The 72089-nt window shown below is 35.6% G+C and overlaps 3 protein-coding genes and 1 non-coding gene across 4 annotated transcripts; all 4 read right to left on the bottom strand.

Moving 5' to 3' along the window:
- Window positions 1-1050: 1050 nt before the first annotated feature.
- On the bottom strand, window positions 1051-5952 carry LOC108993720 (transcription factor VOZ1-like). Its single transcript, XM_018968727.2, has 4 exons — window positions 5840-5952; window positions 4840-5236; window positions 2012-2594; window positions 1051-1740 (listed from the first exon to the last, which is right to left on the bottom strand). Exons 2-4 carry the CDS (start codon window positions 5215-5217, stop codon window positions 1226-1228), a joined length of 1476 nt encoding a protein of 491 aa, XP_018824272.2. The 5' UTR covers window positions 5218-5236; window positions 5840-5952; the 3' UTR covers window positions 1051-1225.
- Window positions 5953-16766: 10814 nt separating this feature from the next.
- LOC118344453 lies at window positions 16767-16874 on the bottom strand. The gene has a single exon (XR_004798240.1). It is a non-coding gene; the product is annotated as a small nucleolar RNA R71 (small nucleolar RNA).
- A 12811-nt stretch (window positions 16875-29685) lies between these two features.
- On the bottom strand, window positions 29686-35243 carry LOC108993650 (optic atrophy 3 protein homolog). The gene is made up of 5 exons (XM_035683123.1): window positions 34833-35243; window positions 33426-33560; window positions 31199-31285; window positions 30230-30425; window positions 29686-30122 (listed from the first exon to the last, which is right to left on the bottom strand). Exons 1-4 carry the CDS (start codon window positions 34959-34961, stop codon window positions 30267-30269), a joined length of 510 nt encoding a protein of 169 aa, XP_035539016.1. The 5' UTR covers window positions 34962-35243; the 3' UTR covers window positions 29686-30122; window positions 30230-30266.
- A 1652-nt stretch (window positions 35244-36895) lies between these two features.
- LOC108982412 lies at window positions 36896-50602 on the bottom strand. Its single transcript, XM_018953787.2, has 2 exons — window positions 49802-50602; window positions 36896-37332 (listed from the first exon to the last, which is right to left on the bottom strand). Coding segments are annotated over exons 1-2 (648 nt in total). The 5' UTR covers window positions 50449-50602; the 3' UTR covers window positions 36896-37331.
- Window positions 50603-72089: the final 21487 nt, after the last annotated feature.

Below are 72089 nucleotides of genomic sequence, written 5' to 3'. Positions count from 1 at the left end.
TTGGGATGCGGGGTTTGATGAATCTTCTCTAAAAATGGGGCCTGGGATTATAATCAGGGATGATATAGGAGATGTTATAGCTGCTCTGTGCATGCCAGAGAGATTTGTTAAGGATGTTGTGGTGGCTGAAGCGTATGCTCTTTGGAGAGCTATTACTTTTTGTGAGGACATTGGAATTGAGGCTGTTATTTTGGAAGGAGATGCTATGACAATCATCAAGGGAGTAGTTCGAGCTAGTGAAGAGAATTCTGCATGGTATGGTCAAGTAATCGAGGACATTAACCTGAAGTGCCGATATGGCCAAAGATGGCTACTGCAATACACCCCTAGAGAATGTAATGTGGTAGTTCATAAACTAGCTAAATTTGCTTTGCAATATGAGGAGGAGGTGGTCTGGTTAGAGGGTTAAGAGGACTGTCCTGATTGGATTAAGGAGTGTATCCAACTAGAAAAACTTTGTATCTCTTCTGATATGGAATGAAGTATGAAATATGTTATTTAAAAAAAAAAAAAAAGAGATGTACAATTAACATTCAAACCAAATCGAAACCAGCAATATTGGATTCAGGACACTATTCACAATTGTCATCAACCAACACTAAATTATCTAAAAGAAAAATGTTAATATGCCGCATGAATTTGTTCTTTCACTTTAATCGCTCATATATTTAAATTTATTTTTTACCTTTTTTTAACTTAATGATTTAGTAACTTTTAATATATTGATGTATTTTTAAAAAAAAATATTTAAATATGTTAAATTACAAAAAAAAAAAAAAGTATATTAATTTGGACTATGCGGCATGCCCAATAGTCATTACTTGGCATCAGCCTAGCATGACTCTATCCAAAATGCAGGAAGAAAACATATACGGACAATTTGTCTTCCCTATACAATTCTGTCAATCATTGTAAGCGTCACATTCCTATGGTTCGGAAACTTTTAGGAAGCAGAGGCGCTCTGAAATTGGAGCATACCCACCAGCTTTCAGAAGGAAATGCAAACAGAACCTCGATATAAAAGTCTAGAAATACGAAATGTTTCCCCCATGAGAAATGCGAGGTTGATGCCATTGATGACCAGAATTAATATATTGTTTATATATGTCAGCATACTTCAGCAACTCGACCAATTTCTACAGTAGAAAGCTGCTGCAGACCTACATTCTATGTACTCGAATCTGGATGCAGACAAAACTACTCAATTATGTACTATACAACTCAATCAAGTACTGGAAGGCTTATAGCACGGCGGGGATTCAGAGGGAGAGGGGATCTCATTTTGGGCAGAAATGGCCTTCGTAGAATCAGTCTTTTTATTAGCCTTTGTCCTGCCCTTAATGGGATGTCCATTATCTGCAGAAACCTCAGCAGTGAGTCTTCCCATCTTCTTCTGCAGATCAGCAAGCGGATCGCTAGATAATTTTCCTTTAGGACCCTTCATTTCATCAACAAGCTTGAGTTCCAACCTGTATAATGCACAAACATCATAGCTGCTAGTCTCATATTCATACAAATGCCACTCAAGGCCGCTAAGAGGTTGTGGGTCCATGTAATAGGACCTCTTCTGCCCCCCATATTCCTTCATCATCTGCTTCCTCGATTCATGCCAACCACGTCCACTGTAGTCTGGCAATGACCTCTGTTTTCTATTTCCACTCTCAAATGCCCTTCTAGGCTTGTCAAAAAAGAGCCACTCCCTAACTGTTTCACCCTCGAGGAAAGAAAGATCAAATAGCTCTGCATTATCAAACAGAACAAATTGATCAAGCTACATAAATACAAATAACTCAGCATGTCCTACTGACTCACTGAAAAGGTACGTAATTAAATGCGCAAAGACTATCTTTCTCAAATGAATCTGAACCACATCACAGTATATCAACCATATGTAGATATAAGCAGGCATACTGCAAAATAGATATACGAGATTATATAACTGACAAGCATATAAGAAGTCCAAAAGGAAAACAAAACCAAATGAAAAAAGGATGGACAGAAGTAGGCCTACCGGGAGCATTCCATGGAGACTTTGTATTAGCAGCACCTTCACATTTAGGGATGCCCACTTCCTTTCCCCGTGCCTTAGAATTAAGAGCATCAAATAATGGACCATCCTTCAAACAAATTCCCCCAGGTCTCAGAATTGGAATCATGCCAGGGAGACCCTCGTTCAATGCTAGAACAGCATGACCACTACTACAATAGTCCTGGCACCAGTTAGATCCAGGCCTAAAACAATCCCATAGAGCACATTTTGGCCCCAGGAAAGCAGACGGTGGAGGGCAGATATTTGGCAGAATGTTGGGAATAGTATTTGGTTCGCACTCTTTGGTTTCATTTGCTCCAATGAGAAGCCCATAGTCAAAGTCTTGCTGTAAATTTAACTGAAGAAAATCCAGATCAGGACTCAAATCTGAGTTGTTGAGATCTGTGTTCTGATTGAAGTCCTGTTGTATGTTGGAACTATGAGAATTCAAATTAGTAAAATCCAAGTTATTAGCCACCTTGTTCTGCAAACTTGAAAATGAGCTTTCGCAATTATCAGACGCTTGGAAAGCATGTTCTTGGGGCTGTTTGTTAACACAAAGATCCTGGAAAGAATCAAGAGTGAAGCTCATCAACCATCTATCACCATTTACATCCTACAACAGTAACACAAAATATAAAGGTGTGGTGGAAACGTTTTGGACACTCTCAAAGGTGAGACTATGATATACCATATTAGGACACCATTTGGCCCAAAAGCTTATCTTTGAGCAGGTTAAGGCCTCGTTTGGTTGCATAGATGAGATAGGATGATAAATTTGTGAATTGTAGTGAGATCTTTTGTGAATAGTAGTGAAATAGTTTGAATTAAGATTTTTATGGGGATTTGGGAAAGGAGAGAAAAAGTTGAATAAAAAAAATTATAAAGTTAAAAGAGGGTTATAATATTATTTTTGTTTTGGGATTTAAAAAAGTTGAATTGTTTTTTGTGTTTTGTTTGGAAGTTCGGAAAAGTTGTAATGATTAGGTAATGACTAGATGAAAAAGTTCAAAATTTGAAATTGAAAAATGTTTTGAGTTTGAATGGTGTTTGGATGTTGAGATGAGATGGTTTGAAAAGTTTGTAAAACCAAACTAAGTGATGTCGCAATTTGTACCATGGTCCACTAAAACTACTAAAACACTGTTCGAGGTGTGACTCTCGCCAAGAACGGGTGCAAAAAATTATGGGTGTTTTGCAATATGGTGGTTGTCTGAATGAATGGCCTATAAAGATTTGAAGAAATCTAGAAGGATTAGTAAAGTGATTTCCACTCAAGAGGGAGAATACCCATGTTGTGATGGACTCACAGATGAAGGGATCGTTAATTATACACGTGTGTGTAAAAACATATCAAGTTTCACATTGGAAATATATCGTGTGAGTGAGTGGTTAACATTTGCATAGATAGGTCTAAACTCATAGGCTTAAGCTTTTGGGGTGAATGGTATAGGAATATTTTATATTATAATCTCACTGAAAGTGATATGGGACACACAATAAAGAGAAGAAAGTATAAGAGAAAGAGATAAAAAGAAACAGATGAAATATGAGAAGAAGAAGAAGCAAGTGAGAATAGAGAAGAAGATCTGGAAAGAGGGAGAGAAGATCACTTTCTCAACCAATTTTATTCCATTCAAAATTTGCCTCTATTGAAGTACAAAGGAGGCTTAAATAGACTAACAGGAGCCCTAATAATATAGTTAGGTCTTTTATTTAAATAAACTCATGAAGAGATAAAACTCTCAAATACAGAATTTCAACCCCAACTTGGCTCTCACTGAACCTAATCCTAATTGTACTCTAATAGATTCATTTATTGAATTAAAAAATAACAACTATCAAAATCTATAACTGAAATTTATATAAACTACAAGTCGATGAGCTCAAAAATTCATTCCATATCAGAAAGACACCCAAGGTGATTATCTCCCCAAACAAAAGGAAACACACCAAAAGTTTCCAAACACTAATGAAAAATATAAAAGTAATGCAAACATGTTGTTTCAGGTTCAAATTCCACATTATGGTTTTTCTCCTTCATGTTTTGGTCACCTAATTTTCCTGGTCAACAAATGAAATTTATAATAGCAGATGTATACCATTAATCTGATTATCTAATTCAGAACTTGGGCCATAATTACCACAAAATTTGAAAAGAACCATTGAGTATTAAGGAGTTTCATTTAAAAAGATTTTGCTTGACTAAGCTATATCAGGTTATAGAGAGGTGGTAGTAGTAGTAGTAGTAGTAGTAATAGTAGTAGTAGTAATCAACTTTACAACACTTCTAAAATCTAAAATCCTTCAAGAATCTTAACGTGTGGTTATGGCCCAAAAAACCTAAAATAGACAAAGTGAAGGCATAATACAAAAACCAATGATTATAATGAAGCAATGCATGCATAAGAAAAATTAGTGGCAAACCATGTAATTCACTAGGTTGCTCAGAAAAAGCATATAAAAAGAAATTGAACTGTACACCTGATTGAAGTGAGGATTTTATACTGAACGTCAAAATAACTTAAATATAAGAATTTTTTTTTATTGACACCGGGTGTCCAAAAACAGCGTCCCGACTAATTCCGGGAGTGCACAGGCCCTCGGTAAACTTAAATATAAGATACCTAATTCAAAATTCTTTTATTTTTGGAAATTTACTCAACAAAACAGGGATAATTGTGTTAATTGAAAAGGAGTCACAAAGAATTTGCTAAAATAGACAACTAAACTTGTTTTTTGTTAAGTAAAAATAGACAACTAAACTATCCCTCCGGATTCTGAATTCACATGAAAACATAAAAACCGACCTCCAGAACTGCTGTTAAATTGTTTGCATGGAGGTTTTGAAGGTCAGCTTCAGGCTTCAATGGAGCCAGTTCCTTCAATGGACTAATCGCATCATCTTCCTCCTCACAAAGTCGCAATAGATGTGCAAATTCCTCTGAATTGAAACTACACGCAACTAAAGAAGAAGCCGGGGACGGCTCATTGAGCTCGGATTTCCACTCTTTCAACATCTGATGTACTTGCTGCTCTAAAACCACAATGTCATAAGCTCGACTCTCCTTCCTTGCAGATTGGAGGTCGCTGAACACCCCTTCAAGGTCGTTGACCCGGTTCTTAGCCCTCTCCTTCAAGAGCTGGTGCGATGCAGACTCGCACTTGCTCTTCGAACCCTTCTGCATCGATCCCCTCCAGAAAAATCTTGAGAAACGCAAAAAATTGCCACAAAACCAATGTCAGCGATCCCATACCAAAATCACCCAAAATGCAGCACAAAAAATAAAGAAAAAACGGTGAAGAAAATATCAAATAAAACTATCTGGCATAGAGACAATGAATCAAAAGCAAGTTATTTTAGGTTTGAAACTTGTAATATTATCATTTGAACCTAACAAAGCTGTTTGGGTTTTCAAAATCGTACCGAAAACCTTAACAATATAAGATGAAGTGTAAAACGCCAACTTCAACTAAAGATTATCTGTTGGGTTGCTAACAAAAGAAAAGAAGAAGAAAAGTTTTTTTATTTTTTCCTCTCTATTTCTTAAAGTTCATGAATTTACTCAATCCAAAACTTTTGGTGCTTTCTTTTATTTTCCTTTATTTCAAAGCTACCAAACAGATAGAGATGCCGAAGGAAGCGAAAATGAAATCACCGTACCACTACAAATTTAAGGTTGTTGCTTATGTTAGTAAAAACCAATTCATTCTCAATCCTAAAACTCAGAAGCAACTGTGCCCCAAATTTCAGCAACCATAAAAAGGGAAGGGGTGGGGGGGAATCAGAGAAACAGCTCGAGGATTTACCCGAAGTATAGCAGAAATATTTTGCTGCCGAAATCTGCAAGAGCTTCGACGAGGAGACAGCAACAGCTGTATAAAGAAACAGAGAACTTTCAGAGGTCAATTCCGAGTCTCTCTTTATATATATCAAATGAGAATAACTATACATTAGTCTGTAGTTGCAGCACACTTTATATAATATTTGTTTTACATATTTTAAACTCAATATATTAAGTGTGCTGTAGCTACAGAATAAATAATTTTTCATATCAAATACGCATATATTTTTATATAATTTTTCCTTTACTTTCTTTTAGAATTAAAGATAATAATCATACCATTAATCAAAACTAAAATAATATATAATTTAAAAATATATGTTTTACATATTTTTTTGAATTGTTTTGACTTTTTTTATATAATTTTAATAGGTTTCAAAATATGTATTTATACGTCAATTTATAAGTAGTAAAATATATTTATAAATAGATTTATAAGTAACATTTATTTATTAAGAAGTGCTACATGTACAAATTAATTTCATAAAAATAAATTAAAAATTTACTAGATACAATCTTACGGTATGCAAGTCTCACGTATCATTTGTAAAAAAAAATATAGTTTACTATTAAAATATAAGTTTTTATATAAATTTTAAATTTATCTAATTTTTAAAAAACAATGGATAGAAATTACACATCCATATATCATTTCTCAAAACGCAAATCGATTGGAGCAGATTTTAAGGCAAATGATTCGTAGACTAACAAAAGTGACCGAAATTCGAATTGCTTTTACTCTGAAATACTCATTGACATTATCCCAACTGCCTATGAGGAAAGAAAGTCAGGGTGGAAGGGATGGTAGCTAAAAACTTCTAAGTATGAAGTTAGTTGAGCTCTATAGGAAGAGTCTTCTGAAAGAGTGTGGAAGACTGATTGGGGAGGTGTGGAAAGTCTCTACACATAATGAGGCACCTATCCTATGTGTGCAGAATAGATTGAATAGATGCAATGAGGCACTGAGTAAATGGAGCAAAATTCATTTCAGAAATAGAGATCGGTCTATCATTGAAAAAACTGAATTGCTAAAAAAGTTACAAGAGGATGAGGGTGCTATTAATTGGGAAGAACTGAAGAGATGTTAGAAGGAAGCAAGTTTAATGCTTGAACAAGAAGATTTGAAATGGAGATAAAGCCAAAAGGCGCTGGTATGAGCAAGGGGATAGGAACACCAAATTCTTTCATGTTTGTACAAACTAGAGGAGAAGGACAAATTTTATCAAGAACATTAAGGATTCAAATAGCAGGCTGCTAACAAATTCAAATGAGATTGATGGAGCATTTAAGAAGCATTTGAGGCGATTTCTCCTCAAGTTATCCTACACTAGAAGACACTTACACTTGTTTATAGTAGTAGAGAGCAAAGTCACCAAGGAGATGAATGAAGGTCTTTGCAAGAAACTTACCAAAGTTGAAGTTGAAAGTGCATTGCATCATATGTCACCACTTAAGTTCCTAGGTCCAGATGGATTTGGTGCTGGTATTTTTCAACATCATTGGAGTATAGTGGGGGAAGAGGTTTGCAATGTTGTCTTTGCTTTTTTCAAATAATGAGATTGTGCCTGATTGTTTGAATTATACTTAAAAATCTTTGATTCCAAAAGTGAATAATCCTATATATGTCAATGATTTTAGGCCTATAAGCTTATATAATGTAATTTACAAAATTATCTCCAAGGTCCTAGCAAACAGACTGAAAAAGGTCATTCATGATATTATTTCAAGCACACAAAGTGCATTTATACCTGGGCGCTTGATCACTGACAATATCATGGTGGCATATTAGGTGCTTCATACTATGAAGACCAAGCAAAAAGGAGGAATAGGCAAAATGGCATTAAAGCTATATATGTCCGAGGCATACAACAAGATTGAATGGAGATACTTGAAAGCAATCATGAAGAAGATAGGTTTTGAGGAGAAATGGATAAAACTGATTATGAGATGTGTCAAATTTGTCTCTTATTTAGTGTTGGTGAATGGGAGGCCAAGTGAGAAGATATACCCAACTCGAGGGCTTAGACAAGGAGATCCACTCTCACCCTATCTGTTTATTCTCTGTGTAGAAGGTTTGAGTTCTCTTCTACAAAGTTTAGAGAGCAGGGGTGGTATTAAGGGCGGCTCGCTAGAGGTGGGCCAAGAATCAACCATCTATTGTTTCTAATGACTGTGTGATTTTTTGTAGAGCATTGCAGGCTAAATGAAATAAGCTTCAAGCCATTATGCATCTATATGAGAAAGATTTATGTCAGTCTCTCAATAGGCATAAGACTTTTATCTTCTTTAGCACAAACACATTTGGAAGAACTAGATATTTAATAACCAAGGAAGTAAGAGGGGTTGCTTGTGGTAGCTATGAAAGATATTTGGGTCTACCAGCCCTTTTAGGAAAATCTAAGTAAAACACATTTAAGATTTTAAAAGAGCGAGTTTGTAACAAGATACACAGTTGAAAGAACAATTTCCTATCAAAAGTAGGGAAGGAACTTCTCATTAAAGCTGTACTTTAGGCCATCCCACCTACACTATAAGTATGTTCAAATAACCAAGGAGATTGTGTAAAGAAATCTCATCTTTAATGTCTAAGTTCTAGTGGGTTAATAATTAGAATGAGAAAGGTATCAATTGGAGAAGCTGGAGCAAGTTAGGGTAATCAAAAGCTTGTGGTAGGCTTGGATTTAGAGATATTGAAGATTTTAATATGGCTTTGCTAGCCAAATAGAGTAGGAGGTTTTTACAAGAGCCATGTTCATTGTGACAACGCCAAATTCTGTTTGAGATTTGACAGAACTTGAAACGTCAGGATATGCAACACACCATTCATGACATATAAAGATGCAATGTACCTAGCAACCTAGCATAACAATATATAATATTCGCAGTGGATAATTTTTTTTTCTTTAAGCAATACTATGTACAAAAAGTAATGTATCCCAAAAACATAAACATATTTGATAAAATTCACATGATAATTGATATTCGAAAGGTTACAGTACATGTCCCAACAGGTCTATAACATAAATAGTACAGGAGATAGTGTTCCATAAATATAGTCTGGAAATAAAATCTATCATACTAAATTGCTGAGCCACTCATGCAGCTTAACTATGGTATCCAAAAGGCTACAGTACTTGTCCCAATAGGTCTATAACATAAATAGTACAGGAGACAGTGCTTCATAAATACAGTCTGAAAATAAAATCTATCGTACTAAATTGTTCAGCTGCTCACGCAACTTAACTATGATATCTAAATTGAGGTCCAGAAAATGGGGAATAGACCCAATCAACTATTTGTTGGTGTTCCACCTTCTATTCGACCTCCTCCAATCTCTCATGTGTGGGTTCTCCAGATCCTAACACATCCCCTACCATTATCATATGAGATGATGAATGATTGTTGAGACTATCAAGTGAGATTTGATTACAAATCTCAGTAAATTAATAAATAACTTTAACTAATAGTTTAAAGGTGCATGCATGACAGTAAAAATATGAATATAAAACGTGACATGAGTAAGCTTGACGTGACTTGACAAATAACATGACATGAAACTAAAACTTGAAATTGACTTGACTGATATGAAATATTGTTTTCAAGACACACTCTGTACTCGAGACATGACGTGACATGAAGTGAAAGGACTGATGACCTGACTTAACGTAGTGTGACATGTACATTAGATAAATGACATGACATGACATGAAACATATAGACATTTTGTGACATATCGTAACGTGTAACAGATAACATTTCGTGATATAATATAACAGGTAATAGATGAATTTCATGACATAACATTATGTGTAATAGATAAACATTTTGTGACATGACAGAATGTGTAACAGATAAACATTTCATGACATAATAAAATGTGTAACAAATAAATATTTCATGACATGATAAAATGTGTAACAGACATACATATCTTAACATGGCATAACATGACATATATAAGAACATAAGAACATGGACAAATGTTCTCTTACCAAGACACATACACAATATCCTAATAGTAAGTTAGAAGCTAATTTACAGTAATTGTAGAGAGACGAATTAAAATGCACGAATAAACGGGAAACTGTATGGGGAAACTTCTAAACATCAAGAACTCCTCACTAACAGTTTAGAAACATAAAAATACTAATTTAGAGTAAAATGACCGCTCTACCTCTCTATATATGGAAAAATTACCATTTTATTGCTAACTTAAAGATTTCACATCCTAACTCCAAAACTCACCAAAATTTACTTTCATCGTGTAAAATTTTTCCTAAATCCAAATACCTGATTAGAAAAATTTAAAACACATCACAATTAGGTTAAACATGCTTAGACCAAAACATGTATAGGCCAAATCTCTTGATTTTTGTTGCAATTCTATCAAACCTCATTTCTCATGCTTTAGCCGAAATATTGCAACATACAAAATCATATTTTTTGCTCAAATAATATACTAAAACAATAAAAAAAACTAACATCATAAAAACCACAAATTTCTTCAACACAAAACTTTAAGTTTTTTACCTTAAGCACAACCCTTGATGTTCAAGGTTTTTTCTCTTTACAAAACAACTCACAGAACTCCAAAAGTTCAATAAGATACTCTCGATACATTCATAACGCATTCCTAAGAGTTATCATGCTTTGAATCATCAAGCCAAAACTACAAAAAGTCACAAAATCCAACTTAAAACATTCGGCTATCACACTTTAACCAAAATTGAAATCTATGTGGTTTGGTTTTGATCAAACCATTAGATCTGAAAGATTTCATGAAATAAATAATAAATGAATATCATATGGTTAATAATCAAGTTCTAAAATAGAACTAAGCATTAAACCTAAAATCACATGGCAAAATGTGCATCAAAACATAGATCTACCCAAAAAGCTCAAATACAAGATCTATCTGAATCCTTTTATGTATAAAAATTCATATATTTATATTTAAAACCAACACCATAAATCCTCAAAATAACATCCTAATTGTAAATCAAAGTCTTAGAAACATCCTATGTAAATATTAAAGTCATTGGATGTGACGCCCCAAAACCTACGTTCCATCCCAACCTTCGCTTGGGATGGAACCGAAGGTTGGGATGGAACGCAGGTTTGGGGGCAAAGACTAGATGAGATTTTTCATCTTATCTCATCTCATCATTACAACTTTTCTAAATTTCTAGATAAAATATAATAAAAAATTTAAAATCTTCAAATTTCAATTCAACTTTTTCAAATCTCAAAACAATAATAATATTTAAAATTATTATTTTAAACATCTAAAACTAAAAATTCTCATCTCACTCCCCAAACAGAGCGTCGAGACATGTAACATAAGATTACATACTCTCGTTCATGATAGTTAATATGCAGTGTATCCTATAAATGCATCTAGTAGTATGCAATAACTGCGACGGAATAAGGGTGACTAAATAAAACTTATGCCATAATAAACTAAAATATCACAATGTCATTCATAACCATCATAAGTTCAAATCGTAAGGTAACATAATCTTAGTACAATTATTCTTGATAATACGTCTCTGTGGCTAAATGAACTGCTTCATGTGTTCTAATGCACCAAGGGTTAGGGTTATAAACATCAAAATGAGGTCTAATCTTTTGTCGAGATCCAGCTCATCTTCAATCAATCAGATCCATTGGTCCATCTGGTACATCGGATCCTGACAAAACTTCTATTATTCCTAGTGGAATGATAGTAAGTTCACAAATGGGTGAGATTTACTTGAAATCTCAACAAATTAAGTGTCATAGTTTAATGGGTAAGACGAATCTAACTAACTCCCTTAAATAAAAAATTATAAAGCAAAAAATATAATATAGTATTATAAGCTCATTCTAAGGGAGATAGGGTTAATCCTAATAGGTAATTAGGCGGGGTGTTACATTGGAGCATGTTTTCTTATCAAAAGATTCAAGTTTATTCAAAATAGAATCTGCTTTCAACTTCCCAATTTTCAACTTTTAGATCAAAGTAAAACTTGCATATAAAGCTGTAATCGAGCCTAGCCGAGCCGAGCCGAGCCGAGCTTTGGCTTGCCGAGCTCGGCTCGATTCAAATACTCAAGCTCGAGCTCCAGATTTTTTTTTATTCTGTATTCGAGCTCGACTCGATAAGCTTAATTGTCAACTTGAGCTCGTCCCACAAACGAGTTCGAGTCGAGCCGAGCTCGAGCTCGAAATGTTTATTTTTTTAATTTTTTGAATAAGATTTAATAATTAATAAATTAAATAAATAAAAAAATAAAAAATCTAATATTAAATTTATACAACTAACAAGTAGAACATCTATTGAATTATAAAATTTTAAAAAAATTATAAATAATTAATATCAACTAGTTAATATTTATTCAAAATAATAATATATTATATGCGTGTATATATTATTAATATATACACTTAATATGATAGCATATATCTATTTCATATATGGTTTTCACATACTAGTATATGAAATTATTAAATTTTATCGACTAATTATATACAAATTATAAAATATATCTATGAAGTATATTCACTATATAGACATAAGTAATTATATTATATATTATATATTTAATTATAAAAATAGTATGCTTAAATTATTTGCTAATACATATATATATGTATATATACATAGGTGTATATATATATATATATATATATTTATCAATATATGAATGAGTTTTAATCGAGTCGAGCTAACGAGTCTACTCGAGTATAAACGAGCGGGCCTTAACGAGCCTTAGCCAAGTTGAGTTGAGTTTTGTCAGATATGTGTCATTTACAAATCGAGTGGGTATCTGCTTTCACAAGCGAACTTTTTTTTTCACGAGTCGAGTTCGATTCGAGTTTAACCGAGCGAGTATCGAGCGGGCTATCGAACAAACTGGTTCATTTACAGCCCTACTCGCATAAAAAACTTGTAACATGCAATGAATATTCATCAAACTTATATATTAGCATGTTAACTATAATCCATAAAAAGATCAAACCAAGATTTTGTCAAGAACACCATAAAAAAGAAGTCAAAGAATCACACTGTCTAGTTTATCGCCCAAAATGACCTCTTCCTTAAATAAATGACTATGAAGATTTATAAGAAACATACCAAAAGAAACAAGACTCGAGGAACAACTTATGCGAAGAGAACTTTGTGAGGAAACACTTAAAATAACTTCAAAAAAGTCAAGTAAGCCAAAAAAGTTGTTCGGGAGCTCCTATGGTTTTTTTTCCAAGAAAATGGTTGGAAAGTGACCAAATGTAAGGGGAATGGACATGAACGACTTTTAGACATATGGAGGGGTGATAGAAGGTGTATGAAAGATACTTTGAGTGAAGGGGTGTGTCAACCAAAACCAAGGGCAAAACCAGCCCATGGTTTTTTGCCAGCAGCTGTAGTGTGAGAGGGAGGTGGCTCTCGACCTTCCCATAAAGTATTGTTTGGGGTTGCTTTGGACATTGATAGGACTGCCATGGGGGTAAACTTCCTTCACAAGCTTTGCCTTGGTGGCTCAATATCGTGGACCTTAATAGGCCTTAACGAATGGACTTCCATGGGTTTTGGTTGGGTTGCTATCAAGCCCAAATCTGATTTTTCTTAGCCCAATAAAATTATCAAGATTTAAAAGAATAAATAAGGATATAATAACATGAATTTGAGTGGTTAATAGCATGTGAAAGTGATTTAATCAAGTAATTAAATACTAAGCTAAAATCAGGTTCAATTAGGGTTTGGAGACAAACTTTGGGGTTTGGAAAAACCATTCAAGGTTTCAGTTCTCACCAAGATTTTAGAGTTTCAATTGGATTCCAAGTGTTTAGAGTTTCTTTAGGGTTGAAACTCTCTTTGGTTTGACACAAATTGGATCGTTGAATGGAATAGGATTTTGCTTGGGTAACATGATCACAAAGCTTGACTTCTTTTACATTTTCCATCTTATGATTCCTCTTGGTGCCAATGTCCAATACTATTCACCAAGTATGGTTAAGATATTGTCAAGTGTCCAAATAAAAATGCTTTAACCTAATTTGGACATTACACACTGTAATTTTGAAAACACTGGTCTAGGTTCTAACACCGAGGCTACTATTTATTCTAAAAAGGTGAAAAATAAACTTTACACTGTAAAATTCTAAATAATAATACTAACCTCAAAGTGCAAATCGTTTTTCAAAATTCGACTCGAAAGTACCTCAAAAAATTCAAAACGTGTTTTCGAACAAGTGTTATTTTGAAAATCGAAAATTGTTTTATTGCACCATAAAATCTTAAATATTCCTCTCAGACTAATGTCGTAGACTGTTTCTCATTCTCACACTCCTAAATATCTCAAATAAATAAAATCGCGTTTCTAGCATCATAGTAAGTAGAAAGCTTGACTATGTTGACAGACTAAAACCTATGCAATTGATTGATTCGTGAAAACTTTTGAGTTCCTAAAATCTAAAGAAATTCATCAATTGAATTTCTGGCGGGCTGTTACATTCATTGATAGCCAAAGTTTTCAAAGGTAAATATTATAGAACTAGCCATATTCTGGATAAACTTGGGACCTCCCCATGTATGATTTGGAGGAGCATTTGGTTTGCAATTGATCTATTGAGAGAAGAGTTGATAGGGAGAGTGGGAAATGGAAAGAGGATTAAGATATGAGGCAACAAATGGCTACCCAAGTCTACATCTGACTACATCCAATCTGCCGTAAAAATTTTGGATCCTGGAGCAAGTGTTAGCGAGCTGATGGTGGAGGAGAAAAATGAAAGAAATGAGTCTTTGATTGCTGAAATCTTTGACAAGGATGAAGCTCAACAAATATGTTGTATCCTAATGAGTGTATGAAAGTACACTATAAATATCCTATTATTGGACTAAAATGCTAAAATGTGAATAAAAATCATAGGAATTAATGTGTATTATTGAATTGAGTTTCTATTTATTTTGGGATACTCCTGAGCAGATTTTTATGTTTAATTTTAGAGTCCATAAAAGAGCAAGTCCAAACCCAGTCAAATTCAAAGGACTTTCAAATGGGCAAGACGTTGGAATAACCTAAGAACTTTCAAGCAGTGTAGGACTCTTCAAATAAGGATAATGATGGGGTTTTAGAGTAATTCTGATCAAGACAAATAGTCAGTTCGAAATTTGCTAGAAGACAGCATGTACATACTTTAGTATTTTGATCATAACTTTCCACTCCAATATTAGATTGATGACATTCTTGATGTGTTGGAAATATATCTTAAAGGGCAACAAAGTTGTCTTTAATAAGAATTTCCAAATTCGAACTCCTGAAGCGCGTACTAGGCTGCCAAGATGAGTCCTAAAATTTAGGCGATTTTGTATGCGGGAATATGAAAGACATTATGGTTTCTTTCCTACCCTATATAAGCATTTCATTACCACAAAATTGAAAGTATATAGAGGGGAGACGTCTCAGTTCTAAAGAGAGGGGAGACAAAATTAATTTACATGGCCGCCGTTTACTTTATTTTTCTCTTAAGATTTTAGTTGTCCATTATATTTATGGGTAACTAAATTCTGAAGTAGGGCTATGGATGAACTTGCACATTAGATGGTATTTTTAATATATTTTTAATTTATGTATTTAATTTTCAATTACTAAAACTCTTTTGTTTTATCATTCTCAATTCACTGTTGATATTTTCTTCTCCAAATAATCATAGAATTTGTTCTATTTATAGATTCAGTAATGCTTTTTCTATTGAATGGATTTGCTCTTTGATTATGTTTGGATCAATTACTTTTATATATTGATTTAATTCTTTGCTGCAATATTATTTTCTGAATATATTGTCGTCGTTAGATTTTCTCAATAGTGATATATTTAAGTGTTTTAAAAGTGGTGAATAATTTTTCAAAGGGTTATATTTGGTTTAATCTTAGTTTATAAATCTATACCTTCCGATTGAGAATATTAGGAATTGAGTTCCCAATTGAGTTATTCAATGAATTAAGAATAATTAAAATACCATATTTGTGCAAGGAATTCCCGACGCTTTACTGTTTGTCAAATTTGAAAACTTTTTTCCGTTAGTCACTTTGCTTCACTTAAATTTGCATTTAAAATTAATTTTTGTTCTCCATTAATCATTTAATATATTTTTTTAGTTTGTTTGTTCCTTCTACAATTCTTTTAATTTATCTCTCTGTGAAATTGACACCCCAAAGCTGTGCTACAATTACTGTGTTATTCTTTGGGCATAACCAAATTTTGGCACCGTTGCCGGGGAGATGGTAGAAGAATTGTTAGATAGTTTTTCTTTCCAACAGTTTGTAATGACGGTAATTTCGTTCCTTCTTTTAGCTTGCTGCATTATTTTTTCTTCTTCTTTCTTTTTATAGTATTTTTATTCTTTTAGTATTTTGTTACCTTGCATGTACAAATATAGAGACACCTTAGGTAGATTTGCTTGTAGGCCTTTGGTAGAGTCATAATAAAACTTTTTAAATCATTTATTTGACAATCTATTTAATCCCTAAGAAATGAGTGAACACGAAGATCAACCTATTAGAACTCTTCATGATTACCTCCACCCTACACGCATAGCCACATCATCATGCATCATGTTTCCAGCTAATACTCGCCAACTGATTTTAAAATAGGGATGATATAGTTACTCCCTACTTTTCATGGCTTGAAAAATGAAAATCCATATGTGTACATTAGGGAGTTTGAGGAAGTAGTTGCGACTTTTCATAGTCAAAATGCAACTGATGACGTTGTGAGACTTAAGTTCTTTCCCTTCTCTTTGAATGATAGAGTTAAGAGTTGGTTATACTCGCTAAGACCACGATCTATTGGGCCATAGAGTGAGATGACTCAGGTCTTCTTTAATAAATACTTTCCCTAACATAAAACCAACGCATTAAAAAGACAAATCTCCACCTTTGCACAAAAGGACAGTGAGACTTTGTATCAGTCTTGGGAGAGATTTAAGGAGTTGTTGAGTATATGTCCTCATCATGGGTATGAGAATTGGTGCTTAGTAAGGTGTTTTTATGAGAGACTTACACCTAGAGAGTGCCAATTTGTGGAGATGATATGTAATGGTGAGTTTTTACATAAAGATCCCGATGAGGCCATAAAAATACCTCAATGAGCTTGCTGAAAAATCTCACACTTGGACTGGACCTAGTGCTACTAAGAGCACAAATAGGTCACGACCTGCAGGAAACCCAAATGGTGATGAAATTTACTATCTCAAGGAAGATGATAGCCTAAAGGCTAAGGTTGAAATGCTAACTAGGGAGCTAGATATGTTGAAGACTAAGGACTTAAAGCCAACACACGTGGCTAATCATGCAGAGTCTTTTGGACCATATTTTGTGTGTGGCGGGGTAGATGACCTATCCCAAGAGTGTCCCACATTTGCTGGATGAGAGGGATGTAGGAGGAACAATGTAATGCCTTAGGTATGTACAATAAACCTTTTACACCTTACTCTGATACCAATAATCTGGGGTGGCGCAATCACCCCAATTTTACCTAGAAGTCTGAAATCCAACCGCCTGCACAACCCCTAGATCATATCCTGCACCATATCATGCATCTTCATCTTCTAGGAGTTTTTTAGAAGACACTTTGCATGCTTTTATTAAGGCATAAGGTAAGACTAACCAAAAGTTTGAATCTTTAATTATGCAGGTTGTTGAAGAAAACAATGAGATAAAGAGCCAAGTGTCCAAATTGATGAGCTCTTTGAGTGTGAATGAGTGTGGCAAGTTCCCTTCTCAAACTCAATCCACACCCCAAGGTCAATATATGGCTCAAGGAAATTTGAAGGAGGTAAATGCCATTGTAACACGAAGTGGTAAGTCCTTACACATTCCAACAATTGATAAGCTAGAGGATGTTGAAAATGAACAAAGCAATGATAGTGCCGAGTTAAGGTACCATTTCCTCAAGCTTTAAAATCTGGTATGCGAACTTTGGATTCTAGTAATGAAATCATGGAGAACCTCAGGCAGGTAAAGATCAATCTTTCTCTTTTGCATGTTATTAAATAAGTTCATACTTATGTAAAAGTTCTGAAAGATTTGTGTACAGTTAAGAGGAAGCACCATGTGAAGAAGATAGCATTCATGACAGAGCAAGTTAATGCTCTAATTGAGCAGCAAATTCCTCCTAAGTACAAGAATTCTAGTTGTCCAACCATTGCATGTAATATTTGGAATCATGAGTTTGGGCAAGCGTTGCTAGATTTAGGAACTAGTGTAAATTTGATGCCTTATTTCATTTATTTGCAGCTTGGTTTGGGTAAAATTAAGCCCACTTATGTTGTGTTTCAATTGGCTGATCGTTCAGTTAAGAAATCGAGATGAATAGTTGAGAATGTTTTGATCCAAATTGACAAGTTTTACTACCTTGTTGATTTCTTAATCCTTGATAGTAGTTCTGTTATTGACTCTAATTCTAAAATAAATCCCCTTAATTTTAGGTAGACATTTCCTTACTACTTCCTATGCTCTTATTAATTGCAGGAATGGTTTAATGAAACTCTCATTTGGGAATATGACTTTTAAAGTGAATATTTTTCATATTGAAAAACAGCCAATAGAGGATGTCGAGTGCCATCAAACGTACATGATTGACACACTCATAGAAAAGGGAGTTCACACAACTCATGATTCTGATTCCCTTGAATATTTTCTTGTTAATTCTGAATTTGATACTATGAATGATTCATTTGATGTTGTTGATGATTGTGCTATTTTTTATGAACCTCAGGATTATGGCCCACACATTTGGCAATCGAAATTTGAGGAGCTATCTAAGAAAAGTGAAAAACAAATTCCTTCAAACAGGGAGAGTTCCAAATTGGAATTGAAACCGCCGCCCTCAGGTTTATAGCATGCATTTCTCGTCATAGGTGACACTTCTCCTATTAGTAATTCTTCGAAATTGAATGTGGGTAAGCTTAAGAAATTTCAGTTGAGTGAGTTAGAGGAGTTGAAAAATGATGCTTATGAGAACTCTAAAATCTATAAGGCTAAACTGAAAGCGTTTCATGATAAAAATATTCTTAGGAAGATGTTTAAGCCTAATGACCGAGTATACTTATATGATTCTAGACTTCATAAGCACTTAGAAAAACTTCGGTCTAAGTGAACCGGCCCTTTTGTAGTGAAAAATATTTTTACAAATGGGGAGGTAGAAATAGAGGATCCTAAGCATGGTCGGATCTTTAAAGTAAATGGTCAACGCCTTAAAGCATTAATTGATAGGCAAGTTCTAGAAGTGGAAGACATTCCACTTGTAATTTCGGTCTTTCAACATTGACCACACCACGCATGTATATTTTTCTTTATTTGTTTTGTTTGTTTTGTTTTGTTTTTGTTTTCTATTATTTTCTTTCTTTTCTTTTTTGTTTGTTGTCGTTTTCTTTGCTTTTGTTTGCAGGTTAGTTTCATTTTGTCATTTCAGGTTACCATATTTGATGCTTAGCAAGCTACCCACGTCACTCATCAAGTGTATTCTACCCTTTTTAGTTACTCCTCATTCAAATTTGATTCTTAACCATTGAGGACAATGTTTCATTTAAGTTGGGGGGTGGTAGTGCAAATTCAGTATTTAAAATTCTTGTTGGAACTCTGTGGCATATTTTCATGTGTCAAATTTTTTTTAATTTGCATCACACCTGCATTCTTTTCACATGTGTACTCATTCTCATTCATAGTCGTTTTTGTGAATTCACCAAACCCACCATAATCATTTTTTGCTGAAGCATTCACAGAATCCCTAATGCACTCATCTAAGTTTTGTGGTAAGATGGTGGTTTGACACGTGTTGCTAGTGGACTCATTTGCTTAAGTATTCATGTAAGTTTTGGAGACAATTGAGAGCCTACAAATGCTATAAATTGTGATAAGCGTTCATTGATATGTTGAATTTGGCACTTCTTTTGAGAATATCATTACATGGTTTGTAGTAAAATGGTGGATATACTTGGAATATGACAAAGGTCAACTTAGGATCAACGTTTGAACCTTTCAAACTAATCATTTCCATCATAGACCAATAGTAGCCAACTTTGAGCCAATAAACACATGTAGCTTTTTCTTTTCATATGCCCACATTATCCATACCTCTTCACATTGGAGTATAACCTATACACTAATTTTCTCTACCCTTGTTACTTCCAAGTGTGTACTAGATGTCGAATTCTTCATTTTTGAAAGAAAAAAAAGAGAGAAAAATGAAGAACATGAGTTATAAGGTGTTTAAGTGAGTGACCTTCAAAGGTAAAAATATCAAGACTAGGTAAAAATAACAAAATATCATGGTGACATAATTGTTCACCAAATTATAAAAAAAGAACACAAAATGAAAAGAGGCATTATTCGATGATTTGAAAGTTTGAAGAGTACATCAAGTGAGAAATGTAGTTTATTGAGAGGTTTAATAAGATTCCATTTGTATGTACTTGGAAGTTTTTTAATCATTTTCATCTTTTTTTTTTTCAAATAGCCCTGAACCTAAGCCACGTTACAACCTTTTCTGTTAACCGTTCTGATTCTAAGTAAGCTTTTGGAAAGAGTGGTGGAGGTCTCATTTGTTAGCGTTCTTATCATAAGATCAATGTTTGGTTGTTGCTTGTACATTATTGCCTAATTCCTCATGAGAGTGTGTTTACACCCATTATCAACTCCATAGAGAGAATCCTCATACGAAACACTTTTATACTCGTGAGTTATAAAGTTGAGCCTTTCGCTTGAGATGTTCTTGATGTTACATGTGTCAGGGCTTCTGGTTAGATGGATATAGTTTGGAACACACACATACTCTTTGGATTGCTATAGGTGGATTGCTTGTGATAGGGTTATTGAATTCCTAAGATTGCTTTGATATGTGAATCTGGATAGTGTGACTTGGTGGCCTTTGTTTGTATTTTCTTTTGTCTTCTTCGTTGTTTTGGCATGAAAATTGCTAGGGACTAGCAATAAGCAAGTTGGGGGGTGTGATGAGTGTATGAAAGTGCACTATAAATATCCTATTATTTGACTAAAATACTAAAATGTGAATAAAAATCATAGGAATTAATGTTTATTTTTGAATTTAGTTTCTATTTATTTTGGGATACTCCTGAGCAGATTTTTATGTTTACTTTCAGAGTCTATAAAAGGGCAAGTCCAAACCGAGTCAAATTCAAAGGACTTTCAAATAGGCAAGATGTTGGAACAACTTAAGAACTTTTAGTGAGTGTAGGACTTTTCAAATAAGGATAATGATGAGGTTTTAGAGTAATTCGGATCAAGAGAAATAGTCAATCCGAAATTCTCTAGAAGACAGTCTGTATATACTTTAAGTATTTTGATCATAACTTTCTACTAAAATATCGTATTGATGTGATTCTTGATGTTTTGGAAATACAAATTTGTCTCTAATAAGGATTTCTGAATTTGAACGCCTAAAGTGCGTACATAGTTGCCAAGATGAGTCCTAAAATTTAGGAGATTTTGTATGCGGGAATTTGAAAGACATTAGGGTTTTTTCCTAACCTATATAAGCATTTCATTAGTACGAAATTGAGAGTATATAGAGGGGAGACGGCTCAGTTATAAAGAGGGAGAGATGAAATTAATTTCCATGGCCTTCGTTTGCTTTGTTTTTTCTCTTGAGATTTTTGTTGTCCATTATATTTATGGGAAACTAAATTCTCAAGTAGGGTTAGAGATGAACTTGCACATTAGATGGTATTTTTAATTTATGTATTTGATTTTCAATTACTAAAAAATTCTTTTGTTTTATCATTCTCAATTCATTGTTGATGTTTTCTTTTCCAAATAATCATAGAATTTATTTTGTTTATAGATTCAGTCATGCTTTTTCTATTGAATGGATTGGCTCTTTGATTATGTTTGGATCAATTATTTTTCTATAGTGATTTAATTCTTTGCTGCAATATCGCTTCTTGAGTATATTATCATCGTTGGATTTTCTCAATAGTGATAATAATTTACATATTTTAAAAGTGGTGAATGAATTTTAAAAGAGTTACATTTGGTTTAATCTTGGTTTATAACTCTATACAATTCCGATTGAGAATATTAGGAATTGAGTTTCCAATTGAGTTATTCAATGAATTAAGAATAATTAAAATATTATATGTGTGCAAGGGATTCCCGACGCTTTACTGTTTGTCAAATTTGAAAACTTTTTTCCGTTAGTCACTTTGCTTCACTTAAATTTGCATTTAAAATTAATCTTTGTTTTCCATTAATCATTTAATATATTTCTTTAGCTTTTTTGTTCCTTGTATGATTCTTTTAATTTGTCTCTCTGTGGAATAGACACCCCTAAGCTGTGCTACAACTACCACATTATTCTTTGGGCGTAACCATATCCCTATCAGTGGAATGAGAGGAGAGGATTGGATTATCTCATACTACAATAAAAATGAAAAATTCACTATGCATATCATTTGTCACAATCCATGAAAAGAAGATTGCATGGGAAGACTCTTGAGATAGAGAGATGGAAGAGCACTGGAAAAACTTGTGGGGTTTGTGTGTGCCAGCAGGTGTGAAAAATTTTCTTTGGAAGGCAGGAAACAATATTCTCCCAACCAGATCCAATCTGTTTTGTAGGAAAATTATTGAGTCTCCTTTATATCCAATATGTCAGAGTGGAGAAGAAAAAGTGATGTTTGGGTAGAGAATGGCAATTCAGTTCAGAAGAGGTCAAGCTCTGGGAATGGTTTCTTGGAGTTATGAGAAAATCTGTTTAGGACTTTGAATAAGGAGCAGTTAGATGGAACTAGGTCAATCATGAAATGGGACCTGGTTCAAAAGGAATTAATACATATTTGAGAACAAATTCTCAAGCCCTAAAAAGGTTGTGGCATAGCCTTAGACAGCTTGGAGGAATTCCATCAAGCACTTGATTTCTAGGTGGGGAAGCAGTACAGGGAAGGGGTAGCAAGAGTAGACCATCGTTGGATAGCTCCTAGAAGGGATACGATTAAAGCCAACTCTGATGCTGTTATGGATAACAAAATCTAGAAAATTTGAATTGGAATTATTGTAAGAGATTGTGCGGGGGAGATCATGGCAATAGTTTGTGCATAGAAAAATTGGGTGACCCAATATGTCATAGCTGAAAGTATGGCCCTATGGAAGGCTATGGAGCTATGCTTTGATATGAGATTTAGAAAAGTGATTTTCGAAGGGAGGGTTGCTGGAGACACAAAGGGATCCTACATATTGATGTGACACACTGCGTCTCTCTTCTTTCTTTCATTCTTTTTTTGTTTTCTCTCTCTCTTTCTCCCTCTCTCTCGGGGTGGTTTTTGACCACCATAGGTGGCCAAAGGATTGTGACTATTGACCACACAAGCTGTTGGCTCAGATCCCAACCATCTAACGGTGGCCACGCAGGGGTCGACAATGCACATAGTGTGCGAAATGTGCATCAACGTCTATCATGAGCTCCACGGCGATGTTGCCGCTTTCACCGGCGTCTTCTGCCCACCTTGAGGTGGTCCTCGACCACCATGGCCGGCATGGAGAGAGGGCACAGGTAGAGGGTAGGAGTGGTGGGCACGGGGGATGGGGAGAAAGAAAGAGAAAAAAAATAGGGGAAAAAGGTGGCACACTCCACATCATTGTGTGAAATCTCTTTGTGGGATTCATTTGTGTCTATAGTCTTTTTCATTTCATAATATAAAACTAGCAAGTAAATATTTGTGTTTTTCTTTTTTAAATATAAAAATTAAAAGGTATCGAATTGGGATAAAATGATATACTAACGAACTTTATACAAAAGGGATATCTCAAGTTTTTATTACTGGTTGTTTTGCTTCTTTTTGTATAGCTTAAATGTCTAATTTTAGTTTTTGGTTTTCTAATTGTCAGACAATTTTATTTTAGATTTTAAATAGATTTTAATTTTAATTTCTAATTTCTAGTTTTAATAGTTATTTTTTAATAGTTTGTTTTTAGACCTTATTTGGTTATAAAGATGATAAATCTATGAATAATTATGAATTAATTTTGTTAATAGTAATAAAATGATTCGAGTTAAAATATTTTATAAGATTTTGAAAAGGGAGAGAAAAAAAATCTAAAAAAATTATCATAAAACTAAAATATTATTAGAATATTAATTTTTTAATATTAATTTTATTTTAAAATTTGAAAAGGTTGAATTATTTTTTGAGTTTTGATTAGAAGTTTGAGAAAGTTATAATGATTAAATGAAAAAGTTGAAAATTTGAAAATGAAAAGTATTTGTATTAATGTTATTTGGATGTTGCAATCATGAGATAAGATGATTTTAAATTTAAAAGTTTTAAAATGTGAAAATTATCTAGACTGGTTTGATTTTTTTTTTCTCCGAGAAATGTATAATCCTTAACCACAAATAGAGATTGAAGGGTTTTACATCACGTCTTTTTGCATAAATTCAATGAGAAACGAGTTTTCAGGGTCAATGCCTGAAAAGATGCAGCTGTTTAATCTACTGTTTGCAAACGAAATCGATGGGAAACAAAATGCGAGGACTTTAATTATGGTCTAGACGTAGTTCTGTAGAAAGGGAAGGTTTTTCATAGGATACACAACATAAAAGACTCCTTGACATAACATGAAAATGTTTCTTTGAATTTTAAAAGGGGCTCTCCCGTTGTCACTACTTTCTGCGAAAGAAGAGATTTGAAGAACTCAAGGAAAAAAAAAAGAGGCTAATTTCAATGGTTTGGTATCATATCCGGGTTTTGCTATACATCAGCCACTATTCACCCACCACACCTGACATTTTTTTTTTTTTTTATATCTTAGAGTGTGGAGTAGTGAATAATAGTTGATGAAAAGATGTTAAGAAGCTAGTTGTAGAAATGAGAAATTAATGGATAGGAGAAGGAGAAGACGAATTTGTATTTGAATTTTGGGAAAAACTTCCCTGAATAATACTGATGAAATGTAAGATAGTTGGGTTTTCGAGGAATCCTAGCCTCCAATGTTATGATTCAGACAATACAAGGTAATTGATAAATCGATAACTCTGCTGCCCCACTGCTTATATTCCCTCAGCCCACTACTAACAAACTCTAACATTTCCCATAACCATTACAAAATAGAAAGCAAATGACAAAAGTAAAATAACAGAAAGTAAAATTAGATAATGAAATGGTGCGTTCCTAAAGCCTTAAACTGTGTGTTTTCCCTCCTTGCTGCTGTGCGTTTTGGACTCTTCTTCCCTGTTTGTAAACGACCCCGTATAACCCAAAGCCTTGAATGCCTTCCTCCTTCTCGAACTCCCAGCCTCAGACTCTCTTCGAATCCCTAACTCCACTTCATCTCAATTGCTATTCCTTGAGGTCATAACAAGCCCTCACAGTTAGAGAACCTTGCCCACAAGGTGGGGATGGGTTTCCTGCAACTTCCATAGGGGTTCCCATGTGTTATTCTATGTAGTGGCTCCAACCCATTTTATGAGAACTTCGGTGATGGCGCGGCGGCCATGGCGCTTAACCCTGTGATCCATGATACACTCCGATTCGGCTTGAATTTCACCACTTGCATTAACGGGTGGTAATGATGGAAGTGGCTGGATCTGCTCACCGAGCTTCTTTTTGAGGCTGGAGACATGAAACACCGGGTGAATTCGGGCGGTAGGAGGTAAGTCCAAACGGTAAGCTACCTTGCCCAAACGTTGGACCACTTGGAACGGCCTATAAAATCTCGGTGAGAGCTTGAGATTGTGACGAGGTGCCACTGATTTCTGTCGATAAGGTTGGAGACGAAGGTAAACCCAGTCCCCAATTTGGAACTCTCTTTCTGTCCTTTTTTTTATCTACATATGCTTTCATCCGTTGTTGAGTGAAGTGTAAGTTTTCTTTCAGCAATTGTTTGATCTGTTCTCTGCTTCGTAGACACTGATCTACTGCTTCATTTCTTGCGGTGCCTGGAACGTATGTAGTGAGTTTAGGGGGTGGATACCCGTATAAGGCTTCAAACGGAGAGACCTTGGTAGATGTATGATAGGAGCTGTTGTACCACCATTCCGCCATAGATAACCACTGAGTCCAACCCCTTGGCTTAGCCCCTGCATAGCATCTGAGATAACACTCCAAGGTCTTATTTAGTGCCTCAGTCTGACCATCAGTTTGGGGATGGTAGGCCGAGCTATAATTCAGTGCAGATCCCAATAAGGTGAACAAGGAGTTCCAAAATGAACTCAAAAACAGGGGGTCTAGGTCTGAAATAATGGCCTTAGGGAACCCATGCAACTTGAATACCTGATCCAAATAAACCTTGGCCACCCCAGCAACAGTGTAAGGGTGAGTCAGGGCTATGAAATGCCCATATTTGGTCAAACGATCCACTATTACTAGTATTACACTTGCCCCTTGAGACAGGAGTAACCCCTCGATAAAATCAAGTGATATTTCCTCCCAAGCTTGGTTAGGAACTGGAATGGGCTGTAACAGACCCGCTGGGTTGCTTGTCTCACACTTATTCACTTGGCAAATGTCACATTCCTTCACTAGACTTTTAATATCCCTCTTCATGCCTTTCCAATAGAAATCTCGCTTCGCCCTTTGGTATGTCTTAAGGTACCCTGAGTGGCCAGCCTATGGGCTGTCATGTATGTATTCGAGAACCTTCTTCTTAAATGGAGCCTGAGGATCGATGACAAACCTTCCCTTCTTAAGTATGAGGCCTTTCTGCAAAGTATAACCCCTAGGCATCTCCTGACTAGCTTGCAATTTTGCTAATAACTCTTGCATTTCTTGCGAAGTAGCATAACTCAGTTTGAGTTCTTCAATCCAAACGGGTGTGGGAAATGATATGACAGCTAAAACTGTCTCTTGTAACTCAGAAGAACCCTCATTCCTTCGGGAAAGAGCATCCGCCACCTTATTTTCCCTCCCCTTTTTATACTCAATCTTAAAATCATAACCCATTAACTTAGTCAACCATTTCTGTTGAGCTACAGTCCCCACTTTCTGATCTAACAAATATTTTAGAGCTTGTTGATCTGTCCTAACAACAAAGGACTGCCCAAGAAGATACGGCCTCCATTTTTGCACCACCGTGACCAAATATAGTAGTTCTTTCTCATATGTTGACAATGAGAGTGCCTTCCCTTTCAAGGCCTTGCTCAAAAAAGCAATAGGTTGACCTGTTTGCATGAGTACTGCTCCTAACCCAATTGAACTTGCGTCACATTCAATTGTGAAAGGTTTAGTAAAATCCGGAAGCCTTAGGACTGGAGGTTGTGTCACTGCAGCCTTAAGTTGGTGAAAGGCTGTTTTTGCTGCCTCATTCCAATTAAAAGCATTTTTCCTCAATAATTCAGTTAAAGGGGCAGCAATGAGACCATAGTTGCGAATAAATTTTCTATAATATCCTGTCAACCCCAAGAATCCTCTTAAAGACTTAGTATTTGCTGGAGTTGGCCAATCCAGCATTGAGGCCACCTTGTTTAGGTCGGCTTTAACCCCTTCAGCAGTAACTATATGGCCCAAATACTCGACCTCTCTCACCCCAAAGCTGCATTTAGATAATTTAGCATAAAGCTGATTTTTCCACAACACCTCCATAACCTGCCTAAGGTGGCATAAGTGTTCTTCATTTCCCTTACTATAGACCAGAATATCATAAAAAAAAACTAACACAAATATTCGGAGAAATGGTTTAAAGATGTCATTCATTAATCCTTGAAATGTTGATGGAGCATTGGTGAGACCAAAGGGCATCACTAAGAACTCATAGTGGCCCTCATGAGTTCGAAATGCAGTTTTGGGTATGTTTTCTGATACAAGTCTGATTTGGTGATAACCGGACCTCAAGTCCAATTTAGAAAAAATCACCGATCCATGTAACTCATCTAAAAGTTCATCAATAACGGGTATAGGGAATTTATCCTTAATTGTCTCTTGATTAAGGGCTCTATAATCCACGCACAAGTGCCAACTACCATCTGCCTTACGCACTAAAATCACCGGGGATGAGAATGGGCTAGAACTCGGCCTTATTACTCCTGTTTTCAACAAATCAGTCACAATCTTTTCGATCTCAGATTTTTGATAATAGGGGTATCGGTAAGGTCGAGTTGAGATAGGAAGGGTTCCCTCCTTGAGGATGATTTTATGGTCATGTTTCCTTGTGGGAGGTAATTCCGTGGGTTCTGCAAAAACTTTGTTAAATTCCTCCAGCAGGAGTTGCATTTTTGGGTCTAATGGTTGCTGTTTAGTGGAAACTGGGGTGGTAATTAACTGTAGAAACAGTCCCCTACCTTTACTAATGCTGTCCAGTAAGGCCTTCTTCACCCCCTCAAACAAATAGCTACTTAACTTCATACCCAGTAACTGAATTGGTTTCTCCCTCCAAGTGAACTTCATGAACAGTGTAGAGAAATCCCAAATGATAAGACCCAAGGTCACCAACCACTGGATTCCTAAAACAACATCACACCCACCCAATGTAAGTAGGTAATAAGATGGGTAGAAGGAATTACCTTGAATTTTAGTGGTTGCCTCCTTACATAGTCCTTCGCTATGGATGGTATCTCCATTGGCCACCTTGACTGACAGCCTTGCTGTTGAATCTACACATAACCTTGTTCTCTTGCTCATCGATGGGTCTAAGAAATTGTGAGTGCTCCCGGAGTCCACCAAAATCACCAGCTTCTCTCCCCCAATCGTTCCATAAATTCTCATATTGTTTGAAGTAGGAGTTCCTGTAATAGCATTAATCGAAATCTCAGGTCCCCCTTGGGCAGAAGGCAACCCTATCCCTTCCTCAAACTCCGTAGGATCATAAAAAACCTCCTCAGACTTTTCCCCTTCACCCCCTTCACACCCTTGCAGCAAATTCACCTTGGGGGATTTACATACATGGTTAGGGTGCCATTTCTCCTCACAATGGTAACATAATCATTTTTTTCTTTTTTCATCCATTTGTGTAGAGAAAACCCTACGTAGAAGAACTGTTTGTTTAGACCCCGTGGCCTCCCCTATTGAATGGTTTTTTTTCTTTCCATGGTTTTATAGCTTTGTTTATACTAACCAAATACTCCTTTTGTATTCTTGCCAGGCCAAATGTTGCACTTAAGTTTAACGGATTCAGCAGACGAAGTGTAAGACGAATCTCATCCTTGAGCCCACTAATGAAGTAGCTAAGCTTGTGAGCGTCTGGAAGCCCCTTGAGCCTATTCGAAAGTGCTTCAAACTCATCTTTATACACTGCTACCGATGAAGTTTGCTTCAGCCTCTTCAGTGCTTCCATGGGGTCGTTGTACGCGGTGGTTCCAAAACGCGTTTGGAGGGCTTGAAGAAAGGTTTGCCAGCAAGTAAATTGCCCTGTATCTTCTGCATCTCTGTACCAAACCAATGCTTGTCCCTCCATGTGGTATGAGGCCATGAGTAGCCTTTGAGCTGGAGGTGTTTGATGAAAGTCAAAGTAGTGTGAGGCCTTAAATATCCACCCTTCTGGATCTGCACCAGCAAAATGTGGAAAATCCAGCTTGATTCCCCTCGTTCCATACCTCCGATAATCCACATTTTCCGCTTCCGTCTCCCTCTCGATGGGGTCCTCTGTTTTGATTAGCTACGACTGTAAGCAGCATATCATTGGTCTGATTTTGGTTGGCCATCATAGCCCGCATCTGCTCCCTGAGCTCCTGTATCCCTTGTTCATGTGCCTCAACTTGCCTTTGGATTGCCTCTTGTTGCTGTTTGGCCGTTATTAGGAAAGGTGTCTCTAGATACCAATTGTTAAGAAGCTAGTTGTAGAAATGAGAAATTAATGGATAGGAGAAGGAGAAGACAAATCTGTAATGGAATTTTGGGAAAAACTTCCCTGAATAATACTGATGAAAAGTAAGATAGTTGAGTTTTCGAGGAACCCTAGTCTCCAATGTTCTGATTCAGACAATACAAGGTAATTGATAAATCGAGAACTCTGCTGCCCCACTGCTTATATTCCCTCAGCCCACTACTAACAAACTCTGACATTTCCCGTAGCCATTACAAAACAGAAAGCAAATGACAGAAGTAAAATAACAGAAAGTAAAATTAGATAATGAAACGGTGCGTTCCTAAAGCCTTAAACGGTGTGTTTTCCCTCCTTGCTGCTGTACGTTTTGGACTCTTCTTCCCTGTTTGTAAACGACCCCGTATAACCCAAAGCCTTGAATGCCTTCCTCCTTCTCGAACTCCCAACCTCAGACTCTATTCGAATCTCTAACTCCACTTCATCTCAATTGCTATTCCTTGAGGTCATTACAAAAGAATTATTCATAAATAAAAACCAAACATTATTAGAGTTTTGGCATCAAGATCAAACTGTACAGTTAAACTTTGGTAAATTGATGCTTACTAGTAAACCCTGTACCCCCTCTTGAATTTTACAGCGTTCATGTGTTTTTTGTCTTTCCATCTTCATTGGTGTGAGAGTGCCTGAAGTGAAAAATACCGGTAAGTCCTCGTCCTTTGGCAAGTTGTTCTAGTTCTTCAATCTTGTGTCTAAGAAGTTCAACCTCTTTAGCCAAATCTTCATCTCTTTGCTTCATTGCCTTAAACATTCAAATAAAACATCACCAACTTTTAATTCTTCACAGAAAAAAAGATAAAATATTGACCTCTTACAAATATTGTGAAAAACCCATCACATGGGGAGCATTTGAATCACGCCTTCTTATTTTCTTAACCAACAGATGGCAAGAACTTACTGAATTTCCAAAGAAGTTAAAAAGAGTATAAATTATTACTCTTGATGGTAGAGCTACTTTGACATACTCTATAAATATCTCTTGATCCTCTTCACCACTCAAGCAAAGCTTGTGAGATTTCTCGTCACTAACATAAAAAATAAATGAGAGAGAGAGTGAGGGAAGATCGAGATACTCAACCAAATTTTAGAAATCATTGTGCCACCATCAATTCTCTTTTAAAGATCTCGTTTATCACATAATCAATCAGGTTTATTAATATATTGAACTATTCTTGTGCATCGAGCAAGTCTATGACTGTTTAAATAGAACTAGAGGCTATCCAATACTTTACACCAACTGGGTACAAGGGGAACAAATGATATACTGTCTTCATAAGATTATCCTCTCTCAAAACAACCACAAGCGTTCTTCCAGAGACATATTAGTCAATTACCAAGGAAATAACTGAATCAACTTTGAAAGAAGGAAGATTAAATTGAGCATCATCTGAATGATACTTGAAGAATATATATATATATATATTTTATGAATAATACTTGAAGAATAATAAAAAGAAAAAGGATCTCAAGGTCCATTATGTGTATCCTATATCAGAGGAAAAAACAAATAAGTACCTGCAATTCCTGCCTGCGCAATTCCTCCTTTCTTGCCTCAGATCTAGAACTTCTTTGCACCTCAAAAATAACAGCAGCACCAGCAACCTACAGATCAAATGGAGAGTATGAAAGTATATCCAGTACATACATTGACTCAAAGCATCATGAATGAAGTAAGAATGAGATCAAAAGTGTAGCAAGAGGTCATTCTCCCAAAACTGTGCTGTACATACAAAATTAATTTGTTTCGGGTTAATAATGTACTCACCAAATTGACAATCAGTATGTCTCTGAACACCCTTTTTTCTGACTAGAAACAAAAAACGACAGCATAACATTTGGCTGAATCATATCTATATTTATTCATAACTGTCGATTTGGCTTCCCCGAGTTGAACTGGACATATATGGTTATCTTATATGCCAAGCAAGTACAACATTATCTTTTGACATATTGTCATCTGAACTTGGGCATTTACTAGCAATGACTGACACTAGGAAATCCGTAAAAAATAGATCAACATCCAAGATGGGGGAGCCTACTGCAGGCATTAGGAAAAACAAATGACAAAGAGACTGTGAACTAGAGCACTTGCCATAATTTAGCAGACTCGGGAGCCTCCCTTCAATGGCCACCCACTTACCCCAGGCTCTATATCAACTATTTAAGATATATGAAAACTTACAAACAATTGCTCCCCCTAAAAATACAAGTTGTGGGGTGGTTAATTAAGATCCCTTTCAGAAAATCTTAAAAAAGGGCACCCTGAAATTATAGAACTCGTGGGTGGATCAAGTAGAAACAGAACAAAACAAATAAACGGGATTTAAAATGGTAGTCCCTTTCCGTTGGCGACAAAACAAAACAAAATGAAAACCCTGAGGTTCTAATTATACTTTAGAATGTGGATGCTAGAAATAACAGAGAAAGGGGACAGTGAAAGGGAAATAGAGTAAACAGAGTAAAAAAAAAAAAAAAAAAAAGGAAGAAGAAGAGAAAAAAAAAAAAAAAATGAGGAAGAAGGAAAAAAATGACAGAAAAATATTAATTTTTCCACAATTGTAAAACATAGGTAAAAAATTCTTTAAAACATATGTTCGTAAACTCAACCTGATTGTTTAATTTTTTTGAAAAAAGAAACTGCATGTTAATGATATCTATCAACTTGCTTATTCATGCTGAATGTATGGTAGTTTAGGGTTTCCCCCTCATGATTTATAAGGTCTGTTTCTAACTACTTATCTATTGTAGTGAATTGAACTTGATTCTTTTAGGACTTCTAATATTTTAATATATTTCTAAGTTAGATATCATGCTGGTTTTACTCTTGATAACTTTAATCAAACTCATTTTTTTTATAAGTAGCTTTAATCAAACTCATTACATAGTAGACGTACAAATTGATATTCTATGGAAGTATTAAGCCTTTTTTTTATAAATAAACATGGTAGTAGCAACTGACCAAGGTTAGTACTATATCAAAAGTGATTACAGTGGAATCCTATCTACATAATACTTGGTAGGAGATTAGACTAGCCTATGACAGGGAATTCTTTGTCAAGTCGGGTCAAGCCATATCCACCCCACTAAAGTCACAATGATAAGAAGTCGATGGGAGACAATAATGAATTCGTAGTTGTGATACACCATACTCATTTAGAAGTCATTGGGATCTCACATTGCTTGGAATGGAGAAATTCTTGCTCTTTCTAATGATTCCAAGGGGTTCCAATTATACTATTGACTAGTCCTTTTGGAGTATGATCCAAATGTGACTTGGGCCTTCCTTACTTCGTTACAAATGGTATCAGAGTCAATCTCAACTAGAAGTGTGTGAATTGAGCCTGCCACCTATGATGGAATGGTCAGACGAAGACGTTGGGAATTTAAAGGAGGAGAGATTGTGATACATAGTACTAGGTCATGCATGGTGAATGGGATCCCATATTGCTTGAGAGGTAGAAGTTTTTGCTTTTTATAACAATTCCAAGGGGCTCTTATTGTACCATTGACTAGTCCTTATAGAGTATGGTCTAGATGTGACTTGGGCTTTTCTTGGGTCATTACAATAGGTCATCGTTGCTCAAGGAGACTCAAACTAATGAGCTTACATTCATGAAACATCATGAGAATCAGCTTTACTGCTAAACGAACACCCTTCTGTGTATAAAAATAGAAGTTTCATCTCTAATTGCGTGCAAAAATGATATGGAAAAGCAGGAGTAATCAGATAGTGAACAGTTACCGTGAAGACAAAGAGCTCCCCGAGAAGATCTGCAGCAGCTTTAACAGCTTTCTCCTCATTAAGTGGGCGTATTTCAGCATCAATTGTGTGACCATAAATACGTCTTTGTGTTTTTGTTGTAAATCGATGATTTGCCTAATTCAGAATCATAATGAACATATACTGGAAATCATCACATCTATATTCCAATTTACCAAACATAAAATTTCGATAAAAATTATAAACATAAAAAATTAACAAGGTTGCAAAGTGGTATTTTTATCTTTTTTTTTTCCTGACAGATGATTCCCTTATAGTGTGCGGCATTTAAATCCAAATTGTTCCTTTTGTTGTGGTGAGTACTTAGACTACAAGATATGCCCTGTTTCTATTTGTTTCCATCAAAATGGTAAACACGAGTACGTAATTAGCATAAAAGTGTTAAAATGAACTGAATAAAAAAATATTCAATCTATCTAAATCCAAAGACCAAACCCAGCATTCTCTAATTCCCCATATGAAAAGATTCAATAGGAGAAACACCCTGAACTTCAAGGAATTTCCAGAAAGATAGTGAAGGCCAAAAAATGGATATCACAACTCAAACATTAGTATGTTTGGGCTATGATTTACACTATCTATCAAACATTAGTATGTTTGGGCTATGATTTACACTATCTATTTCAAATGGCTTACAGGATCTCAAAATTCCTAATAATCTGCTTATAATCACAGAGTATCTTCACTCATTTCATGCGTGAAGTTGAAAGAGAAAACTGGTTTCTAACGAGTATCTTCACTCAATTCTATAATAAATCTCCAAGATGAAAATAAGAAGAATAAATCTCCCTCTAACAGAAAAACCAAAATTGAAACTGATAGTCCTGACAGTAAAGTAATTTGAACACATTTGAGAAAGCTAAAAATTCCTACAAACCTACCCCCCCCACCCCAAAACGGAAAAAAGAAAAAAAAAAAAAACTATGGCGTTAATGGTTATCCATCTTACCCAATTCTCATCAACAAGAAAGAAAGAAATAGGAAAGAAAATGAAAAGCTTTACTCTATTTACATACCAATTGCGAACATATCGGCATCTGATCAAATAGTCATCAAATAAACTAGAATCGCTCAAAGATAAGAAATATCATCAGCACGCACCAAATATTGGTTCAAAGCCATAATTGAAAAATGCATGATATCAACAACCCATATACAAACTAGCGACCACACAGATATTTCTACAGTACAGGTACAAAACACAAAACCCAATCTCCAAACGGAACTAAAACAAGAAATCAAGCTAAGATAACAGGAATGAAAAGAACCCATATGTGAAAACCGAAGGCAATATCAGAACCACGAGTAGATTAATTAAAAAAACAGAAGAAGAAAATAAATGGAGAGAGAGAGAGAGAGGGAGAGAACCTGGGCAATGTTAATAATGAACTGCCTGAACTTGGGGTGCAAGCTGGCCTCCTTCTTAAGTCGATTGGCAATGGGTTTACAGAGGGTTTTGAGAGCAAGGGTTCCCAACTTTACGGCTGGCAGGATCATTTCTCTGCGCAGCTTCTTGGTGAAAGCCAATGAGGAACTTGATTCATTAAAGCTTTTTAGGCCCTGTAATTGGACAAAATGCGTGTGAAAGTCATGGGCTCGTAGAGGAAGATAAAGCTCAAAAGTCGACCGTTAGGGGAGGTCTCTGGGTTTGGGAAAGCTGTGGATTCTCCTCTTGCGTTTAGACAAAGCGGGTCCGCGACAATGCTTGCGAAGCAAGACTACAGCCTACAGGAGTAGCGCAATGGGAGTAATGGGGGTGGGGTGGCAAAACAATGAAATTGCACTTTTATTTATTTTATTCCTTTTGGAAATTTATATTTTAACTCTTTACGTTTGAAAATTATATTTTGCAACATGACCTACAAACTAACAATTTTTTCACTTAATCCTCTATTTGAAACATATATTAAAAGAAAATTATATTTATAAGTTAGTATGGATAACACGCCTAGTAAAGTATTTACATATCATAATTTAACTTAGATGAAAAGTTCTAAAATTTGAATCTCACAAATCAAATATTGTAATTTAAGTAATATGTAGGTTATACTCTATCTATCGGATTGAGAATATAATAACTCGTATAAAAAATAGTTCATGTAGTTTTGTTTTTAGATTATTCATTTGTTTTGAGTTTTAAGCTTTTTCATCTATGTACTTTTAATTTCAATCGTTTTGATAATTTCATTACATTCGTTAGACACTAACAGAATTTTCGCCATATGGCTCATAACTTATTAGATAATAATAAGTTTACTATTTCTTACCACCCATTTACTACTCCTAAAATATTAGATACTCTTGTTAAGTTCTATAGAAAATTATTAACAAACTTTCTATAGAATTTCATAACATATACTCCTAAGAATTTCATAACCCTTCACAGTATTAGATACTCCTAAAATATTGATGATGTGGTACTCACATTCTATCACTATATGCCATGTAACTAAAGTTTTCTATGTGAGTATAAATTTTAATTGAAATCATATTTTGTAAATTGGTAAGAGTACCATGTATCTGTACTTTGAGACTAGCTAATAATTACTCCCAAACTATAACCCTTTTTAAAATATGAGTTTTTTATTCTCATTTTTTACTTAAATACCATTTAAAACATAAATTGTAATGCACACTCTTGTTAAGTTCTTACCCATCATGATGGACAAAAAATAAGCAAACGTGAGAACATCTTGATGGTTTAAATATTGATATTTTGAATTAAAATGTCAAGTGATTACTTCAGTATTTTGAACGTCATATTTTTATAAGGTATATTGAAGTAAAGTATCCTAAAGAAAGACAAAACCAAGAATTTTCTATCGAGCAGCCATAGAAAAGAAATATGATTTTGTTTTATATCACTTGGCCATTCAATGACTCGACTTTTAACATCAATAAAGTTTGATGCATAGCTCAAAACGTTGCAAAACAACATAGTTCAAAATATCACTGTCACTAATGAGGCAGTATCTCTTTCGCTTGCGAGGTCAAGATTAAAAGGAGCAAGGTCTTTGCCATCTAACCTTCCAGTTCAATGCCAAAATTTCATAACATGGTAATATATTTTTTGCCATGTTTTCGTTTATGCACTTCTTGTCAATATGCCTAGGCACTGGCCAGTGGCCACTCTCCAACACTATAACATTAGTATGTAATTCTTAAATTCAATATAATTTATTGAATTATAAAGCCAGATAATGCCCACAAATAAACCCCTTGTACACAAGAAGGGGTCATTGAAGTAGGGATTCTTATTGCTAAAGAAAATGGCAATAAACAAATAACATGCTCGCCTCAAAAACAGATTAATGGCTATTTGATTCTTATTTCCATAGATGCATGCATCCTCTCTTTTTAGTAATAAAGGGTATGAGAGAATTTATAAAATCTAATCACTATGAGATATGAAGGAAGTAGTACACTGGAGAAGATAGGAAGGTACATGCAGTACTATGCATCTGTATTAAAATGAGATTATAGATACTTTTAGACAAATTCAAGAAACAAAAAACTAATAACCGAAAAAAATACACGTTGGTTATGCATTACATTGGCACCCGTATAAAAGAGCCAACGACCAAGCATTAAATGGACTTGAATCCTTAGGTCTGTCTTTTTTAATACAACACTTCAAAATGTGATACAAATCCTGTCGTCTGGGGTTCAAAAGGTGCACCTGGTTGAGTTCTATCCTCCTGAATTGAAGTAGTTGTGTTTCTTCTGGCAAATAATGCCAATTTCAGAGTAGATAGAGAGAGAGAGAGAGAGAGAGAGAGAGAAGTGACTATTCACTATGAATCATCCATCTGTGGTAGAAAGTGCATTCCATCTTTGTCCGCAAGAAAGAAGTCAATCCATCAACAATCTGTGTATTTGCAGAGCGATAAATATATCATTTCGAAAATGGAGCTTCTAAACTAACAGAATATTCTTAGACACATACATGAGGCAATCATATCTATAAACACATGCATAGATGCACACGCGTGCGCACACATACACGAGGCATGATGTAATGAGTGGAGGAAACCCTAAGCCACATTTGAGCTTAAACTCTTGAAGGACTAGTCAAAATTATAATTAGAGCTTTTAGAAATGATTACAAAACCCAGCGCTTTGGAAGTAATGCAAGTAATTTATGTGGGACCTGGCACTTAATACACTTTTATCATACTCATTACCCTATAATCTATATGATGGATTACGCAACAAATGAGGGACTAGACACTCAATACACTTTTATCATACTCGTTCCCCCTCTATCATAGATCATCCCTCCAATGTGGGAATTAATTAGTGGGATGTGGCAATTTTCCCCACTCAAATCCTTGATTGCACCAAGTGCCCAGCACCACATGGTATCACTAACCTAACTCCAATACAATTTGTAATGACCCAAGAAAACCCAAGTCACATCTAAGCTTATACTTTCTTTTAATAAGTAAAAGATTATATTAGTTCTAGTAGAAGAATAGGGATGGCCGAAGTGGAAGAAATAAATATAAGGAAATCATGGAAATCAAGCCCATTGAAGTCGGTAGCTTTTGCCTATTGAAATAGCGTACTAGAAAAAAAGTGATCTAATCTTCTTACTCATCATTCCCTATGTTCGAAGTTCTAGTCATTTCTTTCCTTCCAAATACACTATAGAAGACAAATACAAACCATCTTCCGGACTGTGGCAATTGGTGAAATACTCGCGAAGGCTTCTCCAGCTAGCCAGAAGCTCAACCACTCTCACAGGCATAACCCAAGATAGTGCAATTCTGCCAAAGAAATCATCTGGCAACCTCACAATGGAGTAGCAGGTTATTTATTGTTTTTTCTTGCACATCTAAGATCAGTTAATAACAATTATCGGGCATTTCTTTATCTACCGTTAAGGATCTTCCCCAAAAAAGCTGTGCATACAAAAAAAGGTAGCCTTTAAAGGCACATTCATCCTCCAAAAGCTCCTCCAAGGAAAAGGATATGATCCTGATTTAGGAGAATCTTATAGAAAGGTCTAACAGAAAATCTCCCTTTCCTAGAGGAGCCCACCACATCTTATCAACCATCTGATTTCTTATTGCTGTGGCATACAATAAGCTAAAGAAATCTAAAAAAGCTACCAACTTCACCTTCATCGGCTGCCTTGATGAAATTAACATTCCATTTGGGTGAACCACAGAGATCCACCAACTCTGCCACAGATGCCTCCTGGTTTTGAGCAATTCTATTAAAAAAACTGGGAATATCTCCTTAAAAAGCCTTAACTCTACACGAAATATAATGCTAGAAATTTGGTCTTGAAAACCGTCCCCCACTATGAGTCTAATGTGATGAGAAAAAGAAACCCCCCTCTCCTCCCAATGTTCTTACATAATCCTACCCATAAGCCTTTTGTACCTCCACATAGTACAATTAGATACTCTTAAATTACGGATCAATATACCACCACCAGAGATCAGAGAACATACTTTGTCCCCCTTGACTAAGTGAATTTTAAACTCTTCATCTAATCCACTCTAAAGGAATTTGCATTGGAGCTTCTCAATGCAATTAGATACTCTTAATTAATGCGGTCATTCCCCCTTTCGACAAGATAGCCTCTTCCAACTTGCCAACCTATGCTCAGTCTTCTCAATCACTTCATCCCATATAGACTTGGATAAATTCAGCTTTAAGCCAGAAACAACTTCAAAACATAGGAGAAGCACTTTTTGTGAGCAATTTGGCTTTGCAAAAAATAATGTATCATCAACAAACAATAAATGAGAAATGTTGAGGGCTCCCAGATTAATATCTCCTACCAAGAATCCCGACATAGAGCCACCTTCGGCTATTGCTAACATCATTCTACTAAAAGATTCCATTACAATAACATATAATAAAGGAGACAAAGGGACACCCTTCCTCAATCCAAGTGAGCTATTGAAGAAGCCAATTGGGGTTCTGTGCACCGAAGCAGAGAACCGAAATATGGAAATGCAAAACATAATTCATGAATATCATCGTTCCCCAAATCCACACATTCAAAGCAAGTAATGCAGGAATACCCAGTTGACATGATCATAAGTCTTTTCCATGTCCAGTTTGCACAAAATACTTGGTTCACTGGATTTTATTCTATCGTTCAGACATTCATTAACAATGAGAACATGATCCAAAATTTTTCCTCTAAGCTTATTCTTCTATAACATATGAGAACTAAATTAGGGCTTAGAATTATTACTTTTATAATCATCATTATTATTATTACTATCATTATTATTGTTGTTGTTATTATTAGTATTTTATTATTTTTAAGATATGTTTTGAGATACTAATTTGATTTGAATAGGATTCCTCCACTCGGTAGACTGTAAGCCCCTTTTATCTCCCTGTCTGATTTCCTAATTTGAATAGTTTCCTAATTGGAAATCCTCTCTTTTTCCTATCGCTTTTTCCTCCATCAAACCAGTAGCTCCCTTGTGGCCAAAACCTTCCCATTAACCACTACTCATACTCACGGCCAAACCCATTCTCATAGCAAGCCCCACGTCAAAACAGAAGCCACCGTAGAACTTTCTCTCCATACCAAACCGCCACCTCACCGGGAACTACCTGTTAGACCCCCATGTAAAGTTGCCTCTAGAGATGCCGCACATGCCTTAGTCATGGTGGGGACATGCCCCTTGGCCAGCCCACAAGCATAATTACCCTATATCATTCCCCATAGCCGGCCATACACTTACCAAATTGGGATCCAAGATTTTAGGAAATCTTCCTAAAATCTCTCAATTATCCAATCAAGCCTAATCCCTTTGTACCTGTCCAACCCTAGCCGCCCACCATCCTAAACCTAATTCCAAAATCCTAGCCATCATCATCATCCAACCCTAATCCTAAACCCTAAGTGGCGCCAACCCTAATTCCCCACCATTGCCGTGCGCCTCTTTCACCCATTGGAGTCCATACACTTCATCATCTTTTCCATCATTCCATACACCAATTCAAGCCTAAATACATAACCTCACCTTACCAAAGTTGTCATCTTTGCTACCATTGTTCGAGAATCAAGCAAGAGAGGAACGGGCATTCTGTCATCACAAGGAGAACCTAGATGTGGAGATCATAGTGTTTAGGGACTTGATCGAGATCCCTAACACTACCACAGAAGGTGCCGCCGGTAAGCCTTCCCTTCACTCACGATGTGCGTCGACCCCTTAAACCCCCTGTTGTTCTCTCTCTCCACTGTAAATAACAAAAAGGCCTTGTGTTTTGTCCCGCCACTGTTGATCACAAAGAACGTCGGAGCACCACCCACGCTGCCTAGAAACCGCCAGACAGCCAAACTCCGTCAAATCCCCACAATTCTGATAAGCCCACTACTGTCTGCCACCCTCATCTCTCTCTATTGCTTTCAGCTAACAGTTTCTCTCTCTCTCGATGTCGCACCATCATGTTCAGAGGGACCCTCCAGTTGCACCACCGTGACCCTCGGCCAACCACCCAGACCCACTGTTGCAGTGGTTCTTCTCTCTCTCTCTCAATGAGCATCGCACAACCCTCCTCTCCCATAAGAGCATTAGTAGTGGCCTAGCCAAAGTTTGGCCAAAATTTTTCTAGGTAATTCACTTTTATAAATTTAGCTAGCAACTTTTCAACAACACTAAATAACAAACTCTTCAAATTTATCACTATTCTATTAAAATATTGATTTTGACCTTTTTCATTTATTTTAAAAGCACAACTACAGAGAAAGTCTCAATTGTAAAAATTATACAAAAAGATGAGAAAGAACTATGAGCACAAATAGAGTCTGAGTTATAGATATTTAACCAAAAATACTGATGCTTTTCTTTTTGGCCGAATATGATTCTTTCCTAAGCCCACAAAAATCACGTTGTGCTTTTCTTTAATAATCTTCTCATGTTTATTCACCAAAAAAATAGTGTTTTTTGTTTTTAGTATTGAGTTAATTTTTTAAAGTAACTCACCAACGACAGTAAATTTTAACTCAATCCTCGTTTTTCAAAATTTTCTCAGCCACCAAATATAGTATAAAGAGGAACAAAAAGCCAAGGAAAAAGATTTAGAAAAACAACTTTACCTTTGAAGAAAGGGAGCGGCGAATCTTTGAAGAGAAACCGAATCAGATCGAAATGGAGAATCAAAACTCAAAGTGAAGGAAGTATCAAGAAGCCAGGAAAACACTAGGAAAGGAGAGAGGGTGTATGACCAAGAGGAGCTTTGGAGTTGTGGAGCTTCGCGCACGATGAATAGCAAGCGGGAAAGTAATTTTTTATGCCCAAAATAATATTTGGCCAGCAACATGGCTGGCCAGATTTGGCCAGTGAAAATACCTTTAGCTAAAAAGATTGTAGATATAGTGAGTCCATTGTAGTCAGTTTTTATGCAACCTGGCTAAACTTTGGCCAAAATTTAGCTAAGTTGATTCCACTACTAGTGCTCTAAGCATGTTTCGCTTTTTATTTGTTTTGTTTCAGCCTTTCCCGAAAAGCCCATGCATTAGTACTGTAATTACATTTATGCCCTTTAAACCCTTGTTGTGTAACCTCCCATAAACACCTTGAAGAATCTTTGGTTAAATTACATCTCTGCCCTTAAGTGTCTATGTCAGATTTGTGTCTTAACTTGTTCTGTACGTGGGCTGACTTCATGTGGAGCTTAATGTTTAAATTGGCTTGTTGTATTTTACAGAATATATTCAAGGGATTTAAAGTATATTTTAAAGTATGAGTCAATTTTTTAGTTAATGTTTTCATTGTCTATTTAATTGGATTTTTTAATAAAATTATCATGTTATATTTTAAATAGAAAATCAAGGAATATGTTATGGGTTTTAAATAATATTACTGTTCAGTAATCCTAGCATAACTGAATAATTATTAAACTATCTCTATGGTATGATTCTAAGTAATTACAATGCTATGACATGTTTTTCTAGGAAATTTTAGTAACGTCTAATGTCTCGTATAGGTCACGAGCTACGACGTGAGATTGTGAAAGCAGTGCTAAGAGGTAAGCAGTATGATCATACCTTTATGTGTGCTGTAATTGTTCAGTTTTTGCATGAAAAATGTGATGTTTACCTATGCTATGCTACGAGCCAATTCAAGGTTAGCTTTTTTTCACAAACCTCTATGAATTATGATGATATGCTTGTAAATGAGCCTATGTATGCCATGCTGATATGGATTGTTGTTAGATAGATGAGATGTTATGAAAATCACATGTATGCCATGCAATGTTCATGTAATGTTTAGATCATGTTATGCCATGCCTATGTTATGTTATGTTATGTTGAGTAAGGCTCGTGTTAATATGCCATGTTCAATGTTATGCCATGCACAAGAGTATGTCATGCCATGTAATTTCATGAAGTCAAACATGTTCACATGCATTATGAAAGTTTTCTTTTTATAAGTAATAAGTAGTTGTATTGATAAAGATAGGCATAGCCCAAGTACACTAGAGGTCTACATATGAGCACACCAAATTAAGAACTAGAAACTGTTACAAGAAAGTTATGGAAGCTGAGACCATTTAACTCTAGAGCAATGGCCCACATAAATAAAGTCTTCCAAAAAAATCTCCTAAAATCCTCTGAGGAAAGTTCATGATCCTCAAAAAGTCTATCATTCCGTTCTCTCCAAATACACCAGAAAATACAAATAGGAACCATCTTCCATACTGCTGCAATCTGTGGTGTCCTTGCGATCCCTCTCCAGCTAGCTAGTAGTTCCACCACCCTTCCCAGCATTACCCAAGCTAGTCCCATACTGCTGAAGAAATAATTCCATGTCCCTTGCAAAATTACAGTGCAGTAGTAAATGGTCTACCAATTCCCCACTATTTCTGCAGATACAACACTAGTCCATAATAATAATTCCCCTCCTTCTTAGATTATCAATGGTTAGGAACTTTCCTAGAGCTGCTGTCCAAACAAAGAATGCAGCCTTGGGAAGTGCTTTACTCCTCCATGTGTTCTTCAACAGGAAATTGGGCCTAGTTTGAGCTGAAAGTATATCATAAAAAGAGCAAACTGAGAATTTCCTTTTCTTAGAAAGTCTCCATTCCATTGTGTCTTCAGCTGGAACCCCAACAATGATGTTGTACAGCAAGTTGAAGAACTCCTCCAGCACACTCACTTCCCAATCTTGTACCTCCCTAGTGAGGTTGATATTCCACACCTGTGAACCTTGACTAATTGCCCTCACATCAGCCACCATAACTTCCTTATCTCGTGCAATTCTGAAAATATTAGGATAAGCATCCTTAAGAGCCAAATCTCCCACCCACACATCCTCTCAAAAGCTAATTTTGTTGGCATCTCCCAAACATAGCCGAGTGTTACTCAAGTAATCCCTCCACCCTTGCCTTATAAACTTCCACAACCCTACCCTTGCATTTTGAAAGTTAATAAGAAAACACATGAATGACAAGCAAGCTTTAAGATTGGCCCTAAGTTATGGGTGGATGTGCAAGCCACGGACTTCAGCGTGGTCCAACACATGAAAGATATGATGTTTTGAGGTGACACGGACCCAAGTGTGCTCCACCACAGGTTATGTTATGCGGTGCCACAGACTCAAGCGTGGTTCCCCATATGTTAAGTGATAACAAACCGAAGCGTGTTTCACTACATGTTATCATAAGTTATATGGTGCCACAGACCCAACCGTGGTTTACCCTATGTTATGATATGTTATATACAGTCAACGACAATTGGACCAGTATGATGTGCTATTACTAAGTCTTCGACTCATTTGTTTGTTTCTTCTCTGTTTTTATGTTTCAATGGCCCAGATGATGATTTCGTGGATACAGAGCAGGAGTGCCAGGAGTAGAATAGATTTCCAAAGACTTAGTGTATGATTTAGACATTTAAGCAGTGTTGGTATCACATAGAACTAGCTTATGTCATTTCTTTTATTTCTCAGCTTTTAAGTTATGAAAGATTGTAATACTATTGAGTTTTATGATCCAAGATGAGGTATTTTATGAGACTGAATCTCTTTACCGGCCGTTATGTTATGAATATACGTAACATTCCTGACCTACAGGAAGGGGTGTTACAACTTCATATAGACTATTCAAAGTTATAATTAAAGCTCTTCAAATCATTAATAAACTCAATTACACCTAATATGGAGCAATGTAGGATTTAACACTCAATATAATTTTATCATACTCATTCTCCTCATAAATTATCCACCGAGTGTGAAACATAGTGGGGGCATTATACATGAATTACCTGGTATTCATGAAAAGAAAATAGTGAAAAGAAGAATTATGTTAGATGAGTGGAGTATTACTACTCTACCTCACATATATAAGACATCTTTTCATAAATTTTATTGGCTAATATTATGGCGTCCCGTTCCTCGGTAAAGGAGCTAGTGAGGATCCACAGTGCCAAGGGTGCCAACCGATTTGCAACACCCAAGGTTCAAATCAGGTTAAGCGTGCAATGTTCACTAGGAAGTGCACATGTAAGGAAATAGATATCTAGTTTGTTGCGGAAAAGTAAAGGCTTAGTATGAAGGCTAAACATTATAGTACCAGAAGTCTAAACCATATATATATATATATATATATATTCTCACAATATACATAGGCCACTTTATTCCACAAATAATTATATACATGCCCATCTGTCTAGTTCATACACCCAAGATGAGGCAAACCAAACACATATGGTTGTCTAACTAACAAATATGTACAACTCCCAAAAAGTAAACAAGTTCTACAACGAAGACAAGCCTCCGTGCCTAATGCTCGGGCGGGGTTGGTTCTTCTTCGGGTTTCACTCCTAGATCTATTTCTGCATCAAAGTCTATGATTCCGACATCGAAACCATATGTAGTTTAGGCAGCTGTGACAAAATTGCTAATGAGAGACAATGCTAGTGAAGATGCAATGTACAGTTTCATGTAACGAAATGGATGAACGCATATATTAGTGCGTGACGAGGAATCACCCTCTCAAGCAAAAGCACATGTATTCATAAACATTGCGAGGAATCACCATCTTAGTAAAACACAATTATATAAGCATGGCAAGGAATCCCCTCTGAGGAGTTACCCTTTGTGCAAAACTCATTACGCATAAGTATCACCGAGGTGAGGAATCACCCTCTTCACAAGCATGTAAAACTCATCATATTACATAGATATTCATCATACAAACATCCGTTGACTGAAAAGCCAACAAGGAAGTCGCTCCACCATTCGAAATTGGAGAATCACTCCCATCCAACCAATGTGCAAACCGACTCACCTCTTCCAAACAGGTCAACACTCACACAGAGATATACATGTTGCACCAGGAAACGTCTACCTAGCCAACCAACTTGAAGACACCACATGTGATATGCCCGGGGTATTCTCCTTTCCCGTCTATCAAGTAAGGCCAACACAATACCGTCACACCCCAATCATCACAGGGGATTCTCCTTCCCATATGGAACTCATGGCAACGCACCGCAGGAATGGTCCAGGGAATCCTTCTTCCCGTCCATGATGATCGACACACTATTAAGGTTACTCACACAAAGATGTCATCGAAAACAACCGCATTCAAGATCTCAGAAAACATGAAGTAAAAATTCATAAATATAACGGCGAAAACATTAATTAATTCATGATCAAAAAGTGCGAGGTTACAGAGTATGCATATGACAAATTCCATAACATTATCACAACATTTACCTCACATTCCCCAGCACTATCTTAGAAGCTAACCTACCCCACAATAGTAAAATCACTACAATGGCACTGTCTTGCTCTTCTCTTCCGTCGTACTCTTGAAGTCACTTGCTTTCTTTGAAGATTTCGACTTCAAAGAATATCCAACCCTTAGTATCTCAAAAGTGAGATTTTAGCTTTTACATTAAGCCATCTATTTTTAATAAGTAACCTTAAGCAATTTATAGAATGGAAATATTAGGTGTCCTTCTAACTTGAGACGTGTTTGAATAGGAGCCCTTTGGTCTTGATCGTACCACTGCAAGATGACAAAAACAAACTGTCAGGACAAGGCTCGCACGTCCTTACGGCCTACCTTAGGTCCTATCCGCAGTCTCTCCTTGAATGAGTCTCCCACGTGGCGTTGGACCATACTGTGGTCAGATGATATGACCTGCCGAGTCATAATCTTTTCTACAGACCTACTCCGGATGTGACTCTTCAGATGAAATGTGGGCTTCTGCGTACGACACTGCCATCTTCTAAGCATTTCCGTGCTATTCTGAAAAACTCTAATATCTACTCCAATCTTTGCTCGACCATTGCTTGCCTTGGGCGGATAACTCTCTTTCGCCCGTGCTACCAGCCTCTTCAACTCCTCACTTTCGGCTGGGTACTTGCTCGCCCGACACGGGGTAAAAGTCCTTGTTACACCTTATGCTAAGGTGTGTCTGACAGGCTTTCTAGATGGTGTCACTCGCCCTTCTGTTGGACAAACTACACTCTACAGACCACCGCTGCCTCGTTTTCCACCAAATCGAGGGAAAATCATCTTTGCCTTCCACTCGACAAGGAAAGGCTCTCTTCTTCGCCTTTCTTTTGCTACTGGAAGGTGGTCTATCCTCTTTCGCTAGCATAGTCCTCACAAATAGGGGAAATGCTTACGTGACATATGATTTGTGTTCTTCACCAGCATTTTAAAATATGAATTACAAAATGCAAATGCTAGAGGAACCGCATATAGTGTGTCTTAAGGCTAAGCTCTTCCATCACATACTGACCTATTATCTCATCATTCATGTGAGAGTAAATACTTTGTCAAAGAAAAGCCTACAAGTACTCTTTCTAACGTCTACAGCTTGGAAATTGTAAAACTATATAAAATTGTACGATCACAAAGGTATGACAAAACTAGCTTTCCTAAAAAATACTAAAGATCTGTCATCAATATTATCATCTAGAATGGATAAATCAATTGTCAAAATCTACTTCAAAATATTGCTGCCCAACAATTTCATACTCATTCCATAATGGCTTTATAGCCAAGAAAGAAAATATAAAATAATTGAATTTGTGGCAGCTCAGTTGGGTTCTACATTGAGTTTAGCATGCCAAAGTTTAATGTCTGCATAACCTAAAATCCCCAAAACATAGATTCCTGGAACCATAAATGCGAAAACCCAAGTTGGGTCGTCATCTGACCCTAACAGATCCATAAGTTATAGATTATACTCAATCACACCTTATATTTCAGCTACGCTTTTGAGTTTAGCATATTGGGTAGCCAAAAGACAACATTCTTTGTGAGAGTTAAAGAGAGAACATGTTCAAACAACAATCTGTTGCAAAGGAAACTTTTATATGGATTATACGTAAAGTAAAAGAAATAAACGCATCACTAAGAATCAAAAGGTGGCACAGCTTAGAGACGCATGAAGCATTAGATGGTTGATCAATGCATAATAGAGACTGCCAAAGACACCAGTTTAGTGAGATAATTCAATCCAATATTGAAGTGACACAAGATGAAGGTCAAAATATAAGGTGAAGCAAATTTTATCAGATGATATGGAGTTCCATTCAGCTACATAACAGAATAAGCATCTGGGAAAATTAACCTCAAGGAATGGGATCCAACACTTCACTAATTTAGCTTACCTAAGACAAGGATGTCATTAAGCATATTTATATACTGAAACAATACGCTAAAAATTGCATCTCTATCAATATGCCAAAATATGAACTTTCCAGCCAAACAATTTATATGCAACAAAGAAGACTACCAAATATATATATATATATATATATAGAGAGAGAGAGAGAGAGAGAGAGAGAGAGAGAGAGACACTTCTACTAGAGCTCAGCTATGGGAAGAAAGATGAGTCAAAGAGAGGAAATGGAAGCAAAGGCAAGAACACAAAAAGTATGATGCACCAAGTTAATCACACCCATTTAACTCTTCTTGCACTTCTTTTTTCGTCAATCGAAACCATCAACCCCATCATCCCTAGAGCAAGGAACACTTTTCCTTATTTCTCTAAAATGCTGTTGATTCATTCGTCCTCACCATTCTCATTATGTCTTTGATCCCACCATTGTTCTCAAACTTTTTCCTTCGATACCTTGGCCAAACAACCTTCACAGCATGAAAAAAAGGTCTTTGGTCCTACTAAAGTTCCTTAATATCTATCCTCGTCCCAACTCCCAACCTCTCTATCACATTAACTTCCAACATTTTCATTAAGCAAACCTCATATAACATGAAATACTGCAAGTCATTCAATTTGAGAACATTGGCAAACTTTTAATAAGATTGTAACCTAATACCCACACTAACTGAGTGACCCATAAATAAAACCATTGGATCATCAAAGAGTTCTCCTTTCCATTCATGCTATCATATAATCAAATTATCTAGGTTATCTATCATATTTTCTTTTTGACCGGTATTTTCCTCACATTACAATTCCTTTACATATCATTTAGACCATAGGAACCTATCTGTCACTTCCCTCATATTTTTTATGTTTCATATTTTACAACACACTTACGTGTACACGATGTATAATGAAGATGCAGGCATTGCCAAAATGGAGACTAAAGCCACCTCACTTTTGCCACTAAACCACAAAGATTGCAAAAGCATGCACAATCTAAGTGTTTTGTCAATAATTTTGTGAATGACATATAACAATATAAATAAAGAATGTTCACTAGACTGTCATTTATTGTTCAACCAAGTAGTAATACCACACCATAACCCAATATCATAGTGAAATTAAGCAATTGGATGAGGCTGCAACTCATTTTAGTTCAGTCTTAATCCATTTTAATTTTGGATCGGTTCCTTAAATCTTGCAAATTAATCAATTTTGGCCACATGTATTCCTTTTCAGGGTGGCCACTAGAATAAGGTCCTTGATAACATCAATGAACATTTTGAAACATAAATGGCTTTCCAGTCTCCTAACCTCCTTCCCATCCATTGAAATTGCTCAACCATTGCCTAGCATACGTCATTTCAACAATATTCTATTTCAGGACCGATTGAAATGTTCTCGTTCCAAGCCCTATTTGCATTGTTAAAAAAAAACGATTCCAAGCTCCAAAATGGCCATAAAACCCTCCTTTGAAAACAAGTATATATTAACAATAATATACACCAAAGGACCAAAACGTAAATTTCCTTTTTTTGATCAAACCAAAATGTAAATGTCAACCAAGCTAGAAAAGCAATCGATGCAAAGGTAACCAAAAATAAATAAAACCATTTCAAGGAGAAAAAAACTCAAGAATAATAAGGAGAATAGATATTGACAAATCAATAACTATACGATTAAACTTCGATGAAAAGGAATGTAAACGGGAAAAAGGCAGTACCATCCACTCGAACTCGGGCGATACCCACTCGACCTCGGTTGGCTTACCATCCCTAGATCCGAGTCACCACCCCCCGTCATCCTCTCATAGCCACCACCTGACTTGGGTCGTTGATCTTCCCCGTACTGACCTGGAGACCTGAAATTGTTACGACTCAATTCCCTACGCTTTCCCAACTCTAGCCCAGGCCGCTCCTCCCTCCCTTCAAACCCGGGCCTGAGATGCGGTGGAACAAACTTGTCTGGTTTCGACGACGTCACCGGAATCGCCACATCTTTCTCCTTTTCCAAACTAGGAACGGGTGAAAAAATGGGAGAACCGGTGCCAGTACGACCCAAAGGACGAAGAGAAATGTGGTCCGAGTTGGGTTGGGATCTGGCCTGATCTGGAAATGACTGGGATGGTTGGAGTTGTGAAGACAGAGGCTTAGGCGGTGGTGTGGTGATGGGTTTGGGTGTTGGTCGGGTCAGGACCAACATACGGCCATGAGCTTTGGGGGAAGAGATTGAGGAGTAAGAGTGTGAAGAAGAAGAAGGGTTTTTGGTTGGTTTGCTGGTGTTGTTGCTGCTGGGGCTAGGATTGGCGAAGAGGCTTTTATCATAGATGTGGTTGAAGTTGATGGTGGTGTACTTATTGGTTTTTGCCATCCACCACCTTCCACTGCAACTTTTTTGGCCTTTGTTTTTGGTATTCGTTGAGAAGAGAGGGACTGAGAGAGAGAGAGAGAGAGATCTGGAGGAGTTGCAAGGGAAGAGGGGCCGAGGGGGGATGTTTCCTCTTTTTCTCTTGATGTCGTCTGGTTTTTCTCCTATTCTTGTCTGATCGTTATTGGTATAACGTTAAGCCCCATGGACCATGCTACAGCCCCGCTGGGGCCTAGCATTGTTCTTTGTTTTTTTTAAGTTATTTATTGTATAGATTTTTTAACATTTTTATATATTTTAAAAAAATAAAATAAATTTAAAATATTATTAAAAAACATTTTTTAATAAAAAAAATTATTAAAAAATACTTTCTTAATTATGAAATAAAATAAAAAATCATGATTAAAAAAGTATTTTTTAATAATATTATAATTTTTTTTTATCTTTTTTAAATATTTAAAATTATTAACAAAATCTATATAAAAAAAAATTAAATAAAAACACATAAAAAAATATACACTAATACAAACTTTAACTCCAAACAGGAGCTGGGAGCAAGACGTTTAGTATTTTTTTAAATCTCATTTAGATGATAAGAGTGTTTGATATCATTTTATTTTATTTTATTTTATTATTATAAAATTTTTTAAAATTTTTATATAAAATATAATAAAAAATTTAATTTTTTTAAATTTTAAAATAATAATAATATTAAAAGAATATTTTAATAATATTTTATTTAACTTTTAATTTTAATTTTAATTTATATCAACTAAGCATTCAAACCGCAATAAAAATGACACAGTCGGTGGCCTAAAAAGATAGAGTCGGTGGTTAAGATCAATCATCACTCTTAACTTTTATCAAAATTCAATCCGTTCAATTAGAAATACGTGTTGCAAAATATAAGGACACGTGTTATCTTTTAGCGTTGGTTACACAAAGTCACAAACGATCTCATCTTATATTATTATTATAATTTTTTTAAATTTTTATATAAAATATAATAAATAATTATAATTTTTTAAAATTTAAAATAAAAATAATATTTTAAAAATATTTTATTTAACTTTCATCTCATCTCATTTCATATATATAACGAAATCTTAAAGATAAATTCACTTACTTGCTTTAAAACTAAAATAAAAACAACAATATTTACTTAGAGATTTTGCAAAGTTTCGTAAACTAATAGAACTAGATATGACACCTTAAATTCATTGTAATTTTATAATATTTATATCAAATCATATTAATTTGTAACTTTTAATTTTGTCAGATCTATTAGTAAAAAAAAAAAAATACAGTAATACCATCTTACTCTACATCATCCCCTCTGTATTGGTATGTTTACATCGTCCCTTGCCTAGAACATTACAACGTTTTCCCTTTATTTTCTTTATATTGTTTGTTTTAATTCAAATAAGAATTACAAGTGATGAACTTGATGGTTGGCATCGGAGCATTGATTTGGGGGAAATGGCACATGGCACATGGAACAAGGTTTTAGGAATTGGAGAAGATGATAGTCAGTATGTGGCAATATTAAGATTTGCAAAATAAGCAAGCAAACCTGCAAGATAAGAGAGCAAAGGATCAGCAAAAGATTATGGGAGAATTGTCACAGAAGGTTGATATGATTCTTGAGAATTTCGAGAGTAATCGATTACTGCAATAAAAATAAGTGCAGACCGGAGCCATTGATGAAGATGTAGTGAATATGAGAAGGATCTTGTGTCTTCTATTTACATGGATGAGGATGCCTTAATTTCTTAATTTAACCACAAAATCACGAGGAAATGGGTTATTTTACCAAGTTGGGAATCATTTGTTCATGCATTACAATTGAGGTTTTGAAGCTCAATATATGATGATCCGATGGAGGCCATTTCTCCTTTGAGACAGACTTCAACAATATTTTAGCGTACAAATCTCAATTTGAGGTACTCTTTAATCGATTCAAGGGTTTGTCTTGGCAATATAAATTGAGTTGTTTTTTTAATAGATTGAAGAATGAAATTAGATTATCTATTAGAATTCTCAATCCAAGTAATCTAAATTTAGCATTTGGTCCTGCTTAAAATTCAAGAAGAGATTGTGAACAATTCAAATACAAGTTTTAGAGCACCTGATTTCTCCATTGCATGTGGCCCTTCATCCGATTTTGGTAGTAATTCACTTTCACAGTACACATGAGAGAATAAAGGACTGAATCCATAGGTTGGAAACAATCCTAAGTTTGTACTTCCAATCAAAAAGGTTAATCTTTTCAAGATGATGGATAGGAGAAAGAAGGGTTGTATTATTTCTATGATGAGAAATGGAATCTTGGCCATAGGTGAGAGAAAGCTAGGCTTTTTTTTAAGGGAAGGAATGAACTTTTGTTTGGAGAAGTGTGGTGAGTTAGAAGGTTTGAGTTAAAGATGGAATCCTTACATCAAATTGAGGTAAAGGTAAGCCACTGATGAAAAGATCAAAATGCTGGAAAGTCTACAAGGGTGGATTTTTATGTGAAGGGCATCAATTTTATGAGATTTCTAGCAAGAATTGATTAACAAACTGATAGGTATGACTTCACTGTGGATTATAAAAAGGGCAATGAGAATAAAATAGCTTATACATTGTCTACAAAATTAGATGTTATTGATATTTCTTTAGCCCTTATCACTTCATTAGATCGAGTATGACTTACAGATTTTAAATATTCTTCTGCATTTGATGTTGAGATGCAGGGTCTATGCAAAAGATTACAACAACATGGTCATCTAGAGGGCAAGAGTTTTCAATTGTTGAATGGCTTACTATTTGCTGTAAAAACATAGAGAGAACACAAACAAGAGGCAAAAACCATTTATTCAAACTTGGGTTTATTCATTATTGTTCCACTATATATACTAAACATACAATTGACAATTATACCGCCATGAGTTATACTTATTACAGTAATGTCCTCTAACAATCCCCCTAAAGTTGGGGCATACATATATCATATAAACACAACTTGGAACAAATATACTTTAACTGCCTATAACACAAGGACTTAGCAAACACATCTACAAGCTAATCAACAAACTTCACAAAAAGTGTAAAAATGTCACCACTCAATATCTTATCTTAAATGAAGTGACAATAAATCTCTATATGTTTAGTCCTCTCATGAAACATAGGATTAGAGCCGATATATAGTGCAGCTTACAAAATAACTGAAGAGGAATAAGAGCTGGAAATTCAATCTCTTGAAGGAAGTGTTACAACCATGTCAACTCACCAAGTAGTGTGGGCCATTACCTTATATTCAGCTTCTATACTAGAACGAATTACTACTATTTGTTTCTTACTCTTCTATGTAATTAGGTTACCTTCCACAAATGTACAATATCTAGTAGTAGATCTTCTACATGAAGGGAACCCTGCCCAATCAACATCTAAAAGAGCTTCAACTCTAAGGTGTATATTCAATAATCCAAATCCAGAAGCTCGCTTAAGATAATAAAAGATATGAATTACAACATTCCAATGTAAGACTCTTATTGTATCTAGAAATTGATTCACTATACTCACTGCATAAGAGATGTTAGATCTAGTGATAGAAAGATAATTCAATTTCCTAGTAAGCTACTGATACCTACCTGGATCTTCAAACAACTACCTTTCATCCTTTCGTTTGTTTCGATAAATATATCAATAACTTTCTTTTTCTATTGATTCTTTCATTCCAAGGCATAACTTACATCCACGCATTTCAAATTTGCCTCAAAATTTTACTATTTTGATCTATAGAAGTGTCAATAAGTCATGCACCCAACAAGCCAGTTTTTTTCAAAAGGTTAAATACATATTTTCTCTACGAGAGGCTAATATATTTTTTACACATACCAACTTCAATCTGAAGAAAATGCCTACACTTGCCCAAATCTTTTGTCTAAAACTAATCATGCAAAAAATATTTCAGCATACCAATCAACCACATATACAACAACAAAATATGACATGTATCAATATGTAGGTGAAATACCAAATAGTCTTTTTGACATCTATGAAGACCAAATGTCAATACAACATCAGACAACCTTCCAAACCATGCTCAAGGGGATTGCATCAAATCATATAGTGCCTTTTTTAACTTGCATACAACACCTCGATACTTCCCTTGAGCAACAAACCTAGGTGGTTGCTCCATATAAGTTTATTCACACAAGTCGCCATGTAGAAATGCAATTTTAGCATCCAACTAAAATAAAGATCAGTCTAGATTAGCGACAAAAGAGATCAACACTCAAACAAAAGAGATTTTGGCAACCAAGGAGAATGTTTCATCATAATCAATGTCATAAGTTTGAGTGTAATTTTTAGAGACCAAGTGTGCTTTTAGACGTTCCATAGAATCATTAGGATGAAATTTGACTCTATATACACATTTACAATCAATAGGTTGTTTACCAGATGTAGTGGAACAAAATTACATATCCCATTACAGTGAAAAACATCAATTTCATTCTTCATAGTTGTCCTCTACCCTGGATCAAAGAAAGCATCCTGGACCGTTTTAGGAACAAATATATTTGAAAATCGAGAAGTAAAACTTGAGAATGAAGGAGATAAGGCATGATAAGTGACAAATTGGGAAATTGGGTGTGGAGTAACACAAGAATGCAATAGGTTGAAAATTTGAAGTATTAGGTAACTCAAGATCTGAAGACGGGGACAAGTTTAGTAAAAGCATGGGAGCTAATGGCTGCAAGCAATGTGAATAAACTTGTAAGGGAACAGTGGAAGACGCTCAAGAAGAGTGGATAAGGGTGGGTGAAGGTGAGGAAAGAAGGGTGGGAATACGTAATGGTAGAAAACCACACTCACTGATCGAAGATGTATTCCAGAAATAGGATATAGACTCAAAGAAATATGACATCAACACTAGTGAAGTAGTGCCTAAGAATGGGATTGTAGCAGCAATATCCTATTTGAGTCAGGGAATAACTAACGAAAATACATTTGGTAGCACATGGATCAAGTTTATCAAAATTTAGGCCAAGGTTATGAACATAACAAACACTCTCAAAGATTTTTGGAGGAAAAGAAAATGAAAGAGAAGTAGGGAGCAAAATAGACAAAAAAAAAGGCACCATCAAGAACTGATGAAGGCATGCAGTTAATAAGGTGACAAGCAGTAAGGACGCCATCACTCCAAAAATGTTAGGAACATGCATATGAAGTAAAAATGCTCGGGTTACATCTAACAAATGACAATTTTTGCATTTAGCCACACTGTTCTGTTGGGGGTATAAGAACATGAGGTTTGATAAATAGTTCTTTTATTACTTAAATAAGCATCAAAGTAACTAGATTGATTACTTTGATACTATTTAGCATTATCAAAACAAAACTTGAATTTTTTGTCCAAATTTGTTTCTAATTTCTTTTCAAAAGATTTGGAATATGGAAAACAGTTCAGATTGTGCCTTCATCAGAACAACCATGTCATATGAGAAGAATCATCTACAAATGTAACAATATACTGAAATTTGTGTGATTCAATATTGATTGGTTCCCATACATCATAGTGAATCAATTCAAAAGGACTCGAAGTTTTATTATCCACTTAAGCCATAAATGACACAAGATAGTATTTGCTAAGTTGACATACTTCATAAGGAAATGAAGATATACTTCCAAGATTCTTAACCTGAAATTTCAAAAGTGAAATTGAAGAGTAACCAATGTGACAATGGCATTCAAAAGTGGATGATTATGACGATGTGAGGGCTTAAGTGGATGAATGCGTGAAATCAAGATAATATAGGCCACCAGCTTCATGCATTGTACCAATCGTTTTCCTCGTCTTGAGATCTTAAAAGATACATAAAGATGAGTAAAAACTTATTGAACATGAGAGATTTCAAGTAATCTTACTAATGGACAACACACTAAATGGAAATCTAGGAGCATATAGAACAAATGACAAGGATATATAGTCAGTGAACTTAGTGGATCCAACGATGTAACTTTAGTAAGAGAATCATTAGCAAAAGTAACACTCTTTGAAGATTTCACAGTATGTATCTAATTATATAAGGTATAAGACAAGCCAATGATATGTTCATTAGCTCCCGAATCGGTGATTCATGGATATTTAGTAGATGAGAGCAAACATACAGATGTTGTATTGATCACGCAAAAGTAGTTGTGAAAGATGAAGGAGTTTGTGTGCGAGACAAAAGCTGAGCATACTCTTCTCTTTGTATGGTGATCACATTTGAATTTGGAGGTGGATTGGAGCTAGTTGATTAGCAGACCCAAATAATCTACCATGTAAATCCCAACAATAGTTTGATTGATTATAGCGACCACAATGAATGCACTTACGATATTCATAACCTTGAGTGCGACCACCCTTGGTGTCACATTCCCCACATGTACCTCTTCCATGATGTGCTCCACGCCCGACAAGAGGAACATTGTGACTCCTACAAGAAGTAACTAAAGCATATCCCTTACTAATCTAATGAGAAGAAAACTAAATTCCATGTCCAGACAATTTGGCATGTTGAAGTCGAGAGAACACATCAGAAAATGAGGGAAGCTGTGGACTAGCCGAGACTTGAAAACAAGCATACTCATATTTTGGCTTCAAGCCAACAAGGAACTGAACAACATTGAAGTCTTCGCATTGTTGTTGTTGTATATGTGAAAAGTCAGAAGTAATAGGTTAATACATTTTGAGCTCTTCATATATACTCATCATCTGAGAATAATAATTCTCAAAACCCAAAGTACTTTGTTCCTACTTAAAGAATTGCTTACAAACTCATAAATGTGTTCAGGTGTTGAAGTGGTTCATGTTCCCAACACCTGAACATATTTTCTTGAGATGCTCCCACTTCTCGAGTAGTGTCAAGACACATCAAATTAAAAAAAAATACTAGGCTCAATGCTAGACAACATCAAGAACAATATTTGAGCATCTTCTTATTCCCATCGAGCAAATTTAGGACTAGTTAAGTCAGGTTTTGCGTCAACCAAGTGGCTACAAAAACCCTTGCCCTTCAAAACATTTCAATAGATTTTGAGCAAAGCACATAGTTCTTTCTGCTTAATTTTACCAAGGTGCACATTAAAACTTGGTATAAGAGACAATGAGCCTAGTTTAGTAGACATAGGGGCTGAAAAACACCATACAAACCAACCTAGAGATAACAAACCAATGCAATATGTGAAATATAAATAAAAGCTAAAGAGCCCATTCTAAAAAGCATAAATCAAGTTGAAATCGTGTGAAATATGCAGATAGTACATAAGAAATAGATTTGAATGGTTGTATTTCGAGTTGTACCTATTGATTAATAGTAAATATTGTTGAAAATACTTGAATATCGGCTTCAAACTGGTCAGTATTGGCTTCGAACCAGTCTTTATCAACTCAAACCAATCCGTATTAGTCAAAATCAGCCTGTATTAGCCCAAACTGGTATGTATCGGATCAAAACTTGTACGAATCGGCCGATATCGAATTAGAACCGGTATGGTATGGATGGCCATGTACCAAATCCTGCTTGAAACTCGAATTTAGTTTATCTTAAATGCGAATAAGTGGATTGTGGGTTATCTTATTCTCGTTACCAAACATGCACTATTCAAGATAGGAGCAGACACTTAATTCGGGTTAAGGACATCCTCACCCCAAGGCTAAATACCTAAGCACTTCAACTAAACACTCCCTCAGCTTTGACGTTGTCAACGACCTCCAACGATAGGAAAGCCACCATAAGTATAGAAGATGATGGGGAGCTCAAAACACGTTCTGTGCCAAAGTTTGTGCTAGAAAATTCCTTTCCAACCACACCCATAAGCATCGCCCACCACTAAGCACCACAAAAAAGACCAGCAAGCACAACCGACTGCTACCAATTGACAACCAACAACATTGATTCCGTCAAATAGCCACTACCTAAAAGTGACTTGGTTTGCTTTTTTTTCTTTGTTCTTAATATATGCAAATAAACAATGGTGAAATCAAACGGAATCAGCAACAAGCTAGAAAGCAATCTCGAATACCATATTGTAAAACATAGAGAGAACACACACAAGAGGGAAAAACCATTAGTTCAAAATTGTGTTTATTCATTATTTTTCTACTATATATACTAAGCACACAATTGAGGATTATACCCTCATGAGTTATACTTATTATAATAATGCCCTCTAAAACTGTTGAAAATTGACAAAATCTATTTGCCGAAGCAATTTCATCACAAGGCACAAGTTTTGTATTATACATACTCTAGTCATTTGGGAAGTCAGGGTACCAAAAGTCTTTACCTTAGGCTTGTGCTAATTCTTATTTATTTTCAAGTTTTATATTCATGAATGTGATATCTATGTAAAGCAAAAACACACTCACACTACTAAGTTGCTTCAACCCTTACCAATAACAACTAGAATGTGGTTTGATATATCAATGGACTTCATAGAAGCCCTTCCTCTCTTTCATGGGTTTTTAGTAGTACTTGTGGTGGTTGATCATCTAACAAAATATGCACATTTTATTCCTCTATTTCATCCCTACACTCTTGCTAAGGTGGCCTAATCTTTCATTTATAATGCGTTAAAACTACATGGTATGCTTATAAGGTACTTATGCCTTCGTTTCACCTTAGCTACCCCCAATCAATTCTCATGGTGCTCTTTGCTTTAAACCTAAAAAGATCTAGAAACACAATTTGGTTCATCATCACAATTGTCTTCTTGTCAGACTTTTGGTCAAATGGATGGGTGCTTCAAATGAAGACTCCACTTGAGTCTCTATTGATCATATTCGATTTCATTTGAACATGGGGTGTATTGTTATAAGCCCTAGTAAATTAATAGTTTTATTCCAAGCATTTGTGTTAGAAGTCAACTAGGGGTGAATTGCTAGAAGCTTCAAGGTAGTACATGCTGGTAGAGGATGATAGTTTGTTATGTTGTCTCGAGCTACAAGTAAGCAGTTATTCTTTCGTACACATGATTGTTTTTAGCATTGTAATAACATCTACTGTATATATGAGTTGAGGATCTTGCCTAGTTCTAGGAGTTAGTTAGATGTGGGTTGTGATAAAACGTGGAAAAAAACCATCTATATCATTCATTGAAGACTGTTAATGATAATTTGAATGCCAATTTCCTTTAAAAGTCCAATTTCTAGAACAATACAACATTTTCCTTTCTTTTCTTTCTATTATTTCTTTTAATCCAAACAAAAATTACAAGTGAGAACATGACAAAATCTCTAATTTCTCTGGTATGGATATATTGTCATTTCTCCCCATGTTATACTTATTATTTCCTTAACCAACATTGGGAAGAATGAGGACTTCTAAACTCATGCTCCATTAATATTAAAATAATATGACGTAGGTGCACCAATGAGTACATTATATGCAAACCATACAATTTAACTTGTAAAGAAATGATGCAATGATATAAAATTTGGATTTCCAATTTTCAATGACCAGTGATGCATGTGCCAAAAATGTTCAATGAGGTCTAACTTGAATTTGAAATGAGTTTCTCTATTTCCAGTATGATGATGATGAAATTAAATGAAATCCATAAGTTTAGGTATATGCTCGTGTGACATTGGTTCATGGGGACAGTCATTTATTTGTTCATAAATGAAGTCATTCACTCTAAGGTATAGGTGGTATTTATCTTAAAAAATAATGATGTACAATATTATACTTGTCATCATAGTGTCTTTAAGTGCTTGATGGGTTAAATGAACATGTATACTCACAATTGTAAATTGTAAATTGTGCTTGCAACACTCCAAATGCATGCTCCATATATTTTCTCGATGACTTTTGAGTCACTATAAAATCTTTTTTTCTTATTTCCTTGTGGAGTATGAGATGTTTTTACAATTGTTTCCCAAGAAGGATACAAGATAGTCAACAAGATAAAATTTCATTTTATATTTAATAGCGTTGACTGAAAAGCTGACTGTAGAAACACGCATATAAGTGAGCTCAGTAACTACAAAAGATCTATCTAGTACGATATTGCCACTATGAGACTCTGGTAACCGAAAAAACACATACCATATTCAAAGATCGTATGATACTAGAGTTCTTAAAATAACTATTTGTTCATTAATATGACCAGAAAATATACATTTCCAAGCATTTGGACAATTCTTCTATTTCCAATACATGCAATAAATATTACCAAATATTCTTAAAATCTACAATTTTGGCTAAATGCTGGTAATCTTGAAATTTCGAAAAGGTTTCACCAATCAAGTGATTTTTTAGGTTTTAGTCTGTTGGTATAGTCAGTTTCTTACCAGTTATTGTGACAAAAGTGCATTTTTATTTATTTAATGCACTTAGAAGTATGAGATTGAGAAACAGTTTGCACCATTAGTCTTAAATGAATATTTAGAATTTTCTGATACCATAATACGTTATTCATTTTCCAAATGAAAAGTGCTTAAAAATACTTTTTAATTTGTTTGGAGAACTTAGGAATCGAATTTTGCAAAACGAATTGCACCACTAGGTTCGTATGCTAATTTAGGATTTTATGGTGTAATGTTTATTTTCATATTTTTCAAAATGAATACTAACATCCACGATAAAGATATGTGTCACCTAGTTTAGTTGATTTTCAAATCATTGTGTGGACTGTCCAAATCAGTCTAGAGGAGTTTTAATTTGAATTTTGGACACTTGGCAAGTTCTTGGCTACACTTGGCGAATAATGTAGCACTTTTGACACTAAGAGGAACTCTGAGATGAAAATTGTGATGAATTGGATGCAAATCAATTCATGTGATCATGCCACCAATTGAAACTCTAAAAACCACAAGATGGCCGAAACCCTAAACCATGATCTCAACCCCTTTGTGGCCAGGTTTTTTATGAAGTGTTTAATGATTTGAATTAATCACTTTCACAAGTTATTAATCACTCAATTTTTCACTCATGCATCCTTAACCACTATATTATATCTTGGTAATCATATTGGGTCAAGAAAATTTAGATTTGGGTTTGAACTCAACTGAAACCCCAAAGTGAAGCCCGTGAAACCCCAAGATTGAGCCCATTGGTAAGGTCCATTTTTGGCCCACCGAAAGTCACAACTGTGGGTGATATGAACCCGTGAGAATGAAATCCCTGGAACCCACAATCAATTTGAAAACTCACACAAGAAAGCCAATGGAAAATGTAGACCCGTTGAGGGACTTGTTTCAAGAACCTAGATTATATGAAAATCTTGACCCGGTAAAGAATCTATCTCAAGAATCTAAATTATAAGGAAGAACGCCACAAAGGTTGTAGTTTGCCTTTGATAAGTTCAAAAGTTCATTCAAGAACAAGAGGAGATAAACTCAACTCATAATGTGATGCCCCGATCCCCTCGTACGACAACACGGGGATCGTGATGTCGGGATGATGACAACACGGGTCACACATCCCAACGAAATGTGCCCAAGTGTGTGCAACATGCAAAAGTGCACAACAAAAGTCGCAGCTGATAATATAAATAAGTCAACTAAGTAGCAGAAATTTAAATATAAGTATCCAAAATAAATTATCTTTAAAAGTTATACAGTTATTCCAAAATATATCACAAAGGGCAAATACATAAACAGATAATAAAGCAAATCTTGATACACGAGAGCAACCCCTAGTCGCTCTTCCAACGTAACCCAAAGCCTAAGGTTCGTTATCCTCATCTGTATCAAAATCTGCGATACCATATAAAGGTACCGCAGGTAAGTAAAAATCCAAACAACCCTCGAGATAAAAACGCATTAAAGCAACCAACTAACAGATCCCAAAACCTCATTTTCCCCGAAAATGATTATTTTTCCCGAAAATGATTATTTTCCGATATACGCTAAAAATCTCATTTTAGCCAAAACATAAAATCTGACATTTTCCCAGAAAATGATTTACACAAAACCCAACTATTTATCGGACACTGTAGGTGGGAATCACAGGCGGGACTATACCACCATCTCTGCTTACCACCATTCTTACCGCATGCACCGTAGGCGAGAATCACAGGCGGTACACAACCACCATCCCTATCGCGTGCACCGTAGGCGGGAATCACAGGCGGGACTCTACCACCATCCATGTTTACCACCATCCCTACAGTTCATTTCCACACAATGAATACATATCAAAGCACTGTAGGCTGGAATCACAGACGTGACTATATCACCATCTCTGCTTACCACCATCCCTACCGCATACACCATAGGTGGGAATCACAGGCGGGACACAACCACCATCCCTACCGCGTGCACCGTAGGCGGGAATTGCAAGCGGGACTCTACCACCATCCCTACAATCTCTTTTCCTTTTTCTCAAACCAGTCAATCCAAATATTTCAAACATACTCAAATCATTTCTCACATGAAAACTCAATTTTCAAATAAACACATAAACATGCATGTAATCATGCGAAAACCCAGTTTTCAGTTACAAACATGAACATGCGTGCAAATGCAATGAACACGACCCGACAACAATATCCAACAGCCAACAAATGCCAACACAATTCAATCGCACAAACAACTTCATTCTCCAATTCATCCAACCCCCGTACTCCTCGGACTCAATCCGGCAAAACCAACCAATCACAATAAATAAAAGAGTTTTCGTAGAAATATATTTAAATCTCAAAAGTTATTTGAAAAATACTTACAGCGCTATATAATAATTTTCGAGGGATCACGAAGCTGCAAGAAGTGGCAACACAGCTATGAACAGTGCCAAATGCACTGTTGCCGTGGGTCTCAAAAACTCACTTTTGAACTAGTGTAAATGAAGACCCGAGATTGATAGGGTAGGGCTTAGGGATGTCGGTAAAGCTAGTGGTGGTGGTGGTTGGCCATGGGTGGCGGCGTAGAGGGCGGTCGAAGACCACAAAGCCCAAAACGGAAATGTTGATGAATGTGCTTCACCGGTGACAGATCAGAGCTGAGAATGGGTGCATTGGGTAGCTGGGAGGTCAAGGATGAAGTGGTAAAGAAATGGTAGCTGGAGGTGGCGCGACGGCGGCGTTGGAGCGAAGAGAACGCCGCGGCTTCAAGCCATGCATGGAGGAGAACGAATGACGGCGAGATAGGGGCTGGGATTGAAGGGGAATGGTCGCCGGCTGATGAGGAAGCTAATGGGAGGGGCGGTGTCGGACACGGCGGCGCGCGGTGGTGGCTGGGTGGAGAAGAAGAAAACGCACGGAGAAGAAAGGGGGAGGGTGGCGTCGCGTGGGAGAGAAAGCAGAGGGAGAAAGGAAATGGGAAAAAAGAAAAAGGAAAGAAAGAAAAAGGGAAAATAAAATGAAAGGGAAAGAAATGAGGTCCAATCCTCACATCTTGGGTCACAAAATGATCCAACGAAAATTATTTCAAAACAATAAATTTAAATAAAATAATTTAAACACAAAGACTAAGTAAAATAAAATAATTAAATCCAACAACACAATAATTTTAAAATCCACAAACTAATTTAAATTAAAGAACAATTTAAATAACGAGCAATAATTAATAACAAGAAATAACATTAAATTAACAATTAAAAATCTTAAAATAATATAACGTAAATCATCTAAAATTTAAAACAAGAAAGCTCATAATCTTAATAAATGCAATAATTAACTTAGTCAAAATACACCTAAATACGGGGTATCACACATAATGAATAAATTTATCAAATTTCATAAGACTATTTAAAATGAGGCTACAAAAAGTAATTAAACCAAAACCTAATTAAAATCCTAACCAAAATAAAGCTATTTCTTCCAAAAATACCCCCGAATGAATAGTGACACGGTTACAATTCTCGGCTACAATAACTTACATATCTACATCCCCCAAAAACCCTAGGTTAACATAAAATTATTTTCCAAACTACCCTTGGGCAAAATACAAGGCATTCACAACAGAAACCCTGCCTGCAAATTAAAACAATCCCTAAATACCCTTAAAAAATTCTCTTGAAACCCTAGTTCATAAAATATAAAACATATGTGGACCAAACATACTCAAGTCCCATTATTCTAGACTAACTCTTATAACTAATAAAATAAGGGCCTTTTAATAAATTAAACAAGGTCCAAACAATAACTCTAACTCATATCTTCCATAGCTTGTATCAAGTGGATCAAAACTGGATATTCTTTGAAGCCCATCTTGAGTGTTGGAGTCTTACTAGCTTTATCCCAAGTGGATTGCACAAATCTTTGCATTGCCTCCTTAATCTTCTTGGCTATTGACCTTGTAATTGGCACATTTGTAACTTGCAAAAAATCTTTAAGACTAGGTCCATCTTGGTGCCCATTCCCCCTCTCATCTAAAAGATTCGACCTCGAATCTCCACCTACATCAAATGGAGAACGGTAAAATACATTGAAAGTAGTAAAAACATGATTCTCACCGCAAAGATCCGCTTTATATGTATTATCATTAATTTTCTCAAGAATTTGAAAAGGTCTATCCAAGCTACTCCTGTCATTAATAAGCAAAAACATCAAAGGTAAGGGAGTAAGTGGATTAAAACCATAAACAATCTCAAAAGGAGAATAAGAAATAGTAGTATGCAAGCTTTTATTATATGTACACTTTAATAAGGGCAAATGATACTCCCGCAAACATTCATGTAATAATTCAATGAATGGCAAATGATACTCCAACAAATATTCATGAAACACATATGAAGTTTTCCTTATACCAAAATGACCACTCCAATTATATGCAAACTCAATAAATGACAAACTATACTCCCACAGACGTTCACGTAACACGTTAATGAATGACAAATGATACTTCTACAAACATTCATGAAACACATCTGAAGTTTTCCTTATACCAAAATGACCACTCCAATTATATGCAAACTCAATAAATGGCAAACAATACTCCCACAAACGTTCAGGTAATACGTCAATGAATGGCAAATGATATTCTCATAAATGTTCATGCAACATGTCTAAAGTCTTTCTTATACCAAAGTTACCCAACAAACTACTATGTCTATCACACACAAGCAACTTACGCATAAAACTACTAGGCATACAAAGTCTATTCTCTCTAAACAAGTACCAATCTAGTTTATAGAACTTACCTAATGATACTTTCTTACATGTTCCATACACACTAGCAAAGTCATCGTCATTAGTATGCAATTTCTTATCATATTCAAATCTCAATAACTTTGCATTTAAAATAAAGATAATGACATACCTTCTTGCTAATGCATTAACCATAAAATTTTCATCACCATATGTGTATTTGATTACATGAGGAAAAGTCCCAATACAGTCCTCCCACTTAGCATGCATTTTAGTTAACAACTTACCTTGTCCTTTCAAGCATGTCAATAACTCATGTTTTTCAAAGAAAGACTGGGTAAGAATTGTCGCACCTTGCACAAAATCAATGTAGTGCTCTATCTCCCTAATATGTGGCAATCCACTAAACACACCACTAAGAAACACGACCTTTAATCCCTGCAACAAAGAGACAACAACACTAGGCAAAGATACTTCAAGTTCGTTAGTATTAAAACTTGCCTTAGCATAAAAACTCACTTTTTTCTTTATTTTTCTCTCACTTTCTTCACTCTCTTTTTTCTTTCCACTCTCTTTTTTCTTTTTCACTCTATTTTTTCTTTTCATTCTCTTTTTTTCTATCACTCTCTTTTTTTGAACTCTTGACCTCACAATTATTTTTCAACTCATTCTCTTTTTTTCTTGAGGTCTCAGCCTTACCCTCATCTTTTTCTCTCTCTCATTTTCGGCCTCACTATTTCTTTTTTTCTCAATCTCACATTCACTCTTACTTTTTAGCTCAATCTCACTTTCACTTTTGCTTTTAGATCAATCTCTTTTTTACTTTTTCTTTTTTAATCACTCTCATTTTCACTCATTCTTTTTTTATCACTATCATTTTCACTCTTTCTTTTTTAAGCAACCTCACTTTTTAATTTCAATTGGTCCCCATGGACCTGTGTTGGAGTTAAAGGAGCAAGTTTGATTATTTTCTCATCATTTTCAAAACTTTATATGTTCCTTAACCCATCATGGATCACCTTCCTATCATGCTGTCACGACTTCCCCAACAAAATATGGCTAGCATACATAGGCACTACATCACAAAGCATCACATCCTGCTATTTTCCAATTGATAAAGAAACTAACACTTGCTTATTTACCCAAACCTCCCCACAATTACTCAACTATTACAACTTGTATGGTCTAGGGTGTTTCAAGGTAGGTAAATTCAATTTCTCAATTAAAGTAATGCTAGCCAAATTAATACAACTCCTCCTATCAATGATCATACTACATACATTGTTGTTAACGTGGCATCTAGTATGAAAAATGTTCTTGCTTTGCTACTCCGTATCATCCATCTTAATTTGTGTATTGAGAGTACGCTTGGCAACAAGAGACTCATTATACTCTTTATTCTTACACTTATATTCAATACTAGGCTCACGCCTCCTCCAATCTCTCTCATGTTATAGATTTCTAATCAATGCTTCTTGATAATCCATCATATCTCTCACTTCACCCAATACCAAGTTCAACCGCTCAAACTATTGTTGCATGGCTTGCAATACAAATGATTAGTTATCTACCATCCCCTTTGGTGATGATTTACTCATATGAGATATCGTAATGTGCTGCACAAAAAGAATGTTAGTGGAAAACCTCACACACTCCCTTACGTGTTTACACTCGAATAATGACACTACACTCGTGTTTCACTCTTAATTGACTTTTTTCCGATAATAGTTTCACACTCTCTTACCTTTTACCTCAATAGTTTTTCCACTCAAATTCTTTAAAAACTAGTTGAACTAAATCAAGACAATACAACCTTGTATTATTCTAACCAACAATAGATTTAAGAAACAATGAAGGAATAAAATGACACGAGACTCAAGGAATTTATACAACGGAAAGAGTAATTATAAAACAAGATACAAACTAGAAAGATGTATTTAGCCCCTTTGATGATAAAGCTCAATCAACAAATGTCTTTTTTTCTCTTTGTTGTAACTAAGTAGCAACTTTTGAATATGCTACATTTTCTTTTCTTTTTTTCGAATTTACTTTTCTTTTCTTTTCTTTTCTTTTCCTTTCTTTTCTTTTCTCTAATTTAATCACAAACAACAATATTCAATTGTGAAAATCGAGCAATTGAATTTAAATACACAAGAATTGAAATTGAAGTAGAAGAGAATCAATGGAATGACACTCCAAGCAATTGAAAAACTTTGAGATGCAATAAACCCTAAAATGTTGAAACTCTAGGTGATGCAAATTTCAGCCAAACCAAAAGTCCTAAGAACTTCGGCAGCCTATTTTTTTTTTTTTTTGCAACCCTAGAACAATGAAACCCTAGAATTAAATTTAAAGATGCAAGAATTAAAAGATAGAATCATACCTGATTGGAAATCTTACTCTAAATACCTGTAATGACCCGACCCAATATGTTTAGGGATAAATTATGGATAATTTCATTGGGCCTAAAATTAGGTTAATGGGCCAATTATATTAGAAACCCAATTGAGTGTTCGAGTTTTTGTTTTATATATTTTTATGTTTCTAAACCACCCTAGGTGATGACATCTATGAGGATGAGACTGCAGGACAGGACTTGACCCAAGGAGGCGAGGCAGAGGCCTAGACAGATTATGCTATGATTAGTTTTATGGTTTAAGGTTTTAAATAAATTATTCTGATAAGCACATGAGACTTTCATATTTTTTTTAATAAGTGCTTCTGTAGACTCTATTTTGGATTTTCAGTATTTATTGAAATTTGTTTTATTTATGGAAATCTTTCCTATCTTGCGCTTTATTAAAAAGAAAAGCTTTTAAGTTTAAGAGTAGTAGCACACTAGCTCCCTGAAAATTCTAAAATGTCTTTTTTAGGAAGCGGGGTGTTACAGTTGGTATCAGAGACCAAGTTGAAAAATTCTGTAGACTATTCAAAGTAAAGAGAGGAAATTTTTTTCCAAAGAAATTTTTTAAAATGAGAGAAGTTTTTGGAAAATAGAAAAGGAATGAAAGAAATGTCTAGGCCAAGGTCTGCCCAATGCAAGTTCTGCTCTGCAGTAAGTATGTTATAAAATTTTCTTTTAGTTGATTGACAATGTTAAAACATGCATGTTAGAATGGCACCCTGTGGAAGAAGACCCCGCACACCCCACTCTGAGAACAATACCATACAAGATGATAATTCAGAAGTAATCGCTACTGCAGCGACACGTTTCTTTCAAAGGATGGTTAATGGTAATATGATTGTAGGTAGAACCCCACAAATAGGAGGCACATAAGAACAGTTCTCCTGCCAGCACCCCCTACTTTCGATGGCAGATCAAATGCCATGGATGTGGAGAGCTAGATCGAACGATTGAAGCAGATCTTTGAGGCACTTTATTGCACGGACAATCAAAAGGTGACTTACGCTGCTTTCAACTTAACAGATTCGGCAAACAAGTGGTGGAAGTCAACACGAGTACTCTTGCAGATGGAACTAGGATATGGAGTCCCTATCACATGGAAGTATTTTAAAAAGATATTTTTGGAGTGTTTCTTTCCTTAGACTCTTCGTGAGTCTAAGGCCCGTCAGTTTGCAGATCTTACCCAAGGAACAATGACGGTAGACCAATACGCTACCAAATTTATGGAACTGTCCTGTTTTTCCAATTACTTAATTCCAGATGAGGAAAACAAAGTTGAAAAGTTTGAGCGCAGTCTAAATCGCAGGATTAGGGAGTGTGTACGTACTCTCAGGATTCAGAGTTTCATGGAGCTAGTCACCCTTGCTACCATTGCTAAAGAAGACATTCAAGAAAGTATCGACTACAATAATCAAAGGAAGCGACAGCAACAACAACAACTCCAACCAGCATCACACAGGGATAAGAGGGCTTTTCAGGATAATGGACAACGGCCAAGATAGGGTTAGTCAGGATGGCTCCCCATGTGTGAGAAGTGTATTAAGAGGCATGTAGGGAAATGTTTGATAGGGACCAGAACATGTTTCAAGTATGGGAAGGAAGGACATCATCTTCGAGATTGTCCTGGGAAGAACAGAGCTACTACTCAAGCTACAAGAGACAGACAAAAGAACATGGCACCAGCTCGAGTCTTCTCCTTGGCACAAATGTGTGACACGGACGCGCCCGTCAATGAGAACACAGGTAACTAATTTCCTAAACTAGAAATATTGATTATTGTTGGGATATTAGGTAAGTAGGTTGTGATATTCATGATGACTATTTCATGTGATATAGGTAACATGATTCTATCTCAGCATGAATTATAGGAGTTAGGATCTGAGCTTTGGAGAGTCTTAAGTCACGATTTATTTGAGGTTACTATTGCATATGGAGAGTTTTATTATTCTATGTGGAGAGTTTTAATTACTTTTTGTGGAATTATTATTATTACGTTTGTAATCGAAGCCATTATCAAGGTTTACAATTTTGGAGAATAAGCTAGGTTTAAGAATAAATCTCAAAGGATTTAAAAGTCTAGAAATAATAGGTTCAACCGATTGATCAAGGATTTAGAATAAAGACAATGAAAGAATGTGGCAAATAAGTACACTGGTTTTTTTTAGGTCTAGAAAATTCTGAGGACGGAATTTTTATAAGGAGGAGAGATTGTAACGATCCAACCCAATATTATTAGGGATAAATTATGGATAATTTCATTGGACCTAAAATTAGGTTAATGGGCCAATTATATTAGAAGCCCAATTGAGTGTTTGAGTTCTTTTTTTTTTTTTTTTTTTTAAGATAAGGCTACGGGCCCAGGATTTTTATTTTGGCGAATAACGATTTTGTTATAGAGCTTGCCATGTTATAATATTTTAAGGTGGAAATTTTTATGTACGGATAAATTTTTTGTTGAACATATTGGATTATTTTAGAGGTTGAGTTGAATGCCAAAATCTCAAACAACCACACACATGAGGCCACTGCACAACCACACACATGACAATGCACCAAGAACTACCAATTTTCTCACACGTAGCAACAATCACACGGCAAACAAAGTCTTTCCGCAGCCCACGTAAACGACGCCAACCACCGAAAGGTATAGAGAGGGTGCTCTATTTTCACCATCGAAAACATGGGATTTTTCTCCCTACCGTGAGCCACAGCCCAGCCACTCCACGGCACCAACTCCCTACACGTCTTCACCACACTGCACAGAGAGTGTTGCACCTCACGCCACCACAAGCCGCCAGCCTTGCCCTGTAAGTTCACGCCAACCCACTCCATGCATGGCCTCTCGGCATTTTCTTTTTCTTCTATAAACTCTCTCTCTCTCTCTCTCTCTCTCTCTCTCTCTCTCTCTCTTAGTTGCATAGTCACCCACTCACCGAAGTTGCCACCGCGTGCAGCCACGAGCCGTCGTACCGTGCCACTTCCTCTCGGTGAGTATCGCACGTCTCTCTCCCTCCCGAGCCCTCTGTTTCTCTACAAAACACATTAAGTTGCTTTTAGGTTTTAGTTTAGTAAGGGCAAATATTGATGAGATTACAAAAATGCCCTTTATATTGTTTTCCCAAAATGCCCATGCCCAGTATGTTGTTTTTCCAAAAATACCCATGTCTATTTAGGATTAATAGGTGAGAATATTTTAGTCTTAAGAAGAATATAGGTTTAGGAAATATAGACTATTTTAGTATTTTAGATTATAAATAAAATCACATGTTTAATTAGAATTTTACGCAAATTACGTGTTTATTTTTATAGGTGACCAATTACGTGCCAAAAATAGTGGATTAGTGCTGCAAGGTAAGTAGCATGATCATACCTTTACACATATGTACGGTAAACTACATGTCATTTATAAAAATATTATGCATGTACACCTTCTATTGGAAGCATTTTTTACGTACCCAAGACAAGATAAAATTATGAAAATTCATGATTTTATGAAAGGAGTTATGCATCAAAAGATCTATGAAAAGTCATGATTTTATGTGAGAGTTATGAATTAAAATAATTTATGAAAAGCCATACATGATTTTATGTGAAGACTTATGCATTAAAGTATTTATGAAAAACCATGATTTTATGTAAGGAAACATTAACACGAAAATTATGAAAGATTGCGATTTCATTTGAAATCTATAATATGATATAACAAGTATGTATGTGATTTCTTTTGAAATCTATGATATGACAAGTATGTAAGTATGACTATAACTAAGATATGTAACAACCTATGTTATGATATGAAAACGGTACCTATGTTATGGGCATGTTGCATTGTGAGGTTGTGCATGTTGGTAGTGCACCCAGTATGTCTTCCTTATGTATGGATTCCATAACCTACGGCCACGGGTGGAATCAGAATCTTTTTAGATTCGCTAACCCTAACTCACAGGGGTCAACAGTGGGTAACGGCCTCTGATAAATGAAAGATAAGTTCATGTTCATTTAAATTACGTATGTATTTATGAGTATGCACATTTTTCAAGAAAACCTTATGTGTATTATGTTTACTGTATGATGTGTTGCTTATTGAGTATTCGACTCATTTTTGTATCTTTTTATATTTTTAAACCACCCCAAGTGATGACATCTATGAGGATGAGACTGTAGGACAAGACTTGACCTC

This window comes from Juglans regia, chromosome 1, assembly GCF_001411555.2.
Source record: "Juglans regia cultivar Chandler chromosome 1, Walnut 2.0, whole genome shotgun sequence".
Taxonomy (NCBI): domain Eukaryota; kingdom Viridiplantae; phylum Streptophyta; class Magnoliopsida; order Fagales; family Juglandaceae; genus Juglans; species Juglans regia.
This window is presented reverse-complemented; position numbering and strand designations above follow the sequence as displayed.

Excerpts from the sequence above, each read along its gene's own strand:
- LOC108982412 (XM_018953787.2), bottom strand. The coding sequence starts at position 50,448 with ATGGCAAAAACCAATAAGTACACCACCATCAACTTCAACCACATCTAT.
- LOC108993720 (XM_018968727.2), bottom strand. The coding sequence starts at position 5,217 with ATGCAGAAGGGTTCGAAGAGCAAGTGCGAGTCTGCATCGCACCAGCTC. Across the intron at positions 2,595-4,839 it reads ATTTAACAGCAGTTCTGGAG|GATCTTTGTGTTAACAAACA; the intron begins GTCGGTTTTTAT and ends GATTCTTTCCAG. Across the intron at positions 1,741-2,011 it reads GTCTCCATGGAATGCTCCCG|AGCTATTTGATCTTTCTTTC; the intron begins GTAGGCCTACTT and ends TTGATAATGCAG.
- LOC108993650 (XM_035683123.1), bottom strand. The coding sequence starts at position 34,961 with ATGATCCTGCCAGCCGTAAAGTTGGGAACCCTTGCTCTCAAAACCCTC. Across the intron at positions 33,561-34,832 it reads TCATTATTAACATTGCCCAG|GCAAATCATCGATTTACAAC; the intron begins GTTCTCTCCCTC and ends ATTCTGAATTAG. Across the intron at positions 31,286-33,425 it reads GGGAGCTCTTTGTCTTCACG|GTTGCTGGTGCTGCTGTTAT; the intron begins GTAACTGTTCAC and ends TTTGATCTGTAG.